We start from the raw sequence: 72,089 nt of genomic DNA on the forward strand, positions 1-72,089 counted from the left end.
TGATTGTGGCGAGAAAGGCCACTACTGGAGGAAGTGTCCTAAGCAGACTGGGAAGAGTGCTGATTCTTCAGCCTCAGCTGCAAAGACTCTTGCATTTGTGCACTTAGAGATGATGGACTCCGATGCTTCATCGTCTTCGAGTGAGGAGGCAGTTGGCTTCACTGCAAAGGATACCCGGGAATGGATTCTTGACAATGGTGCTTCCAGGCACATGACTCCGTCCCGTGACTTCTTTCTGGATTTGAAACGGCTGTCAGGTCGCATTTTCATTGGCGACAACTCCACCATTCCAATACACAGTGAGGGCCGGATGGAGATTATTCCCGACGGCAAGGGGGGCAAGCATGCCTCCCGTGTTCTTTATGTCCCTGCTCTTGGTTTTCATCTTCTGTCAGTGCATGAAGTATGCAAGACTGGCTTTCGGGTGGAATTTGAGGAGCATTCAGTTGCTCTACGGGACGTGAGACTGGCCAGGTTGTTTGGGAAGGCAGTGTGGAGAATGGTATCTACAAGCTCTTTGCACTCTCCTCAGTGATAGGTTCTCAAGTCGGAGATCTGTGGCAAAATCGTTTTGGCCACTTAAATGTGGATGCACTGCAGCGGGCTTTCCGGGACCAGATGGTGGTGGCTTGCCATATGTTGGTAGCAGGCAAGGACGTTGCAGTTCTTGCACACGTGGTAAGGAGCATAGGGAATCCTTTCCGAAGCAGGCTTCCAGGCGGGCTTCAAAACCATTGGAGTTGATTCACACCGACTTGTGTGGACCTCAGCAGACACCATCAGTGGGAGGATCTCTCTATTTTATGCTGCTTGTTGATGATTGTACCAGATTCACGTGGGTCTACTTTCTTTCACAGAAGGACCAAACTTTTGCACGGTTCAAGGATTGGCACGTGATGGTGGAAAAAGAGTCTCAATTGCAGGTAAAGACTCTCAGGGCTGACAAAGGGGGTGAATTCTCCTCGAATATATTTCTCAGATTTTGTGCAGATCATGGCATCAAGAGGGAACTGGCCAATACACGATCACCTTCAGAGAATGGAGTTGTAGAAAGCTAGATTCTCTCCTGGATAGATAGAGAGACCTCTCATTCAGGAGGTAAGACCAGCACTTGGGAGGTGCTACTCTTTGTCAATCGGGGTCAGGATGCAATCTCCCTGAACTTTGCAGGGACTAAAGGGTCTCATCTTCTGAAGTCTTGCTTAAATCCTTGTTATCCCTCCCTTAATCTCGCCAAAATTGGATTAGTTCTATGTGGAGGAGTGGGCCTGCAGCTGTTGTAGAATGGCAGGCATCTTAGCAGGCAACACCTTCTTGGACCACGCTTCAGTGGCAGTATGGTGGCCAACAGTCTTGGATCCCCAACCTCCTATTACTGGACGCGGGCATACGACGTCAGCAGGAAGCCTTTTTCATGCCAGCCAGCGCAGCACAGGGACTAGGCCAGCTTAGGTGAGCCTTTTCTTAGAGTCTGTGGCAGCAAAAAGAAAAGCTCATTTCAGACATCCACTGGATTTGCTCCCAGATACAGACAAGCCGCACTTATCTTGCCTTCAAGATGAAGTACAGGCATTGCCACAAGCAGAGAGAGCAAGTCAACGGAGATAAGCTGAGAGGCACCAGGAAGCACTGTCGTCAGTGTGTTTAGTTGATCTCAAGGAGACAGTCATGAATGAATCTGAGGTCACAACAGAGAAGCCAGCACTGCAGTTCAAACCTAGAAGAGAAGACCACCACCATCATTGTTGAAGGCTTGTGTGGCACCCAGGCGTAGACAACAAAGTAAAAAGGTTAAGTTATAATAAAAAAATCTGCCATTAAGATCAAGGCTATAACCTTTGATGTCTTTTAAGGGGCTGTTCCTATGCAAACCTTCTTTATTCTTGCTTTCACATGATCTGGTGAAAATCCAAGCCCGTAAATTTCCTGTGCAAGTTTTTCACCTTTTTTTGGCTTGCAATAATCATCAACATAAATTTTGTTGCCGTGTGTTGATCTTATGTAGAAGCATGTCAAAGTAAGAAATGGAAAGAAGCAATGGATGAGGAATACAAATCCATCTTGAAGAATGATACATGGAAGATTGTTCCATCATCAAAAAGAAAGAAAGCAACTGAAACCAAATGGGTTTACAAACTTAAGTGCTACTCCATTTAAGTTGAATATTAAGTGTTAACTATTTACGAGACGTGTCCGAGAGTGTTTACACCTGTCCAGGTGTATCATACTCGGAATCACGTATTTTCAAAGTATGGAGCTAGTCTCTACCCTCGAGCATGTTGGGTGAAGTGGCTGTAAGGTGGGCAATAGTTCGAGGTCAGCCATGAAGACAGCCATGGTGAGGTGCCCCAGACAGCTCATCATGAAGAAATGTTTCCTTTCTGATGTGTGGGGTCTCCACACCATGGCTGCCATTTTCTCTTCAAAAGCGGGTGTCTATAGGAGTGAAAGAATGACTATGCATAGCCCTATTTATGTAGAGAAGCAATCATCCCTGGTGCTCTAGAGATCTAGAGCATATGCCATTAGTGCCTTTGTACCCAACATATGGCACATGGCTCGAAGACCTACCCTAGCTCACATCTGATAATAGGGCCCTTCGTGAAGGATTCCCCCATCTTGGACTATCCACACCATCGCCCCCATTCATAGCCAAGAGATCCCATAGCTACCAAACCATCATGATTGGCCACACATTGGCCAAGATTTACAGAGCAGTCTTGGAGTCTCAGATTAGCTCATGGGCAGAGGGACACCTATCGAGGGCCACGGGTCAGGCAGGATTTAGGAGGAGGAACTATTCTACCCTACATGACATCTTTACACTGTGGGTCTACCATTGAGGAGTGTGGAAGCAATGGGCCTTTCATTACTTCATGGCTATCAGGAAGGCTTTTGACTCTGGGCTTGAGATCAAAGATTTTTGTGAGGGAGGGCTCCAACTTATAGATTTGGGGCTCTCATGAGCTAGACCATCAAGTTAAAGTTATAATGACAAGTGTAAAGCTGAGGTGACAAGTGTGAGGCCACTTGTTTCACTTTGATCCAGAGTCCTGCCACATGTCCCAATTTAAAAGATGGTCCCCACAAAAACTTCATCTCTAAAAATATCTCAACTCGTAGACCTTCTGTCTCAAAGGTGCTTCAGCAAGTACCACCATTTGCTTAGCTTACAGACGTAATGACACGAACGAATTTCCAATGGGGGTTGTCCAAAAATAGTAAGCCTCCTAGATTTTAGGAGTATGTTGCTTTGTATTCCTCCTTATTAGAAATGTATGTAAGCGAGCTCTGCTTTCCACCAGAGATGATGTGGGGAGTGATGGCACTCTATGAGTCAATGACTGGCTGGTTTTGGGTCATGTGAGATACCATTGAGGTCAAGCAGGGCTACCCACTCTCTCCCACACTCTTTGGGCTTTACATTGAAGAGATCTAAGGGGGGTACAGGGCCACAGCTAGTCCACATAGTAGTCCCCATCCTCTTGTGTGCAGATGACCTAGTTCTGATCTCAGATTCAGCAAAGGGGTTAGAGACATCTGGATGCACTTCGGGCTTCTTGTGAGGAAAGGGATCTCAGAGTGAATCTTGGTGAAATCAGCATAATACTCTTTAACACCTCACACCATGTGGCAGCCAGACACTCCCTGCATAGAGGCAAGGCCATGGAGACAATTACTTCACTACCTTTTATTACCTTACTATCTTGACCATGCACCTAGCTGCACAGGCCCGCCTAGCATGAGCATATGCTGCTTTGGCCCGTTTGGAGAGACAATGCTTCCAGGTGCAGTTCCAGGAACCTAGCACGATGCTAGCTATAATTTGGGAGAGGGGGACTCGAGGAGGACAGAGAGAGTGCAGCTTATGATGTTTTCAGGTATGATCAAAAGTACGCCCTTTATGCCAATGGACATGTAGCCTAGTGTGGTGAGGCCTTGTGATTTGGTGAGAGACCCAAGTTCTAATGCCTGCAAGCCCCCATTGGTATTGTGGCTGTTTTGCATCGCAAGTTGCAACGCTTTCAGGTGGGAAGACCAGGTGGGTACCAAATTGCGAGTACAAAAGGATCTACTCAAGAAAAACAAAGGTAAGCCCTCTGCACCACAGGAGATAGTCCTTGCTGGTTTTGGGCAGAACCATTGGTCATTGATGCCCTCTTCCAGATGATCATCTACATTTCCCATTTGTACACATTGGAGAGGGATTGCCTTCCTTGGATGGCCTTTCATTCCTCTAGCCAGCTTGCACAAGAAGGCCATAGTAGGTCCTGGTACCCACATGCATTACCTTCAGATAGACCACCTTCATGTACAGTATGGACTCCTGATTCTTGGATCTCTCTCAGCAAGAGATCAACCGCATAATCTGCCTGCACGTGACCCAGCTTCGCACGAGTCGGACATGGGTGTCTCCACCAGAACTTCCCATGAAGCTCCAATTCTACAGGAGGGTTTAAGAGGATGGCTTTATTGAGGCACCAGAGTATCTTCACAGACACATATCACATGCGATGAGGATCGCCAGTTAAGGGTATCCTCCCACCACCTTCAGGTTGAGTCTGGGAGAGCTGAGGGCATTCCATGGGAGGCATGAGTATGCAGGTTACTATGGACTAGAGATATTGAGGTGGATGAGTGCAGATGAGATGCGCAGTCTACCATTATATACATGGGAGATTTCATTGCCTCTTCCAATATGGTTTTGGCCCCCTCTCACGGGTGATGCCGTATAGAGATTAGCGATGTTTGGTCTTTTACTTGATGGAGCTTCTCCATCATTGGTGGGAGACTGATGAGGCAGCACTCAGGGAGGCAGGATCGGTTGGACATCTCTTAGACCTCCATTATAAACTTATTTGGGCCCCTCCATGCGACCATGACAACCACCACCCTGGCTTGCCTGAACCACAGAGAGCACAAACGTCACAGCAGCCCACAACAATCTGGCACCACATGTCTAGGGAGTCACTAGAGAGAGAGCACCATATGTCCCTGTCCTCGGAGATCTAGACTCTCCACCCACCAGCTGCCAACAGATCCTCAGACACCATAGAGATGTACTGCCATACTCAGTGATCCACAGAATTCTGAATTCACACTACATATCACATTTCACTGCATTCTCCATTGTTGCAAGAGCCAAGGTATCCGTTGCTGACAGTCATTGCTACATACATTGATCCTCCTGGAGGGAGAGGTCTCAGTCCAGAGCTCGTTTGCCACAGTGCCTTGTGCCCCCAAGGACAAGGTAGACATTGCTGCACTAAACACCATTCAGACACCATAGAGATGACATCTGATGAGCTTTGACCTCTCTTTCTTGTATACACGGGTCCACATAGTAGATGTTTCTTTTTCATATCTCTGACATCTAGTTATTCATGAATCATATCTACTCATTCTAAGTCTCATAGACCCCTTGGGTCTTTCGTAGACCTTTGATACACATCCTCTCTCTCTCTCTCTCTCTCTCTCTCTCTCTCTCTCTCAACCAAATCTAGGGGTGCTCTATTAGTCACCTACTTTTTTTTGCTTATACCAGGCTGGACAATTTACAACAGCTACCAATGTGCACGTGATGCCTCCAACTATCATAGACATGGTTGATACTCATCCAAGAGGTGCTTCTTGTTGGCAACAATACTCAATCAAAGATGCAACTCTTCCTCAGATACATACATTTCATGCATACACGTATAAAACTGCCCTCGAATTCCTACATTTGATGCATTTGTACATGCACACACCCATAAACTTGCCCTCAAATTCATACATTTCAGGCATCAATACAAATAAACAGAGAGGAGAGGTAGAGACTCACAAGGCTTTTAGTCTAGAGCAGTTGCTGAGATCAGGTGGTATGGCACCAAACAGATTGTTGTAATGTAGTCCCCTGATCATAAAAACTGACATTATTTCCTAAGCCACTAAATCAGTGAATGCCAGTAAATGAAAACCACATGTTAAGGTATTCACTATAATTGTATGCAGCCAAAGACATACAATCTTCGAAGTTGCGCAAGCTTGCCGAGAGATGGCGATATGTACCCGGATAGCTTTCGGAATGGTAGATTCCTGGGAAACATGGTATGGCAACAACCGCATCATGAAACTTTTGTCAGTTGCATTGTTAGTGTGTGATTAGATTTTTCATGCTTTTATGATTCTTACAAATAGATAACACGTTTTGTATGAGGATCACAAGTAACTCCGGGCCAATGGCATGGGTCTTCATCCCTTTCTCTCCAGTGGGCAAGCACACCATCTGAACCTTTTATGCCCAATTTAAACTTGAGCAAAGCCTGGCCTGAAAGAAGCAAAAGAAATCATCAAAGTCTTGGCCTTAAAGCAAAAGAAAAATCAAGCAACAAAAGCCAAAAAAGTCATCAGTAACCAGGTCCTCAAAAAAAAAAAAAACCAAAATTAAGCAACTCACATATCAACCAGACTGTTTATAGCAATCAGATGTGAGGAAACACAGGATTAATTTTTCACTTAACACGCTGAAAGTGATTCTTTATTCACTACACCACCATACAATGCTGCAAAAAGGATTAATTTTTTCGCTTACCATCTGGGCTCAGAGCATGGATATGGTATCCTGCGAGGAGTATGAGGAGGACGCCCAAATGCAAGCCCTTCATTTTGAACTGCGAAAACCTGTCATCGGTCTTTGCTGCTTGTAGCTCTCTGTGCTTGGATGGCATTTTCCAAACTGGGGGCAAACAAGAACAAAAGTAATTAGTCTCCAATTAGAAGGAGATTAAGAGTAAATTAGGGATAAAACCAACTGTTTGGAGGGAAAACGAACTACAGATTATCGTTTCGACAGTTACATTTTGCAAACCCACTTCACAATTTCAAAGCTTGAGGCTTCTGCACAAGATGTTCCCTTTGATTAACACTTCATCATGATTAGCGGAGAAAAAGGAGGAGGTAAAATACTTGAGTAACCGTTAACGCTAACCACATTGTTAAATCCAACTAGATATGTTTAACAGCCCAATTGAGCCCTGTTTTCCATTAACAGCCTAGTTGGCTAATTAATTGTTCCATTTACAGGCCAACTCAGTAATTTGTTTCCGTCAACAAGCTAGATTGGCACTTCATTAACAATTGCCAAAAATGAATGGTAGAGACCTGTTTTTTGGGTACTATTATTGTTATGTGGTAAATGAAAAATTAATCTGATGTGCGACACCCCCTCATCGTCTTGATCAGAAAACAGTAAAGGTCACGTGATTCTCACTCAAGCCAGAAAGCAACGCCCAAAAATCAAAAAGCAAAGAGCGGAAAGCAGAGAAAAATCTTTGAGCGGATAGGTATCTTAGCGAATAATAAGCTATTGGGCAGCCAATTTTCTCACTGTCGACTCTGGAGTGTGGCAGAAGGAAAAGAAAAATTAGGAGCCATAAAAATCATTCAGCCCCCTAAAAAAAAGCAGCCAGCGTTCTTTGTCTGTAGTACGCAGCCCCAGTTCGAGAAAATCAAAATAAAATAATAAATGACGACCCACTTGAAAAAATGCCCAAAAAAACAAGGAAAATCAAGACCCAATTGTTTGGAATGCAAAAAATTAAGACCCAATTGAGAGAAATGCGCAGTCGCAGAACTGAAGGTTAAAGCTAAGATTGCATGAAATAATTAAAAATGTAGATTAGTATAAAGAAAACGGCAAATGGGGGGAACTATGGGCTAAAAGATGCCGATTATTAGGTTCTAAAAACCAAGAGAGATGATGATTTGGCTATCCAAAATCAAATTAGCTGGCTAGTAGAATCACAAATGCAGATTGGGCTGTAGATAGGAATCAGAGGGATGTAAATTGGGTTAATTTAAAAATGTGAAAATTCAGCTCAATGCAGAGTGTGTTATGGACTGTAGCCTGGCTTCAGAACAAGGACAATCCAGGGTAGGGCAAGGGGAGAGAGAGAGAGAGAGAGAGGGGATGATTCTTTTATTTTTTTAAAATCTGGTGAGTAGCATAGCACTCAAACAAGAAAAAAAGCTGCACATGAGAACTGTTGGGCATAGAGGCTTAAACCTTAGATACAGCATGCAACTGTTGTGTAGGCAAACACAACACTTGCAGGGGGGAGAGAGAGAGGGGGGAGAGAGAGAGGGGGGAGGGGGAGGGGGAGGGGGAGGGGGGGTGTATCCACATTTGTGTACCTATGGTGGTTTTTTCTTTTTTTGCCAGTGTGTCTTTGAAGAGGGGTGCATGGGGGCAGTCTTTGCATCAGATGAGAGAGTACATTTGTTTGGCAGAGGCCACCCTCTTGGTGTGGGGAACAGGGGTTGAATAGTATGTACTATATGACTACCTTATTGAAGTGATGGGAACTTGGGGAAGACATTTATACTATCCATAAATTTTAAATAACGAGAAAAGACATTAACTTGCATAAGAAACCTCTCTCAAACACTCTCTCTCTCACTCTCTCTCTCTCTCTCTCTCTCTCTCTCACACACACACACACACACACTTGTTTGCATATGGGTCCGAGCTCACAAACTCTAAATTCAAATCACATTCCCATCATATGTAGTGAGTTGGCAATCCCATTCCCATCATATGTCATGAGTTGGCTTGTCTATGATATTAAAATCTCTCTCTCTCTCTCTCTCTCTCACGCGCGCGCGCACACTCAAAAACTAACTTACTAAGAGAGATTATCTTTCTCTCTTTCAAAGGGAGGATAAGGATCCTCCCTTTCACAGCAAGTGTGTGTATGTGCGTAAGCGCGAGACACAGAGAGACAAATAGATAAACAAAGACATAGATGTGTGAAGAAGGGGAGAGGGGGGTGGAATCTAGTTACTCAAGCCGTTTTACTCAAATAGTAAAAGAACCATCAAAAGATAATATGGCTAAAAGGTTTTACGGAGTGTGGAAATCACAAGAAAAAGTTTTGGTTGATTGATTCTTGAATAATTGAAGAATGAAGTGTAGCTCATAAGATTCACCGTAGAGACATCCAGACAAATAGACAATGATGTGTTTGGTAGAAGCAACAATGCATATAAGGACATATGTATGTTGCAAAAAACCAAGCCATCTCTTCCCTCATGCTCCTCCTCCTCTCTTCTTTTTCTTTTGTTTGTACATTTTTTTAGCTCGATAAACTCTCAGTCCTTAGTTGATGTTATGGGCTTGTAAAGAATGCATGTGCTTGTGTGGGTCCCATAGGCCAATTTTAGCCCCACCTCCCCCCCTTCTCTCTCTCTCTCTCTCTCTCTCTCTCTCTCTCTCTCTCTCTCTCTCTCTCTCTCTCTCTCTCTCTCTCTCTCCAATCTCTTGTTGTGAAGAGGTTGAAGAAACCAAAATATGACAAACAAAAAGGTCACACATTATTCTTATTATGGGCTTGTAACAAATGTATGTTCTTGTGTGGGTCCCATAGGCCAATTTTTAGCCCCACCCTCCCCCCATTTTCTCTCTCGTGTACAGAGGTTGAAGACACCAAAATATAACAAACAAAAGGTCTCACATTATTCTTGCTTGCCTCTCAACTTCAAAATGCCCAAGTTGTTAATGCTTTGTAAGCCCTTGGGTCTATTTTTACATACTTTTTGTCATTTAGCATTTGGCAACAACTATAATCACATAAAACTCTTAAGTTGTAATTTCATATAAGCAATGAGAGCATGATCTTTAATGACTATAAGTGGTATAGAATTGTGGAGGCTCACATGCTTACAGTTTTGAAAACAAGGTCAGTGTATCCTTTAAATATATCTTCTTCATAGACAATGAAGAGGGTTATGACACAAGTTAAGTTACATGCACAAGTTAAGTTACATGCACAACCTCGTTCAAGGTCAGTGTGTCCTTTAAATATATCTTTTTCATAGACAATGAAGAGGGTTATGACACAAGTTAAGTTACATGCACAACCTCATTCTTCGCATTAGAACAAGATCTAACTATCATATACTTCAAGATCACAACCTCAAAGCATTGACTCTTTGCACTAGAACAAGATTTGATGGTCACATACTATAAGATGTTATTGGCACAAAGAATGCAAATTTAGTTATGATTTTTAGTACTACTCGAAGACTGATAATAGCAGATTTTTGAGATGATGAAAATATTTTATACCAAAACCTTTCATTTAAGCTATTATTAATTTGAGACAAGGTTGATATTATTAAGTTGACCAAGATTTCAATAAGATGGACCAAAACAAATTTATTCCAAGCCCAAGTATTATAAAATTCATTTGCCAAGTATTATAAACATTAAAGTTTGATAGTTTTTCAAGTACTACAAATTAGAGCGATTAATATTATAGCAAATCCAATAGATGCATAAAAATTTGTCAAGACTAGTCTATCAAATATACATAACAATTAATTTTTGCAAGTGTTGATTATTTCTGAAGTTCACTTTCAAAATCAAAGAATCTAGACTTTTATTTTTACAAGTGTTAACCACATTGGTTAACATCATTTTTCAAGCATGGTTACACTTTTTGTAATCCATCATTATGTAATCACGCCAAGGGCTTAATGAGAAGAGATATATGGGATGACCAAGCTTACGACTTGTGTAATGCCGGTCGTGGGAATGAGCCTAGATGTACATAGAGCTAGGAAGCCAATTTTGGGCCCCCAATTGTAAATGGGCAACCCAGTAAGTGAGCTCATGTTGTTAATCCCATTTTGGATTAACAAAGATGCTCCTCCATTTGAGGACATTAATAAGTGTTATGTAATGGCACTATAAACATTGTACATTATGAGATACTGGCCAGCCAAGGCTTTAGATTAGTAAGTTTTGGGCGCCCAAGTGTGAATAAGGGTTAGATATATAAAAGGCAATTTCTCATAATGAAAGAACACAATCCCCCTTTGTGCTATGAGAGCTCTTGCTTTGTCTTGTGAGAGAGAGAGAGTGTGTGTGTATACTCTAGTGCATGTTCCTCTTCTATGTATGTGTATGGGAGAGTGAGAGGAAGATTGCCTTGCATTGTCGTGTGAGTGACTTTGTGGTGACAGCGTGGAGGTGGATATTGGAGGAGTGGAGCTTCCAAAAGTGATCTTGGAGAGCCTTAAGGGACGTGAGCTCGAAGATTAGTAAGTACCCAACCATAGTTGTTGTCTATTGCTTCTTCCAATTGTGGATATGTGGAGTTCCCTCTTGGGAGGTGCGGTAGCCCATAACATTTTTGCCGCCACTGCTGATGAGGAAACACCAGTGTTCCTTCCATCCTCTTCGAGCTCCAGCTCCTCCCATTATGCAAGATTCACTATTACCTTTGCATTTTGAAGGTGCATTGTGAAAAATTGTTTAGATAACGTTTGTGTGGAAGAGAAAAAATTAGAGTAGTTGTGGAAAATTGTGTGTTCGAAAGTGTAGGTGAGTACTTGGTATTGCCTAAAGGAAAGCTACACTTGGTTTTTCTTCCAATTTTATTATTTTGGTCACCAATTTTGCAACCGTGAGCTAGTGGTTGGTGACATGCTTTGTTTTGTTTTTTCCAAAAAGAAATCACAAAAATTACAAAAACAAGGAGCCATTGGTTGTGTTGGTAACTTGCATTGCATTCCAATTGCTTTGGCACAACCTTTCTGGATCTTTTGGATAGGGAAATCGCACTCTAAACATCATTCTATTGACTTGGCTGTTAACACGTGAACGCGCAAGAAGTAGACGGTGTGAACCGTAGTCTGCTACTTCAGGACGTGAAACACTCTCTGCAATCAGCGCCAAAAATTTTGGGATTGCCTTACTAAAGTTAGGGTGCCTTATCCTGACACGTCTAACACAAAGAAACAGAAAAATCTTACCTCGTGAAAGTGCATCGAGATACTTCACAACGTGAAACACCACTTGGTTCACAACGTGAAACACAGTCTACTAGTTCACCGAGACCTTCTACTTCACGACGAGAAAAGTCTTGTTCATGGATTAAGGAATTGTCGGACCAGCGGTAAGAGAGGTTCATAAGTGCACCCCATAGGAGTCGCCTCGACTCGAATTACTGCAATTCTAAGCTGAGATTTCAAAGCGTGAAACACGAGTGGTTCACGCGTGAAACATAGTTCATGATGTGAGGCACAATCTACTACTTCACAACGTGAACTGTAGTCTGGTGTTTCACAAAGATCTACTGTTTCATGACAAGAAGAGTCGGCTTGATAGAAAACCAATCGTAGAGCGGTTGGAGTAGTGATTTAGCCTATTGAAACACATTCTCATACACTTGAGGTCAAGGAAACTCATTGGAGACGACTATACCCCCGATGGCAGTGCATAAAATCACCCAAGTTCTTCCTATTACGAAAGAAGTGTTGGTTCAGGTCGATCAGCAAGCACTCAATTGAGTGTTATAGCTTGGAGAAATCCGACCACCATAGAATCAAATAGAGAAGAATCCATGTAAGAAGGGCTAAGATTCTCTAGCTTTGGAGAGGAAGAAAAACCCTCTTCTCTTGCAAAATCCAACGGAATCTTTGATATGGCTAGGGGATTTTTTGGTTTCTAGCACAGCACAGAATATGAAGCACAATCTGCAGACGCGGGCCCGTCAACAAGCGTAGGACGAGGTCTAAGACCGGAATTATCAACCCAAACAGCCCTAACTTCTAGCCCCAAGAATGCTAACACATTGAGGATTAGTGGGATAACCCCTAGGGTTAGGAGAGACAAGGTAAATGTTGCCAAGATAGGTCAAATCTTCTTCCCCACATCTGAGAATGTGGAAATGGACTTGAAGGTGGTTAAAGCAGAGTGACAATTGTAGCTAGTGAGCTTAAAAAGGCAAGATCTCGACATGCGAAGAACGATGGCGGAACATAGGGAAATAGATAATTTGAATTTGTTTCGACCACGTGGTAAGGATTTAGAAACATCTAGAAATTCCACTGATAACATGTGGATGGAAATGATAGAAGGAGAGATACCATCCCTAGAACCCATCAATGAGGAACCTAAGGATGAGAAAGTTCTCGAAACACAAGAAGAAGTGGACAATCTACCTAGGGCATCTATGAGAGGAGAGGATTGACTCTACATAAGAGAGGATATACATGAAATGATCAAGGATTCCACATTCTTGCAGAGCATGGAGCTCTTGATTTAACAAAGGCAGGTTAAGGTAGCCAATGGTGAACCAGGTAACGAGGATTTACCTGGACCCAGCCATAGACCCAAATTGAATAGAAGATCCTATGTAGGAAGGGGATGAGGTCTAGGTAGGGGGTAGCTCCTCTTACAAGGCTGAAGATAGTAGAAACAACTAGAGTAGTATGGAAAAACCACTATGAGACAAACCATCTAGATCGGAACACCCAGACATGGAATGATCTCAAGACATACCTAAGGAAGAGATTATGTCCTCCTGGCTTCTTGGAAACTAAGTTGAATGGCTTCTTGGAAACTAAGTTGAATGAATTCTTGGAGTTAACCCAGGGGAGTAGAACTATTGAAGAGTATCACCAAGCATTCGTTCTCCTCCTCAAATACTCGCCCCACCACCACTGGATGAGGAACAGCTGATGGCTAGTTCATCTGAGGAATGAACGAACCTTTTGGTAAAGAATGCCAAGCCCGTTTTTATGGCTGAAGCAGTGCGGATGGCAAAGGACTTCGCCAAGGCCTTTGTTGTGCCAAAACGAGCTCCCTCGTCCTTCAAAAGGTTCCAAACCTTGGGAAGTACTTCCAACCTTTTGCCTCCAAAAAGACACCAAGGTCCCAATCAGAACCAAGAGACGGAAAGTTTCAGAAATGAAGGAAGACCTTTTCCTTGGAGCACTTTTTCGGGAACTCCGGCTCTTTCTAGGATGCAGAGGGAAGAGCTTCGAAGTGAAAACAAGGTTTTCGGCACCAGCTCAAGGATTGCCCAACTCCTTCTATGTCAATGGGCCAAGGAAGCCAAGGTCCTAGAATGCAAAGACCAACTCTGTCATATCAAACCAATCAAGGTCCCCCTTGCCAAAATCAGGGCAACCCCAAAAGAGTGCCAGCTCAGCTTACAGCCTCAATGCAAAGTAGTCTCAAACTCTCCCTCCCAAAATTGGGGAAACCAAAGAGCGGGAGTTTCACCTCAGACTGCAGCAGCTAGAGCTGCCATAATAGCTGAGGAAGTGGAGGAAGAAAGAGGACAGATTTATGCCGCCATTGAATATCAAGGGAAGAATCGTCAGTTCTCAATCCTCCAGACTCCAACAGAGAACAAGGGAAAGCACTTTAAGCTTTTGATTGATTCAAGCGGTACACATTCTTTTATTTCCCCTGGATGCTTGTGTAAGTTAGTCCTAGATCAGAAAACAGGGAAACCTACGCAAGTAGAATTGGCCAGTGTGGGAAGATTCTTTTTACACACCATGAGACAGACCACATTCAGTTTAATCTAGATGGGAATGCAACAAACTGCAAGTTCAGAGTCTTACCCTTGGGAATCTATGAGACGGAATCCTTGGAATGGATTGGCTCCATAAGAATCAGGCTGACATTCACCAGTCACAATAGAACCATTTCTTTCCTCGACCTACACGGGAATCAAGTCCAAGAAACTGGAATTTTTAGATCCCTAGTTCTGCAATTAGTCAAAGCTTCTAAATTGCTGAAGGGACTCAGAAAGAGGCAAATTGTCTATGTCATTAAAATGAATCCAATAGACAGAAAATGCAAGGCTACGGAACCAGAATGGCTAAGTGAGTACGCTGATGTATTCCCAGAAGAGTTGACTGAGATGCCTCCAACTCGTGAAGTAGATCATGAGATAGAGCTAACCCCTGGATCTCAGCCAATAGCCCAGGGTGCATACAAAATGCTAGTTCCTGAAGCCATAAAACTTAAGGAGCAGTTAAGACAACTGCTAGAGCAAGGATTCATAAGACCCAGTGTTTCACCTTGGGGTGCACCCGTTCTCTTTCAAAAAAAGAAAGATGGAACGTTAAGACTCTGTATTGATTACAAAGGCTTAAATCAATTAACAATAAAAAATAAGTATCTTATCCCTAGGATTGATGAACTTCTGGATTGGTTAAGTGGAACCCAAATGTTCACAAAGATAGATCTCAAATCTGGGTATTACCAGATCAAAATCAAGGAACAAGATATCCCAAAGACAGCCTTCAATACTCGCTATGGGCATTATGAATTCACAGCCATGCTGTTCGGATTAACTAATGCCCCACAACAACGTTTATCGCCTCATGCAGGACATTCTCAGAGAGTACTTGGATGAATTTGTTCTTGTCTTCTTCGATGACGTCCTGGTATACTCTAAGAATGCAACTGATCATGGTGAAGATCATGTGCGTAAAGTCTTGGAGATCCTAAGGAAGCACAAACTCTTTGCAACAAAAAAGAGCAAGTGCACTTTCTCTGTTAACTGCTGGACCATGTAGAATACTTGGGATTCATAGTATCTAAAGATGGGATTTCTCCTGACTCCACTGAAATCCAAGCAGTCGTGGATTGGTCAAAGCCCAAAACAGCGAAAGAAGTTAGAGGATTCCTAGGATTAACTGGATGGTAGAGAATCTTTATACCCAGGTATGCTCAAATAGCATCCCCTTTGACTAACCTTCTCAAGAAGAGCACCCTATTTCATTGTACCGCTATGTGCCAGAGTGCTTTTGATAAACTAAAGATAGCTTTAGTAACCAACCCTATCCTTAAATTACTAGATTTTTCTAAACCCTTTGAGGTAGTTACAGATGCTAGTGGTTTTGCCCTAGGAGGTGCTCTTATGCAGAAGGTCATGCAGTAGCTTATGAATCCAGAAAGCTCCGAACGCATGAGAGAAATCATGCTATCCATGACTTGGAGTTACTCTCAGTAGTTTATGCTCTGAAGTTGTGGAGACATTATCTCTTGGGACAGAGATTCACCTTGATGAGACAGATCATCAAAGTCTGAAGTGGATCTTCACCCAAAGGGATCTCAACATGCGTCAAAGAAGGTGGATGCAGACCTTGCAGGAATTTGACTTTGAGATAAAGTACGGACCACAGGGAAAGAAAATGTGGTAGCTAATAGGCTTAGTAGGAAAGCCTCCTTGCTTGCAATAACATTGGTGTCAAATCCATTGATTAGTGAAGCAAGAGAGAAGATCATGCAGGACAGATTCTTTGCCCCTATTGCTACCCTACTAATGTAGGAAAGCAAGACTCCTCAGGAAATGAGTCGAGTTCTTGGGTACAAAATGGACGAAGGATGCATGTATTACAATAATCGGCTATGCATTCCTAATGATGATGAGGAAACAAAGGAAAAAATTGTGAGGGAAGCCCATGATAGCCTGATAGATGGACATCCAGGGTTCATAAAGACCTACATGTTTGTAAAGAAGAGCTTCTTTTGGCCAGGACTCAAAAGAGATGTACTCAATCATGTATGTCAGTGCTTAATATGTCAAAGAGTCAAGGTAGAAAGGGTTAAGCTACCAGGAAAGCTACATCCCTTAGACATTCCACAAATGAAGTGGGAATGTAACAGTATGGATTTTATTACTGGACTACCGTCAGTGCAATCAAGTTACAACTCTATTTTTGTGATAGTTGACAGATTAACCAAGGTTGCCTATCTGATTCCAGTAAAAGAAACCTACTCTGCAGTGGATGTTGCCAGAGTCTTCCTTAAGGAGATTTTCAGGCTGCATGGCTTACCTAGAAGAATAGTGAGCGATAGAGATTCTAAGTTCACATCAAGGTTCTGGACTACATTCTTCGAAGCAGTAAGAACTTCCTTGGGTCTAAGTATAGCTTATCATCTAGAGAGACAGATGGTCAGACTGAAAGAGTAAACCAAGTAATTGAAGATATTCTTTGGTCATGCTATGGTAGGGAACCCAAAAAGTGGCTAAGCTACTTACATCTAGTGGAGTTTGCTTACAATGCCTCTTATCACCGAAGTATCAGGATGAGCATATTCAAAGCTCTATACGGATAAGATTGACTTACACCATTAACTTGGTCTGCTGACCCATTGATCAGGGCCAAGATGTCTAGACAGATGTTTGATGATATGGAGCAGCAAATGCAGGCAATCCGCAAAGATGCCTAGGATAGACAAAGGCAGTATGCTGACAAGAAGAGATCGGAGAGAGTGTTTGGAGAAGCAGATATGATCTTCATTCGTGTACGACCCAAGAGAAGTTCTTTATCTCTAGGAAAGTACAGAAATCTATCTCCGAGATACTGTGGGCTGTACGCCATTACTAAGAAAGCAGGAGATCTAGCTTATGAATTTCTTCTGCCTCCCCATCTCAAAGTACATAATGTATTCCATGTCTGTTTACTTAAAAAGTATGTACCCAGCTTGAGTCACGTGCTTGATGATGAACAGTTGATTTCTTCGACTCAAGGCCAGATGGTACTCCAACACCGGCTCTCTTATTCTTTTCCTTTATACCAATGATCTAGAATTCGGCCTTCCAACCTCTACATGCTGGTTGGGCAAAACCCTACGGGACCATACACCTCATCGTCCACTGGGGCGAGGACTCAAGCCGGCCTGTCGCCCTCTCAGGCTCTATCGCTCGATCCTCCCGCCCCTCAGAGGGATGTCTGCGCACTAGGATGGGCTAATTCACCGCACTAGCCTGGGCCCTCAGAACTAGGCAGCATCACAATCACTTGCCTCAATCGGCAAACCTCATTCTCCCAATGGTATGAGGGATACCATGGGCCAACTCCGGGCCTTACTAATGTCTCTGTCGTCCGGCTACATAAGCACAAGAACGGGGCAGCGTCAAGGCAGGGAGAAGTTATACCTGTATCTTAATTTAACCAAGATAACAATCCATTTACTCTCACTAAACCATAGGACTAGGATCCATGTCACCTTCTTTAAGAAAACAATCCTTTTCACAAAGATTTTAGCATTTCAAATTGAGATTGCGATAAGACATTCTTTATTAAGGCATATGCTATTGCTTAAAAGAATACAAACTTTAAATAGTAAATCAATCAAATAGATCATTATTAACAATTAATAGAGAATTTGGGGCCATATCTCAATCCCTAAGAATGATATATAATTGAAAAACAAAATATGTATATACCTTATAGAAATTTATCGTTTATCGTTGTCTTTTCTGGTTAACAAGAGCTTTAGAACTTGGCATATGAGAATAGAGCCTTCTAATACCTTGTCTTATGATTGAAATCATCCAATCATCCCCAAGCTTTATCTCTTCTTACTCGTACTGTGACTCTTCTCTCTTTCTAAGGTCTATGGCAAAATAGCCTTCTCTTACAGGACTACGGCATACTATTCTTTCTCTAAAAGAAAAGCTATGGAGTTTTGGTCTCTTCCTCTGAAAGACCATAGCAATCTAAGCTTCTTTTCTAAGATATTAGATAAGAATGAAAGGATATATACATCTCAAACTCTAGGATTACCTTGAGACTACTTGCTGCCTTCTCACAGTTTTCTTTGTGTAGAGACCCTGATAGAAACAGCAAATTGTTTCGGCCATAAATCTCTGATAAAAACTCAGAATATGGTCATATAACCAGTCAAAAAAACGGGAAGGCATCTGGTCTACAAGCCATCACGGGCAGAATAGGCAAAAACGTCTGTATATAGCCACAAACGCGCCATCTTTAGAAACTCATTGTTTTTTCACATTTTTAGTATGCATGGACTCTAAATATGTAAAAGTACTCTAAATATGACCTCTTATCACCTAAATTTGAAATTTTATTCTTGGGGATACTTATCTCTTATTAATAGAACTATTCTTATGTTCTTATTTCTTTTAGGATTTTTGGAGCCAATATTTTTATTCTAACACTTTTCTAATGTTTCTAGTCTTGTTGTCTCACTCTTCTCTAATTACACTCTCTTTCCTTATTGAATTCTATATTAAAAGAGACATATACATACATGGCTTAGGAGGGACCTTACAATCTCCCCCACTTAAAAGATTCGAGATGTCCTCATCTCATGAGCTGGGGTAGTATCTAATTAAATCCTCCTGTCTCTTTCAAAGTGGTGTCCCCACTAGGTAAAAATCTTCTTTTATCTAAATATTGTTCTTAAAGAGTCATTTATTTCATGTGCTTGGCTCGTTTTGTTGTGCCTCTAAAAGGTCTTTATTATTCTAAAGTTAATTGGCCTTATTATCCTAATTTCATATATCCATATACCTCTCATATGGTATGAACCTTCGAATTCCTTATTCTATATCCCCATGTAGTATGGTACTTAACAAATTATCATGGAAAAACGTAAGGGAATCAATCCTTTACGCAATCTAATCTATGATAGCAATTTCATAATCTTAGTTTCGTCTTGTAGAATACCTCTATTCATCATGCACATTACTTCACATAAATCTTGCACCAATTCTTTTCTATTTACTCATAGAAATACTTGTTGAATTTGATTATCTTTAACCCTTCTATCTCTATTTCTTGACCTAATTTTTGCTCTAGCTCATGATTCCTTGTAGCCAAGGGTGGGCTTGATGTTCCTCTTGAATTAGGGGACCTCTTCTTGATTAACATGGACGAACTCATGTCCTTCTCGACACTTTCTATATAAAAACTTGATCATAGTCTCTGGCTATAATTATGGCTTCTGAAATAGAGGATGGTTTCACATTCTTGATGAGGTTATTCAAAGGTAGATTAAGCTTCCAAATGAATCGATGGAGAAGAGTTACCTCATCCATCTCTGGAGTAAATTGGAGAAGTTTAACAAAAGTTTGGTGGTATTCTTTTAGGGTCTTTTCTTCTTGGGTTAGCTCCAAAAATTCGTTCATTTTATCCTCTTGAAATCCTAGAGGACAAAACCTTTCACGAAGGTGTAATTTCATGGCATCTCATAACTGATTCTAGCTCCAGTGGTTAGATTGACAACAATGCTTCTAACTTTCTAGCTCCAATGGTTAGATTGACAGCAATGCTTCCAACTAATTTGGCATTTCTTGCGATTTTTAGACGCGAGGAGCAAGGGTGAGCTTGCTTCTTTCATTGTATCCATTAAAAGTTCAAAACTATCAAATACTTATCATAGCACCACATTTGAAGGCAGTCAGGATTAATACATCTGAAGGCAGTCAGGATTAATACATCTGAGATCTTCATTTTTTTTTAGAATTACACATCTGGTGCCTTGGGATTGACACATCCAAAGATTATCAGGATTGACACATGTGAGAGATGATTAGTTTTGTGAAAATTACACATCTAGTATCTTGGGATTAACACATCTAAGAGCATGATCCTCTAGGAATTACACATCTGAGACCCATGTTTGTCTGAGATGGGTTCAAGATCTTGGATGATTGTCCTAGTGTAAAGCATCCAATGGATGGCATTCACACGCCAACTATTCATACCTTAATGGAGTTATAATCTTAATAATTTAGAATATGCAAGTTAATCCTAAAAATTTCTCTAAACAAGTTTCGGTCTATCCTTCTAGTCATTCAGTCTATCCTTCTAGTCATTCAGTCTCTCACTAGTTTCTTAATTTGACCACCCTATATTTTTTCTCACAAAAGGTTTTCTCCCCAATCTTATTTCTCAAATTTATTGTCCAAATATCTTACGTGTGCACCCCCAAGATACAAGAACAATTTCATAAGATGATTGTCTCAACATGTGAGGATATTCAAACCACTTCTATGGCCAGTAGAGATGATTGATTCGTCCTCATATGATAAACAATCACTTGTTTTAATCCCTTGACAATTAACCTTTGAAAAACAAATCCTAGGAACTAAGATCGGCTTTGATACCACTTGTAAGGTTCCCCCCTTCCAAAATAGAGGAAACACTTAAGATAGTCCACTAAGTCTTATCTTGGAGAAAATTTCCTACTCATCAACACCTTGACCATGCAGAGATTCAAGGATACGATTCATAGGTAAGACCTAGTTCTATCCAGCAGGGGGAGCGTGGTCTTCTAAAAATCAAATCACCCATAGGGTAATCGATCATAAATTGGGCAACTACAAGACTTGTTTCTAGAGGCAACGCTTTTTTTCCTCATCCATGCAAGGCACAGCCCGTTGGCCTAGTTTTCTAGAATAGAATTGCCCGAGAACCTATTTATCTAACGTAGGGCTTTCACTTAATATGTTGGAAAGCTACTCGACTGATTGGGTCCACCCGTCCGTAGGATGGTGCCGTCGGGCATTCCATCCTCCCACTTTCCACCCTACTCACACGTCAATTTGTTTTCTAATTAATCCTACCACACTGTTTGACATGAATAAACATGTTCCTTAATTAAGGTCCTTTTCACAAGGTTTATTAAAACAGCCTTTTTCCATAGTACAATAATGCCAAGACAAGATTTAAAAGAAAAGTTTATACATGAATCAATTTCATACAAGCTAAACCGGCTCTCTTATTCTTTTTCTTTATACCGCCGATGATCTAGAATTCGGCCTTCCAGCCTCTATATGCTGGGCAAAACCCTACGGGACCATACACCTCATCGTCGGCCGCTGGCGAGAGGACTCAAGCCGGCCTGTCGCCCTCTCAGGCTCCATCGCTCGATCCTCCCGCTCCTTAGAGGGATGTCTGTGCACTAGGGTGGGCTAATTCATCGCACTAGCCTGGGCCCTCAGAACTAGGTAGCATCACAATCACTTGTCTCAATCGGCAAACCTCATTCTCCCAATGGTATGAGAGATACCATGGGCCAACTCCAGGCCTTACTAATGTCTCCGCCATCCAGCTACACAAGCACAAGAACGGGAGAAGTTATACCTATACCTTAATTTAACCAAGATAACAATCCATTTACTCACTAAACCATAGGACTAGGATCCATGTCACCTTCTTTAAGAAAACCATCCTTTTCACAAAGATTTTAGCATTTGAACTTAAGATTGTGATAAGACATTCTTTATTAAGGCATATGCTATTGCTTAAAAGAATACAAACTTTAAATAGTAAATCAATCAAATAGATCACTCTATTAACAATTAATAGAGAAGCCAGGGCCATACCTCAACCCCTAAGAATGATATATAATTGAAAAACAAAATATGTATATATCTTATAGAAATTTATTGTTTATCGTTGTCTTTGCTGGTTAACAAGAGCTTTAGAACTTGACATATGAGAATAGAGCCTTGTCTTACGATTGAAATCATCCAATCATCCCCAAGCTTTATCTCTTCTTACTCGTACTGTGACTCTTCTCTCTTTCTAAGGTCTATGGCAAAATAGCCTTCTCTTATAGGACTACGGCATACTATTCTTTCTCTAAAAGAAAAGCTATGGAGTTTTGGTCTCTTCCTCCGAAAGACCATAGTAATCTAAGCTTCTTTTCTAAGATATTAGATAAGAATGAAAGGATATATACATCTCAAACTCTAGGATTACCTTGAGACTACTTGCTGCCTTCTCAAAGTTTTCTTTGTGTAAGACCCTGACAGAAATAGCAAATTGTTTTGGCCATAAATCTCTGATAAAAACTCAGAATATGGTCATATAACCAGTCAAAAGAACGGGAAGGCATCTAGTCTACAAGCCATCGTAGGCAGAATAGGCAAAAACATCTGTATATAGCCACAAATGCGCCATCTTTAGAAACGCGTTGTTTTTTCACATTTTTAGTATGCATGGACTCTAAATGTGTAAAAGTACTCTAAATATGACCTCTTATCACCTAAATTTAAAATTCTATTTTTGGGGATACTTATCTCTTATTAATAGAACTATTCTTATGTTCTTATTTCTTTTAGGATTTTTGGAGCTAATATTTTTATTCTAACACTTTTCTAATGTTTCTAGCCTTGTTGTCTCACTCTTCTCTAATTACACTCTCTTTCCTTATTGAATTCTATATTAAAAGAGACACATACATACATGGCTTGGAAGGGACCTTACACCTATATATCCTACATAATAATTAGAAGTTCTATATAACCTTAGATAAAGGGCTAAAATAGCCCATTGGTCCTCCTATCCCTCCACAAGTTTGTGTGGTGCACATGAGATGCCGACCTGCATGGTGCCACCATTGCCGTGCCTTGCTATACATGTGCCCTTTGCTAATATGGTATCAGAGCTTGCTTGCAACCCCTTCTCACCATCATTATCTTCTCCTCCTTGCTCTTGTAGGGCAAGCCAAGCTAAGCCATGAGCCTTTGAGCCAAGTTTGCCAAGCCATCACAATGCCTCTAAGCCAAGCTATCGCAAGCCTATGAGCCAAGCCATCTCCAAAAGCTTGGATATTATGTGTAACGCTGAGTCAGATGACAAGAGGGTGTTGGTGAGTGTTGGTGGGTCGTTTCTCCTCAGCTCAAATGTGTAGTCCTAGATATCCCAGATAATAAATTAGAAGCTCTATGACCTTATGTAAAGGGCTAAAATAGCCCATTAGTCTCCCTATCCCTCCACACTTTTTGTCGTGTCTTAATGTGCCTATTTGTGTTGCTAATAATTGTTGGCTTATCTAGAGCCACATTTATTAAATTGGTACCAGTTTTTTCTAATCATAAAATATGTCTATTAATACTAAACCTTCCTTGTATTGTCAATAATTAGAGTAAAAAATAAACTTACAGCAACCAAAATGATACACACATATCCATAACATTAACTTCACCTACACAATGAAAAGCATGTCTAGTAATCAAAGTAAGTAATGAAAACACTCGTGTGGCTAAGCCACAAATGGTAACTTCTTATTGTATAATTATGATTTCTTATTTATAGATATATAGTTTCTTATTAATAGAATTATATTTTCTTATTGTAGAATTATAGTTTCTTATTAATAGAAATAGACGATTAAAAGGCCATCTTCATTTGTAGTAAAACACATTCTAAACTTTTGTAGGTTTTCTAAATGACATGCAAGATTAGTTCTAAAAATATTTACAGTTTCTAAGATGCTACAGCTTGAAAAGTATTCAAAATTCTTGTATTAAGCACAATTTATAAGATGGAAACTTATCATTCATTTTAGAGTTCTTTTTTATTTTGTGCACAATCAAATGTCTTAAAAGGAACTTAAACCTTGCTCTAGCATTAGAGTGTGCCAGGAAATTGTGTATATTGTGAACATTTGTTTCTATTGAAAGACATCAAGTTGCAACCATTGTCACCTTCTAATTCCATAGCCAAATAAAAGTAATGATTGTAATGTAGGTCTATAATTTAAAAAAAATGAATGCTTTAGATTCACTTGATTAAGAGCATGATTCTCTTATTGCACCAACAATTTCCTTGAAAAAATGCAAGTATTCTCTTGATTTATTTCTAATAACCTTTTTATGTTACCATTGGTTTTCCTAAATTCTAATCAACTCTATAGTTAAAGAAGCTTGTTCTTCTTCATTTTATGATTTCTCTTCGATCTTTAAAAAAAATTATATGTTGGTGTATATAATCAAATGTCATATATACATTGACACACTAAACCATGCCAAGTGATAGTATCTGTAGTATCTAATAGTCTCCTTGCAAATGAGGAAGTTTCAAATAAATCACAGTATATAGATAATCACAATAAATCCTTAAAAAATGAGCATGCTCTAATTTTAACACTACACATGTTTTGTCATTTTCTGGAAGGAGCATGTTTTTGGGGTATTTTTAAAGGAATCTTTAAGGAGAAACATTTGTAATTACTTATCCATCTGCAAAGCTAGAGTTGTTTTTATTGGTAATGTTCACCTAATATCCCTAGTCATTTATATATGTAAGGGTCATATGGTCTAAGGTCAAAATTCTATGTAACATTGAGCATATACATCTTTACTAGTCCATGGATTCACCCAGAGAATCCATGAGTTATACTAGGAGCTAAGAGCAGTGAATGAGTATGGTGGCATGACATTTTGGGCCTAGATTTAGGGGAGAAAATATAGGAGATGATTGAGGAGGTGTATGACTTCTGATGTATTTTTTGTGCTTATAATTAGCCTATATAGGAGGCACTCTTTGAAGAAGAAATACACTTGATTTACTCCTCTAATGATACTCAAGTTCTATTAGTTCCTTAATCACTTCTCTAATCATTATATATGTGTGCTAATCATGTCTCTAATTAAGTTTATGTGTTCCTTGATCCACCATGATTATTTTACTCTTTCTCATGCTATAGTCCTTAAATCCCCTTTAGCTAACATGGTATTAAAGTTGTATTAAAGCAAGATCCAACTCCCCAGTCCAATCACTCACTCTAATCAGCTGTAGCTCAACCTCAAGCTCCATTCATAGTTTTCACCCTTCTCTACAAAACAGCTCAGATCTACAATATAGAACCATTCAACTAGTTGTAAAGCTTCCTTATCTCTTGCTATCACTTAGAGCAACTCAATTAAGCTCCAGATGTGCTAAAAAAGGTGTAAATCCACGAATCTATAGGCTATGGATTTACTAGTAAATATATATTGTTGCACCAAATCAGGTATCAATTCATGTTCTAAGAATATCTACTAATCGTTTGATTTCTTCACCAATTAGTCAATTGCATTCACTGTGCTGATTTCATTCCTACTCAGATCATCCGATTGCTTCACTAATTGTCTAATTCCTATAATAATGATAAATCTCTACTCCGATCATCCGATTGCTTCTCACCCAGCATTGTACTTTTTCATCTTTTTTATAAAGCAATAGAAACTACCTTGCTAGAATGGATTCCAAGGGACACACTAATAAATTTGATGGGAAAGGGTTTCACACTTGGCAAACTAAGGTGAAATTTATATTTGATGAAAAAGGGGCTTTGGGACATTGCAAATGGAAAAAATAAGAAACCAACAACCAGGGGGGATAGCTTACTTTTTTTTTTTGCCATAATAGCTTTGGGATTAACCAACACATGCATACATCACATCCCTGACACATACATAATAGCTTTGGGATCGATTGTTGACACATACATACATCACATCACTGAGGCTAAAAATGCACATGAGAGGCTTGAGATACATGATAGATTTTTGGGAGCAAAAGGGAAGCACTCAAAGATAGGCTTAAAATTTCAATTCTATGAACTTAAAATCAAGTCATCCCATAGCCTCCCAAAGCACATACAATAATGAAGAGCCTTACAGCTTAACTTGTAGCCATAGGTGCACTAGTGAAAGAAGAAGATGCTTTTGCGATACTTCTCAAAAGCGTGCCTAGTGAGAATTATTCACATCTTGTGTATACTTTAAATAAATTTCTAGAATCTAAGCTAGATGGTGTGGAGATAGCACTGCTTGAAGAATACAAGAGGTTGCAAGAGAAGCAAAGCTTAATCCACAATCATGATGAGGAATTCTACACAAAGAAGTTCTTCAACAAAAATAAAGGCTCCTCCAACAAGAACTCTAAGAAGGGCTACATTGACACAAACAAGAAGAATCGTGGATTCTTTGGAAAGATTAATCACATGGAAGAGAAAAAGGGCTACATTGACACAAACAAGAAGAATTATGGATTTTGTGGAAAGAACAATCACATGGAAGAGAATTGCTTCTTAAAGAACAAGGTTTGAGCCCTCCTTGTAGGAGAAGAAGGATGAAGACTAGGAGAAAGAAACCACTCATGAGGTCAATTACGTTACTAATGATTGGGCTCTCTAAAACAAAACCTATGACCTTGACCCTCATCATCTACTACCCCATAGTGTGGGCACTCATGTTTTTGTCTTTGTTTATACTAGGAGGTAACATACTACTTTCACACCCATAGTGTAACCACCACTAGCAGCATCATGGATATTCCTATAGGAACCAATAGCATCACTGCTATCCCCAAATTGGCTTCAAGTGTAATTTAAAATACATAAATCTCTATAAATCGCATAAGAAAACTATGGTATTTATAACAGCTTACATTGAAACTATAACATCAAACAATCTGCACGTGTCATATGCAGTAGGTTATCAGTTTGCTAAAAAATATGGGAGTGAAATATCTTTCGAGAAGACTATGATTCACTTTAGTGAAAGATTCTACTACTTTGAGACCTTCTGGGAGTGAAATATTGTAAGGTCTCTCTCCCAAGCTATGTATGTGTCTCTTTTAATATAGATTTCAAGAAGGAAAGAGAGTGCACTTAGAGAAGAGTGAGACAATAAGGCTGGAAACATTAGGAAAGTGATAGAATAAAAATAATAGCTCCAAAAAAATCCTAAAAGAAATAAGAAGACAAGAATAGTTCTATTAAGAATAAGTATCTCCAAAAATAGAAATTCAAATTTAGGTGATAGGACGTCGTATTTAGAGTACTTTTACATATTTAGAGTCCATGCACACTAAAAATGTGCAAAAGCAACACGTTTCTAAAGATGGCGCATTTGCAGCACTATACAAATGTTTTTGCCTATTCTACCCACGTTGGCTTGTAGACCAAATATATTCAGATTCTTTTGAGTGGTTACATAACCATATTCTCAGTTTTTATCACAGAGTTATGGCCAAAACAATTCGCTGCTGGTTGTTCTGTCAAGGTCTCTACACACGAAAACTGTAAGAATGCAGCTAGTAGCCACAAGGTATTAGAAGACTCTCTATTCTCATATATCAAGTTCTGAATCTCTTATTAACGAGCAAAGACAATGATAAACGATAAATTTCTATAAGGTATATATATATATATATATATATATATATATATATATATATATATATATATATATATATATATATATATATATATATAGTTTTTCAATTATATATCATTCTTAGGAGTTGAGGTATGGCCCCGCCTTCTCTATTATATATCATTCTTAGGGGTTGAGGTATGGCCCCGCCTTCTCTATTAATTGTTAATAGGTGATTTCTTTGATTGATTTACTAGTTAAAGTTTGTATTCTTTTAAACAATAGCATATGCCTTAATAAAGAATGTCTTATCGCAATCTCAAGTTGAAATGTTAAAATCTTTGTGAAAGGGTTGTTTCTTAAGAAGGTAACGTGGATTCTAGTCCTATGGTTTAGTTGAGTAAATGGATTGTTATCTTATTTAAATTAAGGTACAGGTACAACTTCTCCCACGTCAGTAACCCCCGGAGTCCGCCCATGGTATCTCTCATACCATTGGGAGAATGAGGTTGGCTGATTGAGGTGACTGATTGTGATGTTCTCTAGTTCTAAGGGCCCAAGCTAGTGTGGTGAATAAGCCCACCCTAGCACGTAGACATCCCTCTGAGGGGCGGGAGGATTGAGCGACGGAGCCTGAGGGGGCAACAGGTTGGCTTGAGTCCTCGCCAGTAGCCGATGAGGTGTATGGTCCTGTAGGGTTTTGCCCAGCATGTAGAGGTTGGAGGACCGAATTCTAGATCATCAAGGAAAAGAATAAGAGAGTCGGTTTGGCTTGTATGGAATTGATTCTTGTATAAACTTTTTTTTAAGATTATAACTCCATTAAGGTTTGAATAGTTGACGTGTGAATGCCATCCATTGGATGCTTTACACTAGGACGATCATCCAAGATCTTGAACCCATCTTAGACAAACATAAGTCTAACTTCGGATGTGTAATTCCTAGAGGATCATGCTATTAGGTGTGTTGATCCCAAGATACTAGATATGTAATTTTTAAAAAACTAATAATCTCACATGTGTTAATCTTGATAATCTTTGGATGTGTCAATTCCAAGGCACCATATGTGTAATTCTCAAAAAAATGAAGATCTCAGATGTATTAATCCTAAGTGCCGTCAAATGTGGTGCTATGATAAGTATTTGATAGTTTTGAACTTTTCATGGATATAATGAAAGAAGCAAGTTCACCCTTGCTCGTATAAAAATCATAAGAAATGCCGAATTAGTTGGAAGCACTATTGTCAATCCAACCACTGGAACCAGAATCAGTTATGGGATGCCATGAAAGTACACCTTTGTTGAAAGGTTTTGTCCTCTAGGATTTCGAGAGGATAAAATGAATGAATTTTTGGAGCTAACCCAAGAAGGGAAGACCCTGGAAGAATACCACCAAAATCTTACTAAACTTCTCCGATTAGCTCCAGAGATGGATGAGGTAACTCCTCTCCATCGATTCATTTGGAAGCTTAATATACCTTTGAATAACCTTGTCAAGAATGCAAAACCATCCTCTATTTCAGAAGCCATAATTATAGCCAGAGACTATGATAAAGTTTTTTTATATCAAGAAGGACATGAGTCCTTCCATGTTAATCAAGAAGAGGTCCCCTAATTCAAGAGGAACGTCAAGCCCACCCTTGAGTACATGGAATCATGAGCTAGAGTAAAATTAGGCCAAGAAATAGGGATAGCAGGGTTAAAGATAATCGAATTCAACAAGTATTTCTATGAGTAAATAGAAGAGGATTGGTGCAAGATTCATGTGAAGTAATGAACATGAGGAATAGAGGTATTCTAGAAGACGATACTAAGATTATGCAATTGCTATCATAGGCTAGATTGCATAAAGGATTGATTCCCTTACGTTTTTCAATGACAATTTGTTAAGTACCATATTACATGGGGGTATAGAATAAGAAATTCGTAAGGAAGGATTATGATTTTTTTTAAAAAAATAGGTTCATATCGTATGAGAGGTATATGGATGTATGAACTTGGGATAATAAGGCCAATTAACTTTAAAATAATAAAGACCTTTTAGGGCACAACAAAACGAGCCAAACACATGAAATAAGAGACTCTTTAGGAACAATGTTTAGATAAAAGAAGATTTCTACTACCTAGTGGTGGGGACACCATTTTGGAAGAGATAGGAGGATTTACTTAGATGCTACCCCAGCTCACGAGATGAGGACATCTCGAATCTTTTAATTGGGGAAGATTGTAAGGTCCCTCTCCTAAGCCATGTATGTGTCTCTTTTAATATAATTTCAAGAAGGAAAGAGAGTGCACTTAGAGAAGAGTGAGACAATAAGGCTAGAAACATTAGGAAAGTGATAGAATAAAAATATTAGCTCCAAAAAAATATTAGCTCCAAAAGTGATGAAAATATTAGGAAAGTGATAAAATAAAAATATTAGCTCCAAAAAAATCCTAAAAGAAATAAGAAGACAAGAATAGTTCTATTAAGAGATAAGTATCTCCAAAAATAGAAATTCAAATTTAGGAGGTTGTATTTAGAGTACTTTTACATATTTAGAGTCCATGCATACTAAAAATTTGGAAAAGTAACACGTTTCTAAAGATGACACATTTGCAACTAAATACACATGTTTTTTCCTATTCTACCCGTGATGGCTTGTAGACCAAATATATTTTGATTCTTTTGAGTGGTTACATGGCCATATTTTGAGTTTTTATTAGAGAGTTATGGCCAAAACAGTTCGCTGATTCTATCAAGGTCTCTACACAGGGAAACTATAAGAATGCATAAATCAGGCATAAACTCAACCACCCAACCACCCCCGAGCCCAAGGGATGCACACATGAATAATAAATGAAATACATCATACCTCTACCTTGATGTCCCATACCATCAAGAGGTATAACTCCAATCCAATAGCATGTAGCTATAGTGTGCAATGGTAGATGAGTAGATATGAACCTCTACACAAGAGAGCATAACATAGCCTTGGCCTCATAAGCCTAAGCCTCCAAGCCCCCTTGAGTGTGCCCCATGCCCCTATTATATAGGAGGGCCCTCAAGTGACTCTTGACTCTCCATTTCCCATGTGTGACCCTTGGATGCCTGACCCTAACCTTAACCCTTAAGGTTAGTCCTAACCCATGCTCCACTAGAGCTTGTTCCCATGCTCCACTAGAGCTTGTTCCCATGCTCCCATGCTCACAAGCCTAATGTGGGTTAGCCTCCTAGTATATGCACACATAATGTGTATATAACATAGCACACATAATGTACATATCACATACTTCCCCTCTCTCAAAACATTGCACTCTTGCAATGAAAAGAAGGAGAACTGCGCTGAACAATCTCAACCAACTCCCAAGTCGAATCCTCAATTTTCCTATCTTTCCACCTAATTTTAACCTCAGGGATAAGTCAGCTTTACAAAGTTTCCTTTCCCTGAATTCATGTACCTTATCAAGTTCATGTGGAACATAGGATAAATCTTCAACTTCAACGAGCTCTGGAGGAGTAACTATGTTATCCTCACCTCCCAATTTTCCTTTCAATGTATTGATATGAAAGATTGGATGAACTCTAACATGTGGAGGTAGTTTTAAGTTCAAACGCAACCGTGCCAATCCGATGTATAACTCGAAAATGGACCACAATATCTAAGTGATAAATTCGAGCATTTTTCCATTGACAAAGTCTGAAAATCTTTAGGAACATTAAAATAAACCAACGCTCCTGGTTCAAAAGACCGAGATGAGCGTCCCCTATCAGCATAAAACCGTGCCCTATCATGAGCACTCTTGATAGAATCCCGAGCTTCGGTCAGCATTTCCTACATATCACGCAAGAAATCCCTCGATGCATCAAGCTCGATGTCCTTATTTAAGACCGACATCAATAGGTGCCCTGGGTTGATACCCATACATAAGTATGCACGGACTAAAACCAATAGTCGTATATTTAAAACTATTATAGGCAAATTCTATCATTGGAATATTTCCCAATATGATGATTTTCTAGAGACATATGCACGAAGCATATACTCTACAATCTGATTCATACACTGTTTGCCCGGATGATCAGAGCAATTCACATTCAAAGTAACTTCCTCATTGTAAAACATTCGGAATAAAGTAGAAAAACATGGCATTATAACAACAGAAACCAGGGATTCATCGACACCCCGACATACCCACATCTGCATATGGAATAATCGACGTCTCGAGTTACCCATATCAACATAGAGTCATCAACGTCTCGATGAGTCACATATGTCCATCCGTAAACCCAGCAGGTTGATTGTGTAAATCACCTAAAGTACGGAACTAGAGAAAGAACAACAAAGGAAGAATCCAAATTTCCTTATCCGAACACAACAAGTGAAAATGCCGACGAGATTTTCCTCATCAAAACATGCAGGCTTTAGATAAAAGAAGTTTATCTAAAGAATGCCCACAGTATAACTTCTAGTGAATTTAGAAAATAAGATTGTCTTTGAATGTTGAGGTCAACATGCTAAGTGATGTAAGCAAAGCAACAATCTTGAGTCCAAATTATCCCATAAGATAATATATGCGAGGGATCCCTAGCGTCCCATTCCACCCCATGATACCACCCATACATACCTTAACAATTTGAAACTCCCTAGTATGCCGTCTAGGAAAATATGAATAAAATCCTGTATAATGGCCTTATCCAGACTTTCACATACTAAACCTGTCTCTATATACTTGAGACTACATCAAGGAATAAATCCTTCTGAGTACATCATTTAGAAAAGAAATTGAATTATTGGCGCCTTTCTAATGATAACTACCCAAAACATAATAAAGTTAGGGTAGAAAAATAACTCACCTAGATACATAAGCAACTAGGTATCCGAGTTGGAATATGTACAAGAGTACAAGGAACAGTCCAAAATTACGTGCAAAAAACGAAGGCAAATGCTACCTTCAAGGCACATGAAATTATCCAAAAGATCAAAAGATACTTATAAAACCATGGATAAAAGCATAGAAGCTCCTCGAATCCATAAAGACCATAGTTGATCATAAAAATTAATGCATACCATCTAATGGACATTAATCATGCCAAAAGAAGCATTAAAATTGGTGGCCAACTCATCAATTCCCGGAGTATATGAACGTGATGTCGTTCAAGCAAAACTCCAAAGTAAATAAGTGAAACACATGTATGTAGCACTCAATAAGAAAACCCTAGACATAAGTGATCTAGGCAGAACCTGATGAGTCCATATAAAACTTGGAAAACATCCAATAAAAATCCACCAAAACAAACCGATCAACTAACCCATGATAGAGGCTTAAAAAATTAAGCATAAACCACACTTAAAAAAGTGCAAAATAAATTATCATGGAAAAGTGTCAAAGGTGAAACACACTTTGAACGTAAATTATAGCCATCAAAAGAAATTAAGGAACATGTCCAAAAAGAATGACTAAATCAATGGTAAAAAATCATGAATACATCGTTTAGAATTAATCCAAACATAAATATCCATTAATACGAGGTATAATCGTATTAAAAATATGCGAATAACCCGCATCTATCTAATGTCAGTACGAGAAAACGTACTTCAACATTAAATAACCCTCTAAAATATTAAATTCTTGAGAAAAATAAGTATCATGATTTTTTCCTAATTTTATAGGGCCTCAAAATATGATAATTTTGAATTCCACCAAACCTATCTTATGGCATTCCAAACCTATATTTTTCCAGAAAATTTTTAACAATTAAATTTACCAAAATACCATTGATATTTTAAAAATACCAATTTTTAGGATTTCTAAAAATAATTTTAGAATATTTCTAATTTTTTCTGAGAATCCCATCATTCACGAAATTTCCAATTCCGCCCGACAATTCTCAAATCCAATGAAAATTTATAATTTTAATGGATTTTCATAATTTTTTGGGTCAAAGAATATATTTTTAAAGGAATTTGAATGGTCATCACGGGCGCCCAAATGGACACACCACATGCCAAACACCAACCCCACATTTTTCCAAAATTTAAAATAACCTTTGTCTAATTTTCTACTGATTTTTAAGAATTTTTTAAAAATTTTAAATTATCCCAAACGTATTTAGAATATGAACGGTCGAAAAATTTCGGAATTCCAACGGTTTTCCCGGAATACGGAAAGCCAAAAGTTTTGGGAAAATGAAAAGACAAAACAAAATCGGAATGTGAAAGATCAAAGGTTTCCGGAATACGGAAGGTCAAAAGTTTTTCCGGAATTTGGAAAGCCAAAAGGTTTCGGGAAAACGGAAAGCCAAAGCTTTTTCGGAAGATGAAAAGCCAAGAATTTTCAGAGAATTTTTCCCTTAAAATTTAAATTTTTCAGTAATTTCCAGGCTTTTTCTAAGCTTTTTTTTGAAATAAATTCAAAAAGCTTTTTTTTAAATTAAAAAACTTATTTTTTTATAAAGAAAATAAAAAATTAAGCTTTATTGGGTTATTACCCATTTGATTTTTTTAAAGGGGGGGCGATGTTTTTTGCCCGGCTGCAGCGCAGCCCCCCCCCCGCCGGTCGCCTGCACGTGGAAAGCTTGAGAGAGAGATGGATTCTCTCTTCTCCCCTCTCTCCTCCCTTTCCTCTCCATTTCCATCTCTCCTCCAATCTCTTCTCTCTCTCTCTGTTAATCAGAGAGATTAGCTTGAGATTAACTTAATCTTTGATTAAGATTTTTAATTAAACTCATAATCATAATTAGACATTAATTATGATTAATGTTTAATTTAAAAAATTCCTTTTTAAGAGAAACTTCACGGGAAAATGAAGGAAATATAAGATTTGAGAGGTGAAGAGGACCCCACGCACACGGGAGAGCAATTTATGCATCAACACGCCTACTGAATTGCAGTAGCAAATTGACAGAAATTTCATCGCATTCTCGCATAAAAACCTGCAAAAAATGTATAAAAATACATTTTAAATCAAAAAATGCTCAAAAAATTCCTAAAAAATTAGAAAAAATTTCTAGAAATTCTAGAAACTCAGGGAATCCATTCCCTCAAAAATATCCACCATAAAATTTATGGTATTTTTGTAAAAAATTCCATCTATACTTGATTTTAACCATAAAAAATAGAGAAAAATAGCATTAACTCACGGTATTCCCCCACAACGTCGATTCATCCATTGAATTGTAGTAACACATGTTCCAATCACCAAATCGATGATCCATGTGCAATTCATCAACACAAATCAATAAACAATAATATTTTATTAGTAAATATTAAAATTTACTAAAAAAATCAACAATTAAATAGAGATTGCTCTGATACCACTGTTAAAACCCTAAGATCTCTCTAGATAATTGTTATGTATAAACATGCATAAATCAGGCATAAACTCAACCACCCAACCACCCCCGAGCCCAAGGGATGCACACATGAATAATAAATGAAATACATCATACCTCTACCTTGATGTCCCATACCATCAAGAGGTATAACTCCAATCCAATAGCATGTAGCTATAGTGTGAAATGGTAGATGAGTAGATATGAACCTCTACACAAGAGAGCATAACATAGCCTTGGCCTCATAAGCCTAAGCCTCCAAGCCCCCTTGAGTGTGCCCCATGCCCCTATTATATAGGAGGGCCCTCAAGTGACTCTTGACTCTCCATTTCCCATGTGTGACCCTTGGATGCCTGACCCTAACCTTAACCCTTAAGGTTAGTCCTGACCCATGCTCCACTAGAGCTTGTTCCCATGCTCCACTAGAGCTTGTTCCCATGCTCTCATGCTCACAAGCCTAATGTGGGTTAGCCTCCTAGTATATGCACACATAATGTGTATATAACATAGCACACATAATGTACATATCACATACTTCCCTTCTCTCAAAACATTGCACTCTTGCAATGAAAAGAAGGAGAACTGCGCTAAACAATCTCAACCAACTCCCAAGTCGAATCCTCAATTTTCCTATCTTTCCACCTAATTTTAACCTCAGGGATAAGTCAGCTTTACAAAGTTTCCTTTCCCTGAATTCATGTACCTTATCAAGTTCATGTGGAACATAGGATAAATCTTCAACTTCAACGAGTTTTTGAGGAGTAACTATGTTATCCTCACCTCCCAGTTTCCCTTTCAATCTATTGATATGAAAGATTGGATGAACTCTAACATGTGGAGGTAGTTTTAAGTTCAAACGCAACCGTGCCAATCCGATGTATAACTCGAAAATGGACCACAATATCTAAGTGATAAATTCGAGCATTTTCCCATTGACAAAGTCTGAAAATCTTTAGGAACATTAAAATAAACCAACGCTCCTGGTTCAAAAGACCGAGATGAGCATCCCCTATCAGCATAAAACCGTGCCCTATCATGAGCACTCCTGATAGAATCCCGAGCTTCGGTCAGCATTTCCTACATATCACGCAAGAAATCCCTCGATGCATCAAGCTCGATGTCCTTATTTAAGACCGACATCAATAGGTGCCCTGGGTTGATACCCATACATAAGTATGCACGGACTAAAACCAATAGTCGTATATTTAAAACTATTATAGGCAAATTCCATCATTGGAATATTTCCCAATATGATGATTTTCTAGAGACATATGCACGAAGTATATACTCTACAATCTGATTCATACACTGTTTGCCCATCAGATTGTGGATGATCAGAGCAATTCACATTCAAAGTAACTTCCTCATTGTAAAACATTCGGAATAAAGTAGAAAGACATGGCATTATAACAGCAGAAACCAGGGATTCATCGGCGCCCCGACATACCCACATCTGCATATGGAATAATCGACGTCTCGAGTTACCCATATCAACATAGAGTCATCAACGTCTCGATGAGTCACATATGTCCATCCGTAAACCCAGCAGGTTGATTGTGTAAATCACCTAAAGTACGGAACTAGAGAAAGAACAACAAAGGAAGAATCCAAATTTCCTTATCCAAACACAACAAGTGAAAATGCCGACGAGATTTTCCTCATCAAAACATGCAGGCTATAGATAAAAGAAGTTTATCTAAAGAATGCCCACAGTATAACTTCTAGTGAATTTAGAAAATAAGATTGTCTTTGAATGTTGAGGTCAATATGCTAAGTGATGTAAGCAAAGCAACAATCTTGAGCCCAAATTATCCCATAAGATAATATATGCGAGGGATGCCTAGCATCCCATTCCACCCCATGATACCACCCATACATACCTTAACAATTTGAAACTCCCTAGTATGCCGTCTAGGAAAATATGAATAAAATCGTGTATAAAAGGAATAAGATGGCCTTATCCAGACTTTCACATACTAAACCTGTCTCTATATACTTGAGACTACATCAAGGAATAAATCCTTCTGAGTACATCATTTAGAAAAGAAATTGAATTATTGGCGCCTTTCTAATGATAACTACCCGAAACATAATAAAGTTAGGGTAGAAAAATAACTCACCTAGATACATAAGCAACTAGGTATCCGAGTTGGAATATGTACAAGAGTACAAGGAACATAGTCCAAAATTACGTGCAAAAAACGAAGGCGAATGCTACCTTCAAGGCACATGAAATTATCCAAAAGATCAAAAGATACTTATAAAACCATGGATAAAAGCATAGAAGCTCCTCGAATCCATAAAGACCATAGTTGATCATAAAAATTAATGCATACCATCTAATGGACATTAATCATGCAAAAAGAAGCATTAAAATTGGTGGCCAACTCATCAATTCCCGGAGTATATGAACGTGATGTCGTTCAAGCAAAACTCCAAAGTAAATAAGTGAAACACATGTATGTAGCACTCAATAAGAAAACCCTAGACATAAGTGATCTAGGCAGAACCTGATGAGTCCATATAAAACTTCGAAAACATCCAATAAAAATCCACCAAAACAAACCGATCAACTAACCCATGATAGAGGCTTAAAAAATTAAGCACAAACCACACTTAAAAAAGTGTAAAATAAATTATCATGGAAAAGTGTCAAAGGTGAAACACACTTTGAACGTAAATTATAGCCATCAAAAGAAATTAAGGAACATGTCCAAAAAGAATGGCTAAATCAATGGTAAAAAATCATGAATACATCATTTAGAATTAATCCAAACATAAATATCCATTAATACGAGGTATAAACGTATTAATAATATGCGAATAACCCGCATCTATCTAATGTCAGTACGAGAAAATGTACTTCAACATTAGATAACCCTCTAAAATATTAAATTCTTGAGAAAAATAATTATCATGATTTTTTCCTAATTCTCCCTAATTTTATAGGGCCTCAAAATATGATAATTTTGAATTCCACCAAACCTATCTTATGGCATTCCAAACCTATATTTTTTTAGAAAATTTTTAACAATTAAATTTACCAAAATACCATTGATATTTTAAAAATACCAATTTTTAGGATTTCTAAAAATAATTTTAGAATATTCTTAATTTTTTCTGAGAATCCCATCGTTCACGAAATTTCCAATTCCGCCTGACAATTCTCAAATCCAATGAAAATTTACAATTTTAATGGATTTTTCTAAATTTTTAGGTCAAAAAATATATTTTTAAAAGAATTTGAATGGTCACGGGAGCCCAAATGGACACACCACATGCCAAACACCAACCCCACATTTTTCCAAAATTTAAAATAACCTTTGTCTAATTTTCCACTGATTTTCAAGAATTTTTTAAAAATTTTAAATTATCCCAAACGTATTTAGAATATGAACGGTCAAAAAATTTCGGAATTCCAACGGTTTTCCCGGAATACGGAAAGCCAAAAGTTTTGGGAAAATGAAAAGACAAAAAAAATCGGAATGTGAAAGATCAAAGGTTTCCGGAATACGGAAGGTCAAAAGTTTTTTCCGGAATTTGGAAAGCCAAAAGGTTTCGGGAAAACGGAAAGCCAAAGGTTTTTCGGAAGATGAAAAGCCAAGAATTTTCAGAGAATTTTTCCCTCAAATCCCAAATTTTTCAGTAATTTCCAGGCTTTTCCAAGCTTTTTTTTGAAATAAATTCAAAAAGCTTTTTTTTAAATTAAAAAACTTATTTTCTTAAAAAAATGAAAAATTAAGCATTATTGGGTTATTACCCATTTGATTTTTTTAAAGGGAGGGGTGATTTTTTTTGCCCGGCTGCAGCGCAGCCCCCCTGGTCGCCTGCCGCGTGGAAAGCTTGAGAGAGAGATGGATTCTCTCTTCTCCCCTCTCTCCTCCCTTTCCTCTCCATTTCCATCTCTCCTCCAATCTCTTCTCTCTCTCTCTGTTAATCAGAGAGATTAGCTTGAGATTAACTTAATCTTTGATTAAGATTTTTAATTAAACTCATAATCATAATTAGACATTAATTATGATTAATGTTTAATTTAAAAAATTCCTTTTTAAGAGAAATTTCACGGAAAAATGAAGGAAATATAAGATTTGAGAGGTGAAGAGGACCCCACGCACACAGGAGAGCAATTTATGCATCAACACGCTGTCCCCTACTGAATTTCAGTAGCAAATTGACAGAAATTTGATCGCATTCCCGCATAAAAACCCGCAAAAAATGTATAAAAATACATTTTAAATCAAAAAAATGCTCAAAAAATTAGGAAAATTTTCAAAAAATTCTAGAAACTCAGGGAATCCATTCTCTCAAAAATATCCACCATAAAATTTATGGTGTTTTTGTAAAAAATTCCATCTATACTTGATTTCAATTATAAAAAATAGAGAAAAATAGCATTAACTCACGGTATTCCCCCGCAACGTCGATTCATCCATTGAATTGTAGTAACACATGTTCCAATCACCAAATCGATGATCCATGTGCAATTCATCAACACAAATCAACAAAAAATAATATTTTATTAGTAAATATTAAAATTTACTAAAAAAAATCAAGAATTAAATAGAGATTGCTCTGATACCACTGTTAAAACCCTAAGATCTCTCTAGATAATTGTTATGTATAAACATGCATAAATCAGGCATAAACTCAACCACCCAACCACCCCCGAGCCCAAGGGATGCACACATGGATAATAAATGAAATACATCATACCTCTACCTTGATGTCCCATACCATCAAGAGGTATAACTCCAATCCAATAGCATGTAGCTATAGTGTGAAATGGTAGATGAGTAGATATGAACCTCTACACAAGAGAGCATAACATAGCCTTGGCCTCATAAGCCTAAGCCTCCAAGCCCCCTTGAGTGTGCCCCATGCCCCTATTATATAGGAGGGCCCTCAAGTGACTCTTGACTCTCCATTTTCCATGTGTGACCCTTGGATGCCTGACCCTAACCTTAACCCTTAAGGTTAGTCCTAACCCATGGTCCACTAGAGCTTGTTCCCATGCTCCACTAGAGCTTGTTCCCATGCTCCCATGCTCACAAGCCTAATGTGGGTTAGCCTCCTAGTATATGCACACATAATGTGTATATAACATAGCACACATAATGTACATATAACACTCTAGGATCCTTCGTAAGTCACCTAGCGCTTCACTCATAGGCCGTTTCCTTGGTCCCTCATCCACCGTACCGGAAGCTCACCATTTAAATCGAACCGAGGCTCATCAAGACCTCGGCCGACCTTGCTACGTGAGACATCCTCCGTTGACTCTCCGTCAGCTGTTGCAACTTTATCAGGTAGGTCTCCACGACCACATTCTCAAGACAGTCAAAATGCTTCCCCAGCATTCTTGACATAAAACAATCATTTACAAACAGTTCACAAATACAGTTTCTATAATGAACTCACATCTTTCTAGATTGTTCCACGTCAAACCATATTACTTAATCCAAATCCAAATCATATGTGTATCCATTCTTGACCAGATACATCATTTTCCATCCCATCACATCGGATTCATTCACTTCACATAACATCCATTCCTCTCTTTCTTAATTTACATTACGTCTCATTCATTCAGATCTTATATTATTCATTCACATTCTGATTCACATGACATCTCATCTTATCCATTCGTTCATATCGACTTCATATCCATTTACATTCATATTTGTATTCATTATTCCACCTACACATCCACATTCGTACATCCACATTCACATCTACATCCATGCATCCACATTCACATTCACACCATATATCCATATCCACATTCCACATTCATACATCCATATCCACATTCCAATCCATATTCACACATCCACATCCACATTCACATTCATACATCCATATCCACATTCCACATTCATACATCCACATCCACATTCACATTCATACATCCATTTTCACATCTTCATTCATACATCCACATTCGCATCTACATCCATACATCCACATCCACATCCACATTCACATCCATACATCTATATCATACATTCACATCCGCGTTCACATTCATACATCCACATCCACATTCACATCCATACATCTATATCATACATTCACATCCGCGTTCACATTCATACATCCACATCCATACATCCACATCCACATTCACATCTATACATCTATATCATACATTCACATCCGTGTTCACATTCATACATCCACATCCACATCCACATCCACATCCACATTCACATCCATACATCTATATCATACATTCACATCCGCGTTCACATTCATACATCCACATCCACATTCAACATTCATACATCTCCATCTATTTCTCGATCATTTTCATCTATCTGATTCGTTTCACATCATCATATCTATTTATAGAATACAAGAGAATTCTTATTTTTGATATAAGATTTCTTTACGCATCTATTTATGCATAAATTTCATTTTAAGGAGAATAGCACTTTCAAAATAAAAATCAATCTTTTATGCATCTTCCTATGCATCAATTCATTTTAAATGAGAATGACACTTTTGGATTAAAATATTCTTTATGCATCTTTCCATGCATAAATCCAATTTAGTAGGAATTACACTTTTAGAATAAAAGAATTTCTCTTATGCATCTAATTTATGCATAAAATCCATTTATGATGAAAATCACACTTTTAATATAAAAAATATATCTTCTATGCACCCATTTATGCATAAAAATCATTTATGATAAAAATCACACTTTTAATATAAAAAAATATCTTCTATGCACCCATTTATGCATAAAAATCATTTATGAGATGAAAATCACACTTTTAATATAAAAAAATATCTTCTATGCATATGTTTATGCATAAAAATCTTTTATGATGAAAATCACACTTTTAATATAAAAAAATATCTTCTATGCACCCATTTATGCATAAAAATCATTTATGATGAAAATCACACTTTTAATATAAAAAATATCTTCTATGCATATGTTTATGTATAAAAATCTTTTATGATGAAAATCACTTTTAATATAAAAAAAATATCTTCTATGCATATGTTTATGCATAAAAATCTTTTATGATAAAAATCACACTTTTATAATAAAAATAATAATCTTTTATGCATACTTTATGCATGAAAATCAATTATGATAAAAGTAACACTTTTATAATAAAAAAATAATCTTTTATGCTTACTTTTATGCATGAAAATCAATTATAATGAAAGTAATACTTTTTTAATAAAACTAAATTTTTTTATACAAATAATCAAAATGCATCTTCTATGCATGAAAATGACACTTTAGAATATGGAAATCATAAGGATTACTCTTTTAGAATAATGAAAGACAATACTTATTTTCAAATTTTTGAAAAATTTCGCCATAACCTCCTTTGTATGGCTGACCATTTTTCAATTTTAAGTCTCTAAAATTAATTAGAAATGCATCAAGAGTATTTAAATCATTCTAAAGTAACATTTTTCTACTTATTTAAGAGAAATATTATGAAAAACTTGATTTTATTCATTAATCATTCACCTAGGATAAAGAATGGTTGGATTTACTAGAGAAGAGAGGGGAATGCCTTTTGCAATGAGGCATAACATCATTTGTAATGCAGAGAAGACAAAATCATAAAAAAAAAACCATAAAATGAATGGGAAAGAGAAGAATCTCCAACTTACATAGATAATTTGAGAGCTTTCCTTTGGCTTGATGGTTTGAGGGTTCAACTCTTGTTTGAGACAAGAGTGGCCACCAATCTTTTGGAAGAGGGAAGGTCAAAAACTAATGAATTATGAGTAAAATTCACTGTTTTTGGCACTTGGGAGAGGCAAGGTAATAGTGCAAAACACTATTGAGTTTCAACAAAGAGGAAGGCTTCTATTTATAGGAAAAAGTGAGCTTCTAACCAAGCCAACTGATTCTAGATTTTTCCAGATCAGTTTGGTCAATTTTTGACCATTTTTAGGTCAGTTTTGCTCACTTTTTGGATCTAGTTGAAACAGGAGAGAGGAGAGATAAAAATATCTCATTATTTGGGAGTTTAAAACTCATTCAAGCGTGTGAAATAGGTGCCTCCTTCATGAGGGAAATTCCCCCGTACCGAGGTGTCAAAAATGCATCATTTCACCTAAATATCTCTCTTTTTTAACTATTAACCTTGTCCTTAGTCAACTCTTCATCTTATGTGAGTATTTACTCATTTTTGGGGGATTTTTCTTTTATTCTTCTATTTATCTCCTCCCTACATTTGGATGAATCTTATTGGTCCATAGGAACCTTAATTTAAAATTTCAAAAAAATCTTCACCCTCAGGATAATGCCTCTTGAATTTCTAATGCACCTTCTGAAAATCTTTTTGAACTTCTGTTTCAGGGGAACTTATTTTAATAAGATTGAGATATTTTTCTATCCAAAAATATTTAAAAACTGAATTACCATTCTCTAGAATATTTTCTCTCTCTAGACCAAAACTGGTAGAAACAAGATCTTTTATATTTCTGAAGAGGGATTTGACTACAGGGGAAGATACTAGACATCCTGAGAGACTGGGGAAGGAATCTTACAGCTTCATTAAAGGTACAACTGAAGGTGATGGAGACCTTAGACCCTGACTCTCTTATGCTCCCTTGTTGGCAAGTTTAGAAGGTGATGGAGACATTAGACCCTGACTCTCTTATTCTCCCTTAACCTTCTTTATGCTACCTGAGCACCCATGGAGATACCCATGGAGACAATGCAATGCTTTTATACTCCTATACACACCTAATTCCTTGAGCCCCTTTGATGCTCTCACCTTCATCAACATGGTAGAAGAGCTTAGAAGGTGATGCCATCAAATCAACTCACATAATTTTTGGTGGGGGAACAATGCGCAAACATAAGAGCTACGTCCCACCTCTTCTAGTTAAGAAGACCTTTTCTGTAAGGGAAAGTGAGAATGATTCCAAAACATTTTGCCAAGCTAAGACCCTATAGCAACACAAGCTCACCCTTTTCACTTGTATCTCTCTTCTTTATAAGCAAAGTAGCTAAGTGCTTAGCCCTCTTTTACTAGTTTCACTTAAAAGAAGAACTTACTTTTTGCTATGCATTTGATTATCTGAGTTTTGTGTCTTTAAGTTTGCATCTCTCACATTGGTATTTGGAATGAGCACCCAACCACTCCCACTTACTTATTGTAATGCATAGCATTTGCATTTTTATCATTCACCATCTCGCTCACAACGCTTGCACAAGGAAGGATGTTACTTGGCCCAATGAAAAAAAAACCTTGACTAAGGTAGAAATCAATGGAAGACGTAAGCTAAGAAATTTTCCCGCCAAGACAAGGTACTACTCTCCTTCCCCCTCACATATTTCGCATGTTGTGAGTAGCGACGATCTTCAACTATCCTTTCGCTGTCGCCCCAGCAAGGTTGACATGGCTGCAGAGCCCCTGGAGCCCCTCGCGAATGTCGCCATGGCTGCAGAGGCCTTGGAGCCCCACGCCAAGTTCGCCAAACTGGAGGTTCATTACGCCAACGGCTGCTCCATTACCCCCAAGTTCCTCGTCAAGAAACTATCGGCCAACGCCATCACTCCTTCCCGCGGCTCCGCCCTCGCAGCGGGTTACGACATCTCGAGGTATTTATAACACCCCATGTCTTGATTGTGCACATTAAGTTGCAATCTCACCATCATTTTCATGTCTTTACACATCAAGATCGAACTGTAACACCATAGGTCATGCTTCTTCACATCAAGGTGAGACCCTAACATTACAGGTCATGCTTCTTCTCATGAAGATGAAACCCTAACCTCACTGTAATATACTATAACATGTACTCAGCTCACCCTCAGCCTAGTAATACTAGAAGCATGCTTCATGTTCCTGTACAGCCCTGATACGAGTTTATGTTCCTGCACAGCTATAAAGCCCTAATCCTGATACAGCAGTTTGTTTTATGCATAGTGAAGTGTGCTATGAAACCCTTACAGCTCATGTCACTGAAAATCCAATACAGGTCACGTTTCTGACCTCAGAAACAGCCCTCACCACTCCTTTATCCAAATACTAAACACTTCTGTCTGATTATCTGCTCAAACAGTGCTTATGATGATGTGGTTCCTGCCCGCGGCAAGGCACTCATCAAGACGGATTTGTCCATTGCAATACCAGAGGGAACTTATGCTCGTCTAGGTAACAAAATCCTACCAGATGCGTGTGGTTAACTCATCAGTTTTTGCATCATGTCTTAAGCCTAACACTCACCCTATGCTTAAGTGATTATTTTTTTGTTCCTGTGTCCTTGCAATTCATGGCAGATTTTACAGTTAGTGATGGCCTAGTTCTTCATCTTCAACTCCATGTTTGACCCAAGATTTCTATTTTAGTATCCTCATGTCCTGATGCTTTCTGTGAAATTCTTACAGCCCCTCGTTCTGGCCTTGCATGGAAGCACTCTATTGATGTTGGGGCAGGAGTAATTGATGCTGACTACCGTGGTCCTGTTGGGGTCATCCTCTTCAACCTCTCAGATCAAGATTTTGCCATCAAGGCAGGTGACCGTGTGGCGCAGCTTATCTTGGAGAGGATCGTGACACCAGATGTCTTGGAGGTGGAGGATTTGGAGGCAACTGTGAGAGGAGAGGGTGGCTTCGGCTCTACGGGCATTGCCACTGTGGTTCTCCCAACCGCATAAATGCCATTACCTAGCATGGCTGCTGTTTTCCAAGGGGGTTTTGTTCCTTAACAAACCCATTGCCACTATATCTTAGGTATACCCTTGCAAGGAAATTTTGACGTGTAGCATCAAGCGTCCGCAAAAGGTCATAGACCAAATGCCATAGAATCTTGTGCATGCTTACTGTTCCTTTTTGATGTGATTCTGCTCCAAGTTTGTGAACAAATGCACAATGGATTGCTTTATTAATGCCCTTTGGATGTACTGCTATGATCCCTGTTTCCTTTCCACTTATGCTTGTCTGGCTATTTACCAATTAAATTATATTAGTGAGCACATCAGCATATAAGAAAGCTTGAATGGATGGAGCTTAGCAGGACTTTAGGTATATAAGAAGCTTAAGTGGGATGGAACTTAGCAGGACTTTAGACATATATAAGAAGCTTAAGTGGATGAAGCCAGCAAGGAATTGGCATAGTAGAAGGCTGAGTGAGAAAAGCAAGGTCGGTGTGGGAAATGACACGGTCTATGTCAGCTATATGTGCAAGGCCTGCTGCGAGTTTCCTTTTTAATTTGGTACATTAGTAATTGCCACAATACTTGTCGATACAAGCAAAATGTGCACAAGAGAGTATCATATCCTTACAAGCATAGCTACATATATATATATATACATATGTATATATACTTATGTATATATACATATGTATATATATACATATATATGTATATATGTATATGCTAGTTTCATGAAAATGTAGATCAATCATCCAATGTGCGATGAGGAGATGTAGGGATGCGTCTGTCAGCTATATGTGCAAGGCCTGCTGTGAGTTTCCTTTTTAATTTGGTACATTAGTAATTGCCACAATACTTGTCGTCCATACAAGCAAAATATGCACAAGAGAGTATCATATCCTTACAAGCATGGCTAGCTACATATATATATATATATATATATATATATATATATATATATATATATATATATATATATATATATATATATATATATATATATATGTGTGTGTGTGTGTGTGTGTATATGTATATGTGTATATGTATATATATATATGTATATATGTATATGCTAGTTTCATGAAAATGTAGATCAATCATCCAATGTGCGACGAGGAGATGTAGGGATGCATGAGTTCTCTCTCTCTCTCTCTCTATATATACTGGTTTCTTCATAAAAATGTAGATAAATCATCCAATGTGAGACGAGGAGATGTAGGGGTGCATGAGTTCTACCACTTATGCCACACCACCATGGTGACACAGTTTTTTACAGTAACAAGTGTGCTAATTTTAGAAGGAAGGTTGCACCTTACATAAATGTGTGTTTTTAAGAAGCGAGTAGTTACCAGCATGCCCCTCATTGAGCATGTTACATATGCTCAGCCATTGTGCCACCCATTATTGAAAATAAATTGTTCATGGGACAATTTAACTGAACACTAAACTTTCTTGGGGTATAATGAATTTAAATGCCACAATTCTTTACCAACTAGGTCTTCATCAAAAGTGAAAGATGTATTTTACAAAAGGTTGTGGAGTATTTTAATTGTGAAATTACTTTAGCTTGAAACAAATGACTATAGATGTGCTCATTTAATGACTACAAATAGCTCCTTTCTCAAGAGTTGTAACATATATTTGCTTGACAATGCCATTTGGGTGACCTTTTCTACTCTTACCAAGTGGCATACAGTTTGCACATCGTCTCGACAGGTTGATCACGAGTTTGCTCCGATCTCTACTCTATGAGAGGTATCCAAGCATTGTACTAGAAAGAGTTTTTGTACAACCACATTTTCCCTAGTCGTACTAAACACCAACCGAGAGGGATATTGTTTTTTAAAAATTACCGTGCCATTTCCCAATTGTTAGATCCAAAATAGCTAAAAATACTCGAAAACACTAGGCGGTGTCTTTGAATAGGGGTCTCTTTTTGTTTCCTCTTTGTCCTCATCTTCTTCATTAGTAATGGAGTTGCTAAAGCAATGGTGCAATTTATGGGGTAATTGCTCATGCAGGTCATAGTTTATTCAGGTGTAACCATAGATTATTCTTTAATTACACATACCAATTGCATTAATGAGGGAATGATTATGGACACGTTTTTTGTTTGAGTAACAATCCTTCTAAACTTAAAAGTGAACATCCTTAGGAAGGTGGCTTAAAGTCACAGCGTTCTTTTTCAAAGCTGCTTGTTGCTTTGCCTATTAAGCTTCTACTTGTGATTCTCAATCCAAAGCACAAGCTCCTCGAGAAAGCTTTTTATTTTGGGCATCTTCCAAAAGATCGAGAAGCATGTACAGATTTGGTTGACAATGTTAGTGTCAAAAGTTGCTCTAGGTATGTGTGTTGTAGTGATCTCATTGTGGTCTTATGTATGGACCTCCCATTAATCATCTTGCAAGGATTATAAGGACATGGCTAAGTTTGTGGATAGATTGAACAAATGGGGTCATCATGTCCCAAGGGGGTTGCGCATTGGTGTGAGTATATTTTGCCACCTCATTGTCGTTGGATATTGACATGCATTTTATGCCTAGATGGAGTATATGGAAGATAAATCTTGTAGAAGCTACTCGTGTGCTTGCTAGTGAGTTTTTGCATCTAGATGGCTTAATTGTCACTTGCATCGGAGAGCAGTTTATTGAGATAGTAGAGGCTGTCAAAGCACACACAAGATGGGCCTTTCTCGCACCTTGCAATTGGTAATGTAAGAAATCTAGCATCGACTTGTTGAAGATGGTTGCGAGAAAAGTAAGGTAATAACTCAGCACTTGCAGGCCAGAATGTTTATTTATTGGAGTATTTGTTTGCAAGCCATCGACGAGGAGCCTATTTGAGGTTAAATGGCCATGATGTAGCAAGAGCGGAGGGGTTCCACCTAGAGCATGAAATAATTATTTATTGGAGTACTTGTTTGCCGAGGAGCCTATTTGATGTAGCAAGAGCGGGGGGGTTCCACCTAGAGCATGAAATATTGCCCAAAACTCTTTGACCAAGTATCCTTTTCAAACCAAAGGTTTCATTCTCTTAGATTGAAGGGTAGAGACAATAAGATGTGACGTGGGAAAACTATCCAAGGAGACTTGGTACCTTGGGGGTATGTTAGCCCGCCCTGAAGAATATGTATCTATATGGGGAGGAGGTGCAAGGAGGGCAACCCCCGGGCACTCGACACCCTCGGAACCTCGCTCGTACTCGGGAGGGCCTAACGTGCCTACCCGGTGTGTGAGTGCGTTCCTAGGTGTGTCTACCTTGGGTCTGTACTTTGCCTCTCCTTGCACCTCCTCCCCATATAGATGCATATTCTTCGAGGCGGGCTAACATACCCCCAAGGCACCAAGCCCTCTCCTTGCACCTCCTCCCCATATAGATGCATATTCTTCAAGGCGGGCTAACATGCCCCCAAGGCACCAAGTCCCCTTGGATAGTTTTCCCACGTCACATAAGCCTTTGCATGGGCCGACAAAGAGTCTCAGTGTGTTTTCGAGATTTGATCAATTTTGAATGCATAAGATACTCCTTGCATTATTTTAGGTCTTTTTTTAAAGGAATCCAATGGTTGTTGCTCAGTGCTAAGTGCCCTTTCAATGGGTATTAGGGAAATCTGTTAAGCATGGATGCCCCTTAAGCGCTTTATTGTATGTAATCGGTCGCCACTCATCATTTGTTGCTCTACATGGATAAACTCACTAATCTTGGGCAGTTACATGGGTTGCAATTACCAAATGTGTGGTTGCTCAAGCTTATGTTGATGACTCTTTTTCTTCCTTAATAATACATCAAATGATCTTAAAGTGCTTATGCTTATGCAAGCTCTTGAGCTCTCTGGGGAGGCGGCAAGCTTGTTCATAAATTTCAGAAACCAAATTACTGCCATGAAGGAGATGGATTGGCATAGCATTTTATGGTTGAGATAGATTATTTGGCCAAGTGACATTTTTTGACACCTAGGGTATCCTCTAGGTTAGAATATGTCTCAGTGAACTACATTGATTGGGTCATGTAGACGTTGCAAGCCAAATTAGATTATTGGCACACTTGTCTACTTGGCCTCTTCATGTGCGACTTAGAATTGTGCATTCCATTCTTATGGCTTACATTTAGTTCTTCTTGCCGCTTTTAACATGGTTAAAACAATTGATTTCTAGCTTTATGTTGAAGATCATAGAGATTTTATGGCAAACAAAACATCATCAGAAAGCACTATGTCTTCTAAGATTTGAAAGAATTTGCTCACCCAAGCTGTATGGTGGTCTCAATGTTCTTGAATTTGCTGTATGGTGGTCTCAATGTTCTTGATATTCATTATCATATGTTAGCATGCAAAGCAACCTTGCTACAAACTTTTGACTCTTGATATTCATTATCGTATGTTAGCACGCAAAACAACCTTGCTACAAACTTTTTTGACTCAACAACATCCTTGGACTCTCGTGATTGTTGCACTGTATCACATGGAAATATACTATGGAATATGAATAAGCCAGCGATATCATGGAAAAAAACTTTGCAGAGTCTATGGAAAAGCAAGTTACCTCTCAAATATACTCTTCTTTTGGTGATACATTGCACGAGTACGTCCTCTTGGTAGCATTTTGACAAAAAGAAAGATTGCTTCTGCTTATTGTCCAAGATTTTCATGATTGAATGAGACCATTCATCACTTGTTGTGGCATTGCCTTGACACAAAGGATTTCTTGCTTCATTTGTGTAGATGCTTGAATGCCAAATTTTTGGGTGACTTTTCTCTTAGCATTTTTGAATATTTGATAGATATGAGTAGAGATTTGTACATATGGCTCCATTTTTCCAACGGGCACGATTTTGGGCTCTCTGGATAGTTTGGATTGCTTGTAATTGAGTGGTTTTCCAGTCGACCTCAATTGACAAGTATGAATATTTCCATCAATTGTTTTGCGACACTCTCTATGTGATTGCTATCAACTACACTAGTTAGATCACTCTCATTTGGATTTGTTTTCCCCCTGTTTTTAGTTTTCCTCATGTGTGAGACCTCTGCTACTTTGAAGGGGTATTTCTGTGTACATTTAAGCTAATAGAAACAGTGTTTTTTAACAAAAAAAAGTGTGTTCTAGGGGTAGGGTGGGTTGATAGAGAGAGAGACAAAGATACTTAATATGTGGGGGGAGGGGGGATTTAGATGGGGAAGGGGTGGCACTAAATGAGAGTGAGGGTGATTGAAAAAAACAAATGGGGGCGGGGGTGGTTGAAAAAATTAGATGGGGATGCGTGTTAATAATTTTAAGAGAGGAGGGTTAAAAAGAGGTAAGGGGGTTAAAAAATAAAAGTGCAGTGGGATTTTAGTAGTGTATGTGTGTGGACAGAGAGTGTGGGTGTGGGTATTTTGTGTGCGTGTGGATATAGAGTGTGAATGTGTGTGGACAAAGAGTGTGGGTGTGTGTGTTTTGTGTGCATGTGGATAGAGAGTATGCATATGTGTGGACAGAGAGAGAGAGTGTGTGCACGCTTACAGAGTGTGCATGTGGGGACAAAGAGGAGAGGGGAGGGAAGGGGGTTATTTTGTAATTATTCCCAAGTATATGTGTATAATTAATAGGAGGTGCTACATTATATGGATACAAATGAGGTTTAAGGTTCTCGTCTTACCTTGCGAGCCCAGTGAGCAAAGGTGGAAAATTGCTTGGAGGTGCTTTGTTACATATATATACAAATGAGGTGTCTGTATAATTAATATGAGGCGCCACATTATATGTTTAGTGGGATCCAACAATAGTTACAACCAATTCCTTTCTACTCAGTTTGCTAGTTTGCTCTTAGCCTCCACTACACCCATGACCACCAATCTCCCATTGGCTCTTACTGCCTCCTGTTCTCTTATGCAAGGGTCCCAATATGTGCCGGCAATTTGGCATACGTCAAGTTGTAACTCAACAACCCTCCCGTCTTACCAATCCCTCTCCTCAAATGCAAACGTTGGATTAGCCTCCACCCATTGGTGAAAAATGTACTATCTGGAGGTCACCCCGGTTTAGTACACCACCTACTCTCAAGTGGCCGGATACGAGTTCCTTCAAATCCACGTCCCACATATGGAGGCTAGCTGCCAAGGAATAATTACAACAACTATTGAAGGACCCTAGGTAACCTTCCTCCCCCTAGACCCGGCTCATTTGTTACTGATGTGGTGGGAGTGGTTCTACCAAAGCCAATGCTCTTTACCAGAGGGGTCTTCCCCTTGCCTGCACTTTCTAGAATCTCGGGACCACTTCACTAGAGATTGCCCAAAGCTAGTCCTTGCTAATCCAACCCCACTCAATTTAGTGGAGGCAGTCTTGCGGGATGAAGAAGTTCCAATGGTGGCTGAGTAACTCCGTCTCAAGGGGGAGCACAACCTTCCTCTTCAAATCCCCAAATAGCTCCTAATCCAATCAAACCTACGGGATGAAGAAGTTCCAATGGTGGTTGTAGTAACTCGGTCTCAAGGGGAAGCATAACCTTCCTCTTTAATTCCCCCAATAGGTCTCTCTCTCTCTCTCTCTCTCTCTCTCTCATACATACAATCAAGTTGCATCAAAAATTACTTGCTCTGTAAACTTTAATAGAAGAATGAGGTTTAAGACTTTCATCTTAGCTTGTGAGATCAGTGAGCAAAGGTGGAAAATCACTTGGAGGTGTTAGTTACATATATACAAATGAGGTTTAAGGCTTCCGACTTACCTTAGTGAGCAAAGGTGGAAAATCGCTTACCCATTCACGACAAAAGATTTGATGCTTGATGCCACCACTGCTATGTTACATATACAAATGAGATTTAAGGCTTTTGAGCGTAGTGAGAAAAGGCAAAAGATCGCTTACCGTTCACGACAAATGCTTTGATGCCACTTTTGTGTCAACCTTGCTAGTGCGCTTGATTGAACTTTAACCTTCCACTTATGAGTTGGTGTTGTAGGGAGGCATATGAGAGTGTTGTCAGACCTTGGTGATCCTTTCGTGCCAAACCCCATGGTGGTATCATGAGGTTTGGCACATGACTCTATAGCCATTTATATGGTAGTGATGTGTGCATGTATGTTAATAATGGGTTGGAGTAGTTTTTTTCTCCTTAGGAGGTTTTTTTCCTTAAGCGTGTATACACTTATGAGGGTGTAAGTGACCTTATCATGTCACTTCACTTGTACTTCACTAATACTCATCAATCTACTTTGAGTGTTGTGCTTCTCTCCATCTCTACTTGCTTACTACATCCTTGTGTGTGTTGCTACCTTTCCACTCGAACAATTGGTATCAGAGCACAGTCTCTTGGTCCTCAATCCCTTATCATCTTCTCCTTGAGTTACGCTTTTGGTTATCTTAAATCGAGCTATCCTTTTAGGTAGAGAAGATATACCCTATTGTGTGTTGTTGTTAACTATGTTAATAAAGTTTTTACACATTTTGAGGCATTCGGACACGTTTCGAGGCTCGTTCACATGCTATAAGGATTCAAGGCATCCCAAGGGAGTGTCGGTTTAAAATGTCTTTGTTATTTGGGTTTTATACACCACTACAGCATTTGGTGTGCAGATAAGGCCGTCATCTCATCATCGACATTGCATCTTTGAGCTTATCATCAACAGCTTTGAAAGCATTATCATCATCGATTTTCGCATTCTTGCTAGTAACATTTCTACACTCTACATTACCATTTTTCATACACTTTGTAGGTTTCCTTCTTCATCAGTGATCTATTTTAGCAGAGCCATTTAATGGGAATTGACAATACTTACAAGTAGCTAGGATATTTTATAGGCTAAAATGGTAGGCTGTGATATATTTGGGATTTTTTTTGCTGAGGATAAGCTTGATAGGACTAACTACCTTTTGTGGTCCTATATGATGTGTCATGTATTGGTTGCCAAAGGGATTTGGAAAGTTGTGGGTAGGGTAGACACTGCAAGTACAATAGGGTTTCTAGGAGATACTACAAGTAAGTAGGGTTTACAGAGATACTGTAGTAGTAGGTACAATAGGGTTTTCAGTAGACTAAAGGTATAATAGGATTTCCAGCAAGAAACCCTACTATAGGTACAATAGGGTTTCCAGCTAAAAACCCTACTATAGGTACAATAGGGTCTAGCTAAAAACCCTACTGTAGGTACAATAGTGTTTCCAACTAGCACTTGTATGGCAAAATAGCTTAGGGATAATAGTCAACTTGTTGCAGATGGGGAGAGAGAAGGGACACACTAGAGCTTTGCATGTGTGTGTGTGTGTGTGTGAGAGAGAGAGAGAGAGAGAGAGAGAGAGAGAGAGAGAGAGAGAGAGAGAGAGAGAGAGAGAGAGAGAGAGAGATTTATGATGTGTTTGCGTGGTGGGTAGGAGGTGGAGGGGTTCAACCTCCTAGTGCTACATGGCACTGTCCACCTTAAACTAACTTAGGTACAAAAATTAATTGATTTTTTGAGGTGAAAAACCAAGAGATATGGCCGTGAATTTGGAGCAACTCTCTATCTACCCTATATATAGGTACCAATGATTCCTTGCCAATCCTTTCCTAGGGTATGAACTAGCATTGCTTCAATAACCCTAAGCCTCAGTTTTCCCGAAGGTAAAAGTTGGAAGGACACCTATTGGAGGAACCTGCAATTGTCCATATACTTATGGCTCAGGAGCGACTATCATCCGAAAACTAATGTCCAAATAGAGAAGGTAAAACATATGAGGATATCCCTCGAATATTCTGTGGACATTAACCTAGGAGATGGATGAATTATGCCCTGCCTCGCCACCATAGGATAGTATAGGTACTTTGGATGGTGACACTAGTGAAGATGTAACTGTGGTATCATTTGCCTCCACGTCGCCCCCCACAGTGGAACAAGCTAGGTGGGATGGTGGGGATGCACATGCACATGCCTTAGTGGCACCTTCCATGAAAAGGAACATTATTTGTCATATTCATTCACTCATGTAAGACTGTAAAGTAGGCTTGGGATGTGCTTGATGTACATAAAGAATAAATATATCACAGAGCAGTTTCCATGTATTAATGAGGCCTATCTAGATAGTTCATTGGTGCCTACTATTCTCACAACTTTACCGGATTCATAATAGGATTTAACATTCACAATTTGGCTCATGATGAAGGGTAACCCCAACTCCCTTATGTTTGATGAGTTGGTTGTAGTGTTCTTACAAAAGAAGAGCAATCTTGCCAATCGAACTAGTTATGTGTGTGGGAGATCATACATCATTCGTTGCCACCTAGTCAAGAAGCTAAAGACAAAGCCTTTTCTCAGGGAAGCTATAAGCCAAAGGTTTCTAGAATTAGCCCATTATTTTGGCAAGGATGTCCAAGAAGGGGGGTGATAAACCTAAGAAGAAAGGCAAACAAAACTACTATCAGAAGCCAAGTTATTACACCAATAAATGTAGAAAAAGGTTGGAGAAGGAGAAGAAGAAAGAGTCATCCATGAGTGTGGCTGATGCATCATCACCACACGCGCTGAACACAGGCTGATTGGGCATTCATTGTGCACTATAGTTATGACCCTTCTATTCATGTGATGTATGCATGTCAATGATAGATAAGCATATATGGCAATGTATAATATTTTGATAGTAAGCACATTATTTATCATCTCATGATTTGTTTTCTCCCTTGAGTTTGCTCCTTAAGGATGCACAATCACTTGTGCAAATAACTCCTCATATCTAGTGAAAGGAGTTGGTAAGTAATGAATTGAGCCAATCAATATAAGAAATCATTTGCTGCTATGGAATGGGGAACCTACACTTATGAATCATGCCATTTGACTTGAATAATGCCCCAGTGCTTGATGTATAGCATTTAAGGATCTCCTCTGAAAGATCCTAGAGATATTCATTGGTGAACTATGCGTGTAGTCGTAGTGGAAGAAGCATTTGGCTCATCTTAGGCTTGTCTTTGAGAGATTTAGACTCTATCTCATGTCATGGAACCCACTCAAATGTTGATTTTGGGTCAAACACATGGTTATCCTTAGACACATTATCTCCAAGAACGAAATCTCCATAGACAAGAACAAGATCCACGTGATCTTGGAGTTACTACCACCCATTAAACTATAAGGGGGTATAGAGATTCATGGGGCACATAGTAGGGTATTATTAGAAGATTCATCTCCTTATATGCCGTATATGCTAGACCCTTATATAAGCTACTGATTATCTCAAATGTACAAATGAATGCCAATGGGCATATGAGAAACTAAAGAAGGCATTAGCAAATACACCCATCTCTCCCAACTAAAGAAGGCATTAGCCAAATACACCCATCTCTCCCAACTAAAGAAGGCATTAGCAAATATGCCCATCTTGACATCCCCCTAATTTTCCATGTGTATATCAAAACTTTAGCACTTGCTATGGGATGTGTCTTAGCATAGCTGGAGAAGCACAACATCCTTGTGACCTTTGCTAGCTATCGAATAAATGATGTCGAAACACAATCACTAAGAGAAAGGGGTTAGTGATGGTATTTGTTGTTGTAAAGAAGTATAGACATTTACTCATGGCTACCAAGTTTGTTTTCTTTAGAACTGCTTTATTTGGTGAACAAGCATTGTACTATAGGGTGCATCACCAGATGGTTGCTCATTCTTTTAGAATTTAATTTCACTATCTCACCACATGTGGAAGGGATTTGTGCACGTCCATGCTAATCGCCTTTCCAAAATTGTAATTGAAGAACCCCTCTAGGAGTGGAAGATGATTTTCATGACGCTCCATTGTTCTACATTGACCATGTACCAGAATGCAGTGAAGATATTGCCCATTTTTTGGCCAATGGATTCCAAATTGAATATCCTATCTACTAGAAGGACATAGCGATGTTAAGGTTCCTCCTCCTCAGCCCTAAAAGATGTATAAGCTCTCCACTCAGTCCCCTGTAACAATCCCCTATTTCAGAATGCAAGAAAACATTATTTTTTCTTATTTTTTACCTAGAGAGAGAAAATATTCTAGAGAGAGATGATTCAAATTTGAGATATTTTTGGATAAAAAGTTTCTTCTAATATCTAAGATGAATTCCCCTAAAACAAAAGTTCAAAAAGAATTTTCCAATGTGCATTAGAAATTAATTGAATATGTGTATTAAAGACAGCTTAAGGGTCCACATTTTCAGAAATTTTTGACTAAGGTCAAAATAAGGTTCTAAAGGGCCAATATGATTAATCCAAGTGTTGGGATGACAAAAATACAAAGAATAAAAGAAAATACCCCAAAAATGAGTAAATTCTCACATAAGATGAAGAGTTGACCAAGTATTGGGTTTATTAGTTAAAAATTAAGTTTTATTAGTAAAAAAATCAAATTTTGACACCTCAGTAAGGAGGGAGAGGGCTAATGAATGTTAGAATTAGGGTTGCAGGAAAGCACACAAAGCTTGGAGATGAAGAAGCAAGAATGCACACAACACAAAGTGTATTAGATTGTGTCAATGTACAAAAGATAAGATAGCCCTAGTATGATGGGCGTATATACAAGCCGGGGGAAAAAACCTCCTAAAGAGGGAAAAAGTGCCCCGGCGGTCCTAAGTGTGTTCACACACATCACTACCTATGTATATGGCAACAAATCTCCCTTGGGAGTGATGGTGTGAACGAGAGCTGGCACTCATGTATAGGGGAGTGCCATGCCCGAAGTAGATCAATCCACAAAGGGAAGCAAGCCCAAAGCTTTGCGGAAAGCTTCGAACTTCTCACGAGGAAGCGCCTTTGTGAAAAGATCGGCGAGGTTGTCCTGTGTTGGCACATAGGTCAAGCTGATCTCTCCTGCTGAGAGTCTCTGCCTGACATAGTGATAATGCACCTCAATGTGCTTTGTGCGAGCATGAAAAATTGGGTTTCTCGCAACTGCCAATGCACTCTGACTATCAGTGAAGATAGAGGTGGCAGACTCCTGTCCAACACCCAAGTCAGCCCCATAAGCCGTCTGAGCCACACACACTCAACCGTAGCTGTGAAAGCTGCCCTGTACTCAGCTTCACAACTAGAAGTGGCCACAGTAGGTTGCTTCTTGCTCAACCAAGATATGCATGAGCTACCGAGCATGAAACAAAAACCACTTGTGGACACTCTTGTGTCATAGCAACCAGCCCAATCTGAGTCCGAAAAAGCATGTAAATCTAGTGGCAACGATCCCCCCTTGGGATAAAACAACCCAAGATGTATGGTGCCACTCAAGTAGCGAAAGATGCGTTTAACTGCCTTCCAATGCTGAGACCCTGGGCTATGCATAAACCTGCTCACCTGTGAGACTGCAAACTGAATGTCTGGCCTCGTAATAATGCATACATAAATGAGGCAACCAACATCTGTCTGATAGAGTGTGACATCAAAGTGATCTCTAGCATCATGAAGACTCAACTTCAAACCTGTCTCCATTGGAGTAGCAATAGGCTTGCAGTCTTCAAGGCCAAATCTCCTCAACAATGTCTCAATATACTTTGTCTGACACAAAGCAATACCTCCATCACACTGCTTAAATTGTATCCCCAAATAATGATGCAAATGCCCCAAATCTGACATCTCAAAAGAGGCATTCAAATCAGCCTTAAAATCAGCAATATGACTCTCATTTGGTCCTGTGAGCAGCATGTCATCGACATAGAGAGCAATGATTAGATGTACACCATCCACACGTTTAACATACAAAGTGCTTTTTGTTGGACTATTCTGAAAACCATGTGCAGTCAAATATGCATGTATCTTTTCATACCAAGCTCGTGGGGCTTGCTTTAAACCATATAAAGCCTTTTTCAACCTACACACTTTGTTTTCTTGCCCTCTTTGAACAAAACCACGAGGCTGCGATACATACACTTCCTCATGCAAATCTCCATTCAAGAATGTAGTCTTTATGTCCAACTGATGTACATTCCAACCATTATGAGCTGCCAATGCACAAATGTTACGAATGGTAGTCATACGACAAGTGGGAGCAAAGGTCTCATCAAAATCAATGTCCTTTTCTTGAGCATAACCCTTTGCAACAAGTCTAGCCTTATAGCGATCAACACTGCCATCTGGCTTTCGTTTCAATTTAAAAACCCACTTACATCCAATGGCCTTTTTACCAATAGGCAAATCACACAAAGACCATGTACCATTCTTCATTATAGCATCATATTCTCTTTGCATTTCAGCCAACCAATTTTCTGAATTTTGTGCCTCATCAAATGAAAGAGGTTCTTCCTCTTCACACATACTAGACACAGCCAAAGCATAACAATCTGATGCATAAGAGGCATGCTGAAAACCTGAACGAGTATGACTAGTAATAGGTGCATCAATCTCACTATCACGCAAGGTTTGCACCAACCATTTAGGCATACCTCTAGCCTGCTCATTTTCAGACCTATCCTCATGAATTACATCCTGTAAATCTGCATCAGAAATAGGCTGATCTATGATGTCGTTTGAAATCTGCGTAGGCTGAATATTTGCCTCATTAGGACTTACATTTGAATTCCCACCTGTAAAGAGAGGCAACAACGTATCAAATACATCCCGTGAGCTCACACCTATCTCTTTGGTACATGATAACAAGGGCTGCACAGTATCTTCCACAAAAACAACATCTCGACTAATCAAGATACGCTTTGACTGCGGATGATACAATCTGTAACCCTTGCTCTCAGCACTGTAACCAACAAAAATGCATTTGACAGCCTTATCATCCAATTTTCTGCGTTGTTGCACAGGCACTAAAGCATAGGCCAAGCAACCAAAGACACGCAAGTGACCAATAGAAGGCTTCCTGCCATGCCAAGCTTCGTATGGAGTAATAGACTGCAAGGCCTTAGTGGGACACCTATTGAGTACATATGCAGCACACATGACAGCCTCAAGCCAAAACGCATGTGGCAAAGCTTGGCTCTTGACCATACATCGTGCCATCTCCATAAGTGACTTGTTCTTCCTCTCAGCAACACCATTTTGCTGAGGGGTATACGGCACTGTACATTGGTGTTTTATCCCACGACTAGCCAGAAATGCATCAAACTCTTTAGACATGTACTCCCCCCCTCGATCAGTACGGAGGGTGCCCACAGTACAATTGGATACATTTTCAACCATAAGAAAAAATTGTTTGAAGCACAAAAACACTTTGGACTTTACCTTCAGTGGATATACCCATGCATGCCTTGAGTAATCATCAATGAAAGTCACGAAGTACAAGTGTTTACCAAATGACGGAGTTTGCATAGGCCCACATACATCACTATGTACAAGCTGCAATTTGCGAGTGGCCCGCATAGAACCATCCTTTGGAAACGCAAAACGCTACATTTTGCCCAAAATACAGCCTTCACAAACATGTTTCAATGGTGCCTCAAGAGGGGGAAATGAAGCAACCATATCAAATTTCTGCAAACGCAGCAAAATAGCAAAGTTCAGATGACCAAAACGAGCATGCCATAGTTTTGCATCTGAAACTGCCTTTTCATCAGAAACTGCATTTGCTGAATCTTCCACACACTTGTCATAAGAATTGAGCCTATACAGCCCACGAAACAAGGTGCCAGATGCAATAATCGTATCACCAGAAGTCAAATCATGAACAGTACATCTGTCATCCACAAATTTGACTACAAATCCAAGTCTAGCAAGCGCAGAGACAGACAATAGATTCTTCTTTATCCCTGGCACATACAAAGCATCTGAAAGTGTGAAAGCGCTGCCATTTGCAGCAGTAAGCATAATTTTACCAATGCCCTTCACTGGGTAAGAAGCATTATTGGCACATGTGACAGTATTCCCATTAGAGACAGCCTCAAGACAAGTGAACATATCATGATGTGAGGTAATGTGCTTTGTAGCACCACTGTCAAAATACCAAACATGAGAGTCAACAGAAACTGCCAAACATGCATCATGTACAGATGGGTCATACTGGCAATACACGCTAAACGCCCATTCTGTATCCTGCACAACATTTGCAGAATCTGCATTTGTAGAAGCATCCGCTATTGTGGCTGCATTTGACTCTTTCTTCTTTGCCTCTTTAGCCTTTAGCTTAGGGCAATTCTTAATGACATGATCATTTGCCTTACAATAGTTGCACTTGGTCTTTTTCTTGCCTTTATCAAGAGCCTTCTCAGTCTTATTGTTGCTACCTGTGGAAGGAGAAGAAGTTGCAGACCTACTAATAGGAGAAGAAACAGTGGAAGGGGCTGCCTTACCACTTCTTCTCTGCCTGCTGGGGGCAGCAATAAATGCTTGATCAACTGCACGCTTCCTAGCCCTGTTTTGCCTGGACTGCGCTTCTTGCAAGAGCTTGTTGACTAAAGTATCATACTTGACAGCATCAGGTCTGTCCTCATTAAGAAGTCTCCACGTGGAAGCAAAAGTCTGATATGTCTCAGGTAAAGCATCAAGAACAGTCTGCACAAGAGAATGATCAGGAATAATCTCACCTGTAGAAATCAACTGTTCTTTGAGATCTTTAATCTCATCAAGAAAAACATTCATGTCATCATCTTCTTGCATAATCTTCAATTCTAGCTCTTTACGCAGGTAAGCGATTTTTGCCTCGTTACGACCTGCATACAAACCAGCTAGAATATCCCAAGCCTGTTTTGCTGTTTTAGCTGAACGAATATGTGGGGTGATGTTACGTTTGACAGAAAGTGCAATCAAGGCATGAGCCTACGCATCTTTACCATCCCAATGAGCTTGTTCAGCAGTGGGTAAAACAGCAGCAACAGTAGAGCTCCTAGAACCTGCAACATCCTCAACAGATCCTACATCCACAGAACCTGGACGTACATCCGTACCCTCCACAATGTTCCACACTCCTTTTGCAACCAAAACATGTTGCATCATGTATGCCCAAAGTGGGTAGTTGCTGTCTCCATCCAGTTTGTCTTCAGCTGACAACATGCGAAATACATCATTGCTGTTATCAGCCATTGCCACTGACTGAAACTGATGCAAAAGCTGCCTGTAATGAAGCAAAGAGTGAACAAAAAACAACTCGTGCTATGTAGCACGGTCCACAATAGAATATGTATGCCTGTTTTGTAGAAAACTGCACTGTCGAAATTTCTGCAGAAAATGACGAAAACACCTGTGCAGAACTTGAAATGCAAAAACGGAGCCCGAAACGACCTTAGATGCAAATTCTGAGAACGCAAACCCCTGCGGGCTTATTTGCAGAGTATAGGGACCTGCAAGCGCTCGTGAAAACTTACCTCAATCGGAGAACGTGAGTCGAAGGGTGCTGGCGGCGTAGCCCTGGGAGCCGATGCCTGCTCTGATACCAATTGTTAGAATTAGGGTTGCAGGAAAGCACACAAAGCTTGGAAAGCACACAAAGCCGATGCCTGCTCTGATACCAATTGTTAGAATTAGGGTTGCAGGAAAGCACACAAAGCTTGGAGATGAAGAAGCAAGAATGCACACAACACAAAGTGTATTAGATTGTGTCAATGTACAAAAGATAAGATAGCCCTAGTATGATGGGCGTATGTACAAGCCGGGGGAAAAAACCTCCTAAAGAGGGAAAAAGTGCCCCGGCGGTCCTAAGTGTGTTCACACACATCACTACCTATGTATATGGAAACAATGAAGGAGACACATTTTTTTCATCATTAACTTGCATTTTTAATTCAAAAAAATGAGATATTTTTTTCTCTCCTCTCTCCTTCTGCAAATGGATCAAAAAGTGAGCTAAATTGGTCCAAATCTTGTCCAAATTAGGTCAAACTGAAGCTGAAAGCCTCTAGAACCCAATTGGACTTGGTTAGTGGCCTCCCTCACCTATAAATAGAACCTCATTCCTTTGTATTTTCATCTTTTTGTATTTACATGATGCCAGTATTATCTTCATTTTAGTGTAATTTTATTATTCCTCTATTTTGCCTCTACTTTGGGAAGCTTTGGAGCTTCACAAATCTCCATTCTCTCTTTGAGATTACCCTCCCCATCTTGGTGGCCAAGCTTGCTTTGTGGGCTTCACTTCTTTTTGAAAGAATCAAGCCAAAAATCAAGGGTAAGCCTTAATCCATGGTGTTTTTCTATCTTTATCAATGATAATCTTCTTCCCAACCCCTAATGCTTGGGAAGCTTTTTAATCAATGATTTTTTAAAAATCAAGCTTTTTAATGATTCATAATATTTAAATGGTTTAATGCTTAATTATAATATTTTTTTAAATTAGTAAATCTCTTCTTTTGAAAGATTAATCATCCTTATGGTTAGATCCTTGTTGAAAAGGATGGATCTTAATGATAATCTTATTATCTTAATCAAAACTCTAGGCTTGATATGCTAGAGAAGAAGATTAAATATTTTTATGATTTTAATCTAGTTAAAAATGATGATTAATTCTTTTAAGCTTGTTTATGATTAAAAAAATCATATTAATTCATTTTAAGATTTGAAAGAGATTTATGCTCATATTTTTGTAAGTATTTTCATATAGTAATGATGAATGGATATTTTAAGAATAATCAAAAGGTTTAAATATAATTATGTTTATAATTATGCTATGTATGCATAGTAAAATTTTAGTTTAAAAGAGTAGTTCCTATCACATTTTAATTATGAGTATTTATTTACGATTAGAAAATTGAACATTCTCTGGAATTGCAGTGAAGCTATGGTAAAATTTTCTAGAAAAAAGATGAATCTTATTTTTATGCATAAATTTAATAAAGCAAAAAGAGAAATTTCCATCATATTCTAGGCATAGATATTTTTATGCTAAAAGAATATTTTTTTTCATATTTATGGAAAATACTTTTATAGTATTTATGCATAATTGTTTAAATAGAGAAAAGAGAAATTTTTGTTATTTTTATTTTTTTATCCAAAAAAAGATGCAAAAGAGAAATTCCCATGCTATTCTAGATACAAATAATTTAAATATTAAAAGAGGAATTCTTGGTATATTTCAAAACATGGGTATTTTTATTTATTGAAAAGAGAAATTTTCATCGTACTTTAATTAGAAAATGCATAAATTAAATTCGGTGTTAAAAGAGAAGGTTTCACCATAATTTCATTTAAAAAATTATGGTATATTAATGTTGAGGATCAAAATGGAGATAAGAATATTTTAAGATATTTCTGTACGAATAAATCAATAAAACGATGTATGCATATTCACAAATGGATCAATAAAATGATGTATGCATATTCACAAATGGATTATTGTAAAATGAGTTATCTTTATTAAATTTCATTATTCTCGAATAGAACAATTTATAATTCTAATGTGGCCAAGAAAGAATAAATTTTCATAATTTTGGATTTTACCCTTATACGATTGGAAATCCCAGTTAATTTATCAGATAAATAGAAGAAAAATCCTTAGGAATCAAAGCTAGGATTAAATCTAAGTAATTTATGGCTAGACCATGACCACGTGAGAATGGTGGGCCAGTAAGATGCTTACCTATCTCTCGAATCAAAAATTAAGCAAAACCTTGTGACCATTCCCATTTCTTCAGTACGAAGAATGGATTACCGATGATTTAGAGAAGTTTTCCTTAGACCGGAATCATCAAGAAATAAGTCAGAAATTCATTGTAATTGATGGGTGGGTTACCAAGATACTAGAATTGTGATTTTCATTAAGAAAGTTTGGATATTGAGAAAAAGGGTTAATCACACTCAACTGGAAATTCTTACTTGCATAGAAACTCTGTTTTTCTAAAGGGTTGTCTTACGCCAGAATGCTAGAGGAAGCATCTGGCTTATGGTTTAATCTAAGGAGAATTACGTTGTAACAGCTGATGGGGAGTCATTAAAGGAAGTCTCTCGTGCGAGCAAAGCCTGCCAGGTCTTGATGACCAGTCTCAGTATGGTTAAAATTGTACGCTTCCGGTACGATGGGCGAGGGCAGACGAAGTGGTCCCTGAGTGAAGTGCTAGGACACTTAAGGAGGATCCTAGAGGGTTCTGACTAGGGGATGACGACGGGTTTGCGGGCTGCTACTAGGACACCCATGCGTATGTCGAGGAAGATATTGATGGATTGGAAAGAAATTATCTAAGTGAACTGGAACTTGAAATTGGATCTTGTTGGTTGACTAGCTTGTCTTCAACAAAGAGTCTAGATGACATTTTGATTGTAAAACATGACTAGAATTTTGAGGATTATGACAGAAATACTATGGTTTCATTCCAACTCTGTTTTAAAGAAAGTTGAATATGTGAAAAAAGCAATTTCATATTGGGTGTGCAAGTGGTGTGTCTATTTTGTAATTTGCTTGAGTGCCGGTGCTAGGGGGCATGGGAACTCTTTTCCCTGGTACTCAGGACAAAACATAACCAAATTTTTATAAAAAGGGATCCAACCAATATAGTGGTTGGTGGGCGGTTGGCTAACCCATGGGTGGCGGTTGGGGCTGGATCGGTGGATTCCTATGATATAGTTAGATACGTTCAAGTTACGTTAGTTAGAATAAGTCCCATGAAGATTCTTGTTCTATGAGAAAGAATCAACGGGCTGTGCCTCGCTTAAGGGAAAAAAAGCGATGATTTCTATGAACCAAGTGCAAGCCCCTTCCTTGATCTAGCCACGTGACCTACGGGTTTGGTCAGAATAGAAAGGATAGTTAAGGCCTTGACCCGTTAGTTAAGATTCTCGTTAGAAAATTTTCTTGGAGGAATCGCCCGTGCTTTCTGGGCGAGGGAAGTTTTTTTGGTCTCGGTTTCAGAGGAAGTGTCGAATTAGTCTCTTGTCTAGACATCCGTGGGCGAGGCCCCGAGTGGGAATCCTTGCCCTGTGCGAGAGGTTGTTACTTCCGCTGCCAGCGCCCTAGAGAAGGCCGCGCGAAGAGGGCAGGGGTCTCACAGTTGGTATCAGAGCTTTGTTGAAAGCTTAAGAATAAAAGACCAAATTTGACAAAAATTTATAATAAAATCTTGAAAAAGAGCATTCACATATTGTGTTTTCATTCATATTAAGTTCATTATTAAAGACTTTTAATTTGATGAATTAGATTTTATAGATGGACGCCCCGTGTTTATCTGGTATCCCTGATCTTACTCAAACTCAGGATATGATTGCTTTCGCTTTTGGGCATATCCTCTCCTCCGTACGACTCGAACGAGCAGGGAAAGGCTCGCTAATCATTTCGAGGAGATATTTTTCGGACCCGCGACTGAGAGGATGACAGCATAAGTGGCACATAGGGCAATACGTCCATGCCTCTTGCAACCAACGCGCTTGATATTGAGGAAGAATATCTCTTTAGCTATGGTCATGTTGAGGCTAAGTGTGGTTCGCGGGTGTTATCATATGTTTTGTGAAAAATTTCCAGTTACCTAAGTGATTTGACTATTAGATATCGAGTTTAAAGAAATAAGATCTGTTTTCTCGGACGTATGCCGTAGATCTCTAGTAAGAACGATTACCCTGTTTGAAGTAATTAATTCTAAACTTCTTAAGTCTTAGGATCTTGATGATAAAGTCAAATAGAAATTTAACGATGTATCATTTTGGCAGAATCATGAGACGCGCGAACTGGCAGACAACCAGATTCTCTCACGGATGAGGAAGAGCTTGACCCTGATGTTCGCAAAGCCCTTCATAGATCTCAGTTGGTGGATCCTAACGTAGATCTAAATGCGAACACAAGGGAGGCTCTGATGAATATGGCTGCAGAAATGGGCAGAGGCATGGTTAGGGAACTAGGCACTACCCTTGAATCCAGACCATCTTAGATGAAGCCACACATCATTTCGAAGCTTGTGCAAAAGTTCTCAGGAGATGGGGACCTGATCCAACATATAGAGATCTTTGAGTCAACCTGTGAAACATGTGGGTCGGTGAGTGATGTAACCATGATACATGCTTTTTCTCTGACCCTAGAAGGGAAATCCCACCAATGGTATTAAACCCTAAAGCCTGAGGATAAAGTCAATTTCACTCGGCTTAAGAATGTGTTCATACAAAGCTTTGCTCGAAGTGGTGATAGATGGAGTCCTGTGGCACAAATCCACAACATCAAGTAAAAAGAAAATGAGTCCATGCAAGATTATGTTTCTTGGCCCATACACTTGAACTCAAGATTCCACTGTACTAAAGTTTGAAACATTGGTATTGGCATGCTATTTTGTAAGAAATAATACTCCGGTGTGATCTCCGTTGATTCCTCATAGTAGTCGTTTTATTAACTTCTACTTCGTGCATGACTTCTTCTCTCCCTCTTCCAAGGGTTCCTCGTCAACACCTGGTTGATCTTAGCGTTTGATGGTTGTGGTGGTAAAACAAGTGGCGGAAAAACAAGTGGCCACATGTCCTGCATTCTGAACATTCCCCTTGGTAAGTAGGACATATTCGCCTTTTGCATCCACATTGGTTTGAATAGGTGGTGCTGGTAAGTCTAGAGGCACTCTGGGTGCTGGCAATTGTGCTAGAGTTGGATCCTCGGGTATTTACACATGGTAGTATTATGGTTCTCTAGTCTTTGATAGTGAGCATAATAGAGTAATTGCCTTGGTCTTAGGTGAGGGCATTCAATGCTCGTATGATTTTGTCTATAGATTGAGAACCAAATCAACTCTCTATGGGGGTAGAGATGGGCAAGCATTCCCTAATGCTTCTCTCCCATCCCTGACTTTTAACTTCTCCAAGATGGCATTACTGAGTTCTTCGACTGTCATGTTACCAACTTGCTTGTTCTTGGGTCATGCGTCCTGATGACTAGAGACTCGTGATGTCACTACTACTGAAGTTGCCTTGGCGTCTTCCGGTTGTGGCAACTCAAGTATGTTATCCTCATATATTCAATGTGAACAGGTAGTACCATAGGGTTAGCTAGTATATAACCAACCTTATTTATTGTTTAGGGTTGCTTGATCATTTGTGCTTTCCCTTTGTACTTGTAGAGAGTTTTCATCTCTCTTCTTTTGAGCTTGTCATTCTCTCTCACACTCTACACCCTTGTGTTTTGTTAAAAATTACTAAGCTAAAGAGGTTCAAATACAATTAAAGCCATAATAATAAAAACTAATAACTTAATTAAGTAAATAATTAAGTACCAATCATAATAGCAAGAGATAGATACATAAAAAACCACTTGCATTAGAGTTGATCCAAATACATCATTATATAGTTCTCATGGAGCTTCATCCCACAAGATATGTGCACCCTTGTGACAACCATGTGTCCATAAATGCTCACACCACATGTGCTCCCTTGCACTTTCCATGTGCTACCTTTTTGACCTTTTGACTTCACCTTTTACAAATGACCATACCTTTGCCAATGTACTCTTAGTCTATTCTTTTCTAATGTGCATGCTTTTTCTCTTGCTCATGTGACTCACTCCCTACCTTCCTTGTGCTCCATGGCACTACATTTCTCAACACTGCCCCCTTGGTGCCACATTCTTTAGCTATTCAAGGTGGTTGGATGTAAGGATTCCAAATTTCATTCCCCCCCCTTAATTCCAACTTGGCTGGGTGACTCAGAGGCTCCCATTTGGCTTGGACACTCTCTAATTCAGAGTTTACTTGGAGGTGGTATGTTTTTCACTCCCCTTGGGTGCGTCTTTAGCTACTCTCAGGTGGTCGAGTGTTACAACATTTCAAATGATTTTTGGCCTATGCATTTGGTGGCCATTACAATGTTGGCTTGGGTAGTGAGGGAATTTTGTTAATCCCATTTTGGATTAGCAAGTTGGCTCCTCCAATTTTGAGGACATTAATAAGTGTCACGTAAAGGCACTATAAAAGTTGTACATTATGAGATATTGGCCACTCAAGACTGTAGTTAAGTAAGTTTTGGGCGCCCAAGTTTTGGACGTCCAAGTATGAATAAGGGCCAAATGTATATAAGGCATTTTCTCATAATGAAAAGACACAATCCCCCTTTGTGTTATTGAGAGCTCTTCTTTGTGTCTTGAGAGAGATTGAGAGAGAGCATTCTAGCACTTGTTCCTCTTCTATGCTTGTGTGGGAGAGTGAAAGAGAGTGATTGCCTTATGCGATGGTGCGAACGACTCTACGGTAAAAGCGTGGAGGTGGAGCTTGGAGGTTTGGAGCTTAACAAGTGAGCTTGGAGGCCTTAAGGGACTCAAGTATCAAAAGAGTGTGGGTTTAAGTCACTTAGGAAGCACTCAATTGAGTGTCTTAAGGAATATGACTACTGTTGAAACTAGTAGTAGTGAAGAATCCATGGAAGAAGGGTTGCGATACTCTAGGTTTGGGGAAGAGGAAAACCACCCTCCCCAACCAGATCCAGCGGTATCATTGATATAGCTCAGGGATTTTTTGGTCTCCAAACCAGCAATGACAAAGAAGCACAATCTGCAGGCATGGGCCCATCAACTAAGACTGAACTTGGTCCAAGGCAAGAAGTGCCTATCTAAACTTCAAATTTGAGGCTGTCAAACACTGGCACCCCTCGAATGAGAAGAGACATGGAAATTGTGGCCAGGACGGGTCAAGTATTCTTCCCGACCTCAGAGGAAGTAGAGTTAGATCTGAAAAGGATCGAGGTGGAATGACAGCTACGAGAGTTAAGCTTAAGGAAACAAGAGCTCGATACTCGAAGGGCGGGAGGTGACACAAAAGGAGATGGGAAGTGTAAACTTACTCCAATCACAGGGTAAAGAGCTGGAAATAGTCATGGAAAGAAGTGAGGGAGAAATTCCAAACTTAGAACCCATTAATGAAGAGCTCAGAGCGGATGAAGGGTTTTTAACCCTAGAAGAAGAGGATAACCTACCAAGAGCAGCGAGCGAAGTGGAAGACCACATGTACAACACCAAAAAGGACATTGAGAAAATGATCAATCATCATACGTTCCTATAGGACATGGAACTGTTAATTCTACAAAGGTGGAGGTGGCTAATGATGAGCCATTCCAAAGTGAAGTGGCAAGACCATCCCATAGACCGGAAATTCCTAGAAGAGCCAACATAGGAAGAGGAGGAGGTGGTCTAGGTAGGGGAAGTAATTCCTCAAAGACCAAGGGTGCCAACCATCTATATTAATGCAACCACAAGGATGAATCTGTTGAATATGGCCGCTAAAATGGGCTGAGGAATGGTCAGGGAACTAGGCACTACTCTAGAATCCTAACCCTCCTAAATGAAGCCACATCATTTCCAAGCTCGTTCAAAAATTATTTGGGGATGGGGATCCTATTCAACATGTGAAGATTTTTGAATCCACATGCAAAACCTACAGGCCAATCAATGATGTAATAATGATTCATGCTTTCTCATCACTGACCCTAGAAGGGAAAGCACATCAATGGTTATGAACCCTCAAACTCGAGGATAAGGTTAACTTCACACGACTCAAGAATGTGTTTGTGCCCAGCTTTGCCAGAAGTGGCGACATATGGAGTCCTATGGCGCACCTGCACAATATGAAACAAAAGGAAATGGAGTCAATGAGAGACTATGTGTCTTGACTAAAGCACTTAAATTCAAGGTGAAAACTATGGGAAAGGCTATGTGACGAAATCAGTTATTGCCTTGCTTCCATAGAGGAGTTAGAGACCACAAGATGCATGATTATCTAGTATTAGCCTGACTGGCTACTCTAGATGTATGTTGCAGACTGGCAATTGAATATGGAAATAATATGCTAGAATTGCCACACCCGAAAGATGTTCGGCAACAACGACTTTACGTGTTTCGAGTCACTAAGAGATTTGTACTCGGAGGAGTAAGCAAATTGGAAACATGACTGTGGAAGATCTCAGTTATGCAATACTAGAGAAATTGAAGATAAAGGAGGGAAGAGAAAATCTAGGCATGGGCATACCCATCTTTACCCCATAGGGAATTGGTGTGGTGCTCTATGTGTAGATTGAATCACACTACCACCAAATGTCCATAGTTAAGATCAAGGCCACTACTCTATTGTACACATTGTGTCAAATTACGGAATCATGACACTTCCATGTGTAGATATCCAAGGTTCCAAACAGTTGCACAGTTGCCAACACCTAGAGCTCCATTGGCCTTACTAGCACCACTTGTGCAAATCAATGCAGCTGCAGGATAACCCAACTCTTCCTATTTACCTAGGGGGATGTTTTGGGTACAGGACACTTCACCTCTACCACCACAACCACCACAGGCTAAAATCAACCAAGTATTGATTGAAGAGCCATCAGAAGATATTGATATGGTGCGTGAAGTAGAACTTAGTGGAGAATACTATGAGGAAGTTGTGGAGATCGCACCAGAATTCTATGTCTTACATAGAATAACACGCCAGTACCTTTGTTTCAAACCACGGTACAATGGAAGGGTAAGGACATAAACTCAAACATGAGGAGAGGACCGATACAATGTTTTGGCTGTGGTGAGTTGCATCGAATTGCTGAGTGTCCAAACCAGAATGTGGTTCATACACACCAACCCCAACAATTGATTGCTCTGCCCAATGACATGCTAGTACTTACTTGTACTAAATGTGGCAGTGATCATTTGATCAAGGATTATTCATACCGCATAAGTGGTTCGACTTTCACTTCTAACCAGGCCACCATCCGGACCATTAGTGTCTAGCCTAGAAGTATCACGCCACCGTTCGGACCATTAGTGTCTAGCCTGGAAGTATCACGCCACTCAATGTCTTGACACGAGCCCACGCCCAATTGGGGGACAAGGGGAAGAACCGAGAAGATGGGATCACTTCCAAAACTGGTTGGAGAAGAAGAGTGAAAAAAGTGGGTAAGGGTGACACCAGGGTCACAATCCAAGATGGATCCGAAGAAGATACGATCGACACCGAATCCACCCAATCGAGAGAAGAGGGGGTCAAGCGATCAACCAAAAAGAGCCTGACCTAGAGGTGCAAGGGAAAAGACAATCAACCCCCTAAAGGAGTCAGGGAATTCCCAAATGCCGAAAAGGAGATAAGGAAGCTCGAAGACGCCAGGGCCTTAGTAGAAGAATGTCAACGGCTTCATGAAGCCAAGATAAGGGCTAACCGGGTTAGGGATACAATGTATCCAAGAAACGAGCCAACAAGGAAAAGAGAATTTGACGTACCTACTCCAATTCTAGAAGAGACATAGAAGGGGGATCTCAAGGGAACACAATGTCAAGAATGTTTGAGGAAGATGTGCACGGTGAGTCCATCCATTCATTCCCTAGGGATGGATATGAGACACACACATGGAAGAAACCCTCAATTTCAAGAGAACCCAGAGACATAGGAAGCTTTGTGGCGGCGGCTGTACTGTCCACTTCTATGTAAATGCCATTGGGACAACTGCTACGCAGTTCACCAACATTATGGGCAGACATAAAGGAATGGGTAGAAGGTGGACTAAGGCCAGCCGCCGATAGTACAGAGGATGTTCTGTCACCTCTGGCAGAAAGAACCCTAAAACACACAAGGGAAAGAATAACTAGAGTCGTCAATATACTAGTTAATCAATTAGGACGTTATTAAAGTGACGCTAATGCTACAATCCTAATTTATTACGGGTACCAGGCCACTGGCTATCCTCGATGGTGGGGCAGGGGTTACCATCATCACAAAATGATGTTGGGAAAACTAGGAAAAACCCGATCTAAAAAGAGCAACTCTAATCGTTAAAATGGCAGACGGGACATCTTCAAGGCCCATTGGGCTTTTGGAGAATGTAAAACTCAAACACTTTACATTTTGCTACCATCATACATTTGTAGTAATGGACTTTCTAT

The 72,089-nt window shown here is 39.2% G+C and overlaps 2 protein-coding genes and 1 pseudogene across 7 annotated transcripts in view; 1 reads left to right on the forward strand and 2 right to left on the reverse strand.

Annotated features, from left to right (window-relative positions):
* LOC147604962 (LRR receptor-like serine/threonine-protein kinase FEI 2) overlaps nt 1-8,194 on the reverse strand; it is a 20,246-nt gene extending 12,052 nt beyond the window's left edge. The window contains exons 1-6 of one of the 6 annotated variants that reach the window (XM_086794400.1): nt 7,144-7,990; nt 6,840-6,879; nt 6,575-6,718; nt 6,175-6,310; nt 6,007-6,078; nt 5,825-5,896 (exon numbers count right to left, since the gene is read on the reverse strand). In XM_086794400.1, coding sequence (XP_086650526.1) covers nt 5,825-5,896; nt 6,007-6,078; nt 6,175-6,310; nt 6,575-6,710 — 416 coding nt within the window. In that variant the 5' untranslated portion in view covers nt 6,711-6,718; nt 6,840-6,879; nt 7,144-7,990. Of the gene's footprint in view, nt 1-5,824; nt 5,897-6,006; nt 6,079-6,174; nt 6,311-6,574; nt 6,719-6,817; nt 7,991-8,047; nt 8,067-8,175 lie in introns of those variants that run through there. The other 5 variants (XM_086794403.1, XM_086794402.1, XM_086794401.1 and 2 more) reach the window with 5 other exon arrangements.
* LOC147604963 (5.8S ribosomal RNA) lies at nt 5,046-5,166 on the reverse strand (annotated as a pseudogene; the record flags this gene model as incomplete).
* A 35,930-nt stretch (nt 8,195-44,124) lies between the features above and the next one.
* Nucleotides 44,125-45,687, forward strand: LOC147604964 (deoxyuridine 5'-triphosphate nucleotidohydrolase-like). The gene is made up of 3 exons (XM_086794404.1): nt 44,125-44,385; nt 44,850-44,941; nt 45,175-45,687. The coding sequence occupies exons 1-3, from the start codon at nt 44,183-44,185 to the stop codon at nt 45,441-45,443; spliced, it is 564 nt and encodes a 187-aa protein (XP_086650530.1). The 5' UTR covers nt 44,125-44,182; the 3' UTR covers nt 45,444-45,687.
* The last annotated feature ends 26,402 nt before the right edge of the window (nt 45,688-72,089 follow it).

The sequence above is a fragment of the Cibotium barometz genome, chromosome 60, assembly GCF_041138505.1.
Source record: "Cibotium barometz isolate CiBa-2024 chromosome 60, ASM4113850v1, whole genome shotgun sequence".
Taxonomy (NCBI): Eukaryota; Viridiplantae; Streptophyta; class Polypodiopsida; order Cyatheales; family Cibotiaceae; genus Cibotium; species Cibotium barometz.

Bases quoted from the DNA above. Each gene is read 5' to 3' on its own strand.
- LOC147604964 (XM_086794404.1), top strand. From the start codon at position 44,183: ATGGCTGCAGAGCCCCTGGAGCCCCTCGCGAATGTCGCCATGGCTGCA. The intron at 44,386-44,849 runs GTATTTATAACA...CTGCTCAAACAG, and splicing joins GCGGGTTACGACATCTCGAG to TGCTTATGATGATGTGGTTC. The intron at 44,942-45,174 runs GTAACAAAATCC...AAATTCTTACAG, and splicing joins GGGAACTTATGCTCGTCTAG to CCCCTCGTTCTGGCCTTGCA.